General features: G+C 46.5%; 1 protein-coding gene across 1 annotated transcript; it reads right to left on the reverse strand.

Moving 5' to 3' along the window:
• Positions 1-13,369: 13,369 nt before the first annotated feature.
• FAM3D (FAM3 metabolism regulating signaling molecule D) lies at positions 13,370-54,667 on the reverse strand. The gene is made up of 10 exons (XM_035106807.2): positions 54,545-54,667; positions 34,285-34,357; positions 32,086-32,196; positions 30,243-30,263; positions 29,363-29,486; positions 27,909-27,967; positions 21,464-21,514; positions 19,945-20,029; positions 19,130-19,256; positions 13,370-15,431 (listed from the first exon to the last, which is right to left on the reverse strand). The coding sequence occupies exons 2-10, from the start codon at positions 34,295-34,297 to the stop codon at positions 15,342-15,344; spliced, it is 681 nt and encodes a 226-aa protein (XP_034962698.2). The 5' UTR covers positions 34,298-34,357; positions 54,545-54,667; the 3' UTR covers positions 13,370-15,341.
• Between the last annotated feature and the right edge of the window lie 17,422 nt (positions 54,668-72,089).

Here is a 72,089-nt window from a genome sequence, read left to right on the forward strand (position 1 = left end):
CTTCAGCAGTTTAGCTGTGAATAACTTGATCTAGGTTGCAACAGGAGGGGATGTTCTGCACATTTCACAATAGGATGTCCCTTTTTTCATTGGAGAAATGTTGGAGCATATAACGCTGCCATTTGGGCTACCTCTTTGGCCGACAAAGGTTCGCTCAGAATTATAGTTCCTGATAACTGCTGTACAAAGTAAGTGTACGTCTGTCAGTTTTGGGGGCTTACGTGTGACTCCAGGAAGTCCTACAAGGCTCTCTTCTGTTTCTATACCTAAGGGATTCCCAGCTAGTTGACACGTTTTTACAGCATGGGTCGGCAAACCAAGGCCCGCGGGCTGGATCAGGCCCAATTGCCTTCTGGATCCAGCCCACGGACGGTCCAGGAATTGCCACGTGGATCGCCAGTGCATGTGTTCTTTCCCTCTCCCTCACACGGCGGCAGTAGCGGCACCTCCTCCCTCCCTCCCTCCTCCTGGCTTCTCCCCGCCCTGCCTAGAGGAGGAAGGAGGCTGGGCTTTGTTGGTGCCAGCAGCAGCAGCAGCAGCAGCAGCAGCACTCGAGCGGCCATCATTTTAAGCAGCCCCTCACTGGAGCCTTTCACGTGCCACTAATCTTCCCTCCTCCACCACCGCCGCCAGCCCCTGCTGCTCGCAAGACACAGGTAAGCAGCCACCAGGACTCGTGGTGCTCTTGCATCATCCCCCCCATATAGTCTGACCCCCCACAAAGTCTGAGGGACAGTGGACCGGCCCCCTGCTGATAGGGTTGCCAGACTCAATAGAGGACAGGACTTCTGTGCCTTTAATTGCCCTGCTCGCTTTTGAGTCTGGAAACCCTAAAGAGAAACCAGAAGACCCTTTGCTTGGAAATTAAACAAAGGGTCTGCTGGTTTCTCTTTAAGGTTTCCAGACTCAAAAGAGAGCAGGGCAATTAAAGACACAGAAGTCCTGTCCTCTATTGAGTCTGACAATCCTACCTGCTGAAAAAGTTTGCTGACCTGTTTTACAGCATCTGCAGCTGGCCATACCAGCAGACATATGGAAACAATAACATTATTGCACTGCCACCTGCTGGCCACACAGCCAGCCAGCTGGCCCTCTGAAGTAACACCGGATAAATGATTAAACTTCTTGTTTCATGCCTGCCATAGAGACCATTAGTGGAGTTGGCCTCACACAGTGAGGCTTTTGTTTCTCTTCTTCCCCACAGCAGGACTTTGTGCACCCTGAATAGCAATTCTGGAGGAACTGGGAACCCTCTGGAACTGCAAGGGGCTGCTTTTACAGGGAAGGGGGATCAGCAGAAATCTGAGATACATTATTCAAAATGGAAAATGCCAGCAATTTTGATTTATTTGAAGTCAAATTGCTACCTTAGCAGTGCTGGAGTGACCTCCCTGGGGCGCAAGCCTAGGCAGTGTGTATGGAGGTCCTGGGCTGCCCAGGTGACAAGACACCTCTGTCAGCCTCACCGATGTGATCCAAAGGAAAGCAGAGCAATACGTTTGGCACCTGCTTGTCTGCAGGAGTTGCCGGAAGGAGGCGCACAAGATGCTCTCAGACCGTCTTAGGGATTCCACTCTGGATTTGTGTAGGACGCAAGGGAGAAACGTGCTAAGAGGAAGGCACGCTTGGCAAATCCGCACCATGATCAACTCCTGCCTGGAAACCAATGTCCCCACTGTGGAAGGATGTGTGGATCCAGAATTGGCCTCCACAGTCACTTACGGACCCATTGTTAAAACCGTGTTTATGGAAGACAATCTTACTCGGCTACGAGTGATCGCCAAAGAAGAAGAAGACTCCTTAAGCCCTTTCTTCTCCTGAAGACATCCCACAATGCAGCAGAGGTTTAAGAGCAGAGCTTCCCTTCTCCTAGATGGGCTACCTTCCCACGGTGATGAGCCCCATCCGCCCCTCACTTCCCTCTAAAAACACCTGCAGAAATTGCCTTCTAGGATAGGGTTGCTAGATGTCCCCGGTGCTCGGGGACAGTCCCCAGATTTGCAAATCTGTCCCTGGGAAAATTCTGTCCCCGGAATGTACCCTGGATTTGCAAATCTGTCCTGGGGAACCTGGTAGCGGCAGCCTCAGCAGCCCGGAGCCAGCCTGGTAGCGCAGTTGGCTCTGGCTGACTTCAGGAGCTGCTCATTGCTCGCTGAAGCCAGCCAGAGCCAACTGCGCTACCAGGCTGGCTCCGGGCTGCTGACTGCCGCTGCCACCGCCACTGCCGAATGGGAACTGGGGACGTCCGGCGGTACAGATCTCCTGCCCCCTCTCCCCTTTGTTTTGACTGATCGGGGGAGGCTCAGGAGTTGCAGGCAGGTGGCTGTTGCCCAGGTTTTTTTTTTAAAAAAAAAACTCTGGGCATTTATGTTTCACAAGGTGCGAAAGAACGGCTTTGAACCTTGCCTGGCTGAGAAACCGTGCGCCTTGCACCCCGCCTAGGCAACAGCCGCTCGCCCACGACTCCCGAGCCTCCCCCGATCTGTCAAAACAAAGGGGGGAGGAGGAAGCAGATCGGGGAAGGCTCGGGAGTCACCGGCAGGCAGCGCGCCGTTGCCCAGTTTTTTTAAAAAAACCTCCACATTTATGTTTCACAGGGTGCGAAAGAAGGGCTTTGAGCCTTTATACAATATGCATGTGTGCTTGGGCCCACGGTCTTTTGCTTCGCCATCCCCACTACTGACTCCCTGTTGCTACTCAGCTTCAAAAAAATAAAGAAATAAAAAGTGTCCCCAGATTCATTGAAAAAAAATCTGGTAACCGTATTCTAGGACCTACTTTTGGTCTCGTCTGCTCAGTGCACCAGAGACTGTCTTTGCATGCAGGGGAAATCCACTAGCGCACTATTATCCATAGCTGCCAAGTTATCCCTTTTTTAAGGGATTTTCCCTTATGCTGAATAGGCTTCCTCGTGAGAAAAGGGAAAACTTGGCAGCTATGCTATTATCGTGTTGCAGTATCCACCCATGACCCCTGCCCCAACAAACCCACCACCCCAGAGGGGTCCTAAGTCCCCGCCAGCATTCATTAAACAGTGTCACACAGTGCTTCGAAGTGACACACCATGCGTGCCTCTCTTCTCCTATAACTTTCTAGAGGAAACACAAAATGGAGCTCTCACTCTGGCTGGCAGCAAGTACTAGACCAGGCCCCTTTGCAGCCTAAAAAACTCTGGGCACATGCCCACATTGCCCAGCTCCTGGTTCGGCCTCTAACTGTTGCTATGCCGCAGCAATAATATCTCCACCGTGCCAAATGCTCCTCAGAAACCAAGCAGGTCTGCACAAGTTGGAAATCAATTCTGAGCCCACCTTCCTGCCCCACTCGCGGAGCAATTTCCCCATTGTTCGCCTTTACTTTCCAGATGAGAAATATATAAAAGTAAGTTAAGCGAAGGGCATGTGAAAGGCTCAGCCTTTTAAGCGATGGCACCTCTCTCCCTTTCTCTTTAAAGTAGATGCCGTCCCAGGCTCTGAAACTCTGGCACAAACACATGACCAAGCTGCCTAAGTAGCTGGCATTACATGCTAATCCCCTGGAAACATTGAGGGTTCTCCTTCGCCTGCTCCTCTGAATGAAAATAGGCCTGCTCCTCTGAATGAAAAGAGGCCTTTCCCTTTCATGCTATAAAGCTGCCCTCTGTTTGGCAGGGCACAAACACTCATCTCTTGTCTGCTTTTCCTTCCCTTACTTTTTACCCATAACAAATTGAGGAACATGCATTCTTGTAGTTGGGATGAAAATGTTCAACTAGGGTTGCCATGTTCAACTAGGGTTGCCAAGGAAATCAGCCCTGAGCGCTCACTGGAAGGACAGATCGCGAAGCTGAGGCTTCAATACCTGGCCACCTCATGAGAAGAGAAGACTCCCTGGAAAAGACCCTGATGTTGGGAAAGATTGAGGGCACAAGGAAAAGAGGATGACAGAGGATGAGATGGTTGGACAGTGTTCTCGAAGCTACCAACATGAGTTTGACCAAATTGCGGGAGGCAGTGAAAGACAGGAGTGCCTGACGTGCTCTGGTCCATGGGGTCACGAAGAGTCAGACACGACTAAACGACTAAACAACAACAACAACAACAGGGTTGCCATATTTCAAAAAGGACACACCGAAAGTTATTGAGCTTTTTCTTAGCAAAATGGAAGAAGAAAAAAAACACCTTTCCGCCTTTAGGAAATTCCTGCCAGACTCATTTAGGGTGGCCAACCCCCCCCCCAATAATTAAATATGATGTTCAAAGATGATGAAGGGGAACAGCAGATTTTCTAAGTCAGGCATCCCCAAACTTCGGTTCTCCAGATGTTTTGGACTACAATTCCCATCATTCCTGACCACTGGTCCTGTTAGCTAGGGATCATGGCAGTTGTAGGCCAAAACATCTGGAGGGCCGCAGTTTGGGAATGCCTGCTCTAAGTGAAGTGTCCCTATTTTCCAGTGAAAGTCGCAGATTTACAGAAGCTGTCCTGGTTTCTGATTTGATCGCATAATGTCCCACTTTTCCTTAAAGGTAAAGGGACCCCGAAGCTGCCCTGAGTTGTGTGGAGCCAACCAGTCAGATGGGTGAGGTATAAATATAATAATAGTAATAATAGTGATGATAATAATAATAATAATAATAATAATAATAATAATAGAAGAAATCCCTATTTTCATCGGAGAAATGTTGGAGGGTATGGGATAGGGTGCTGTGCGACCGAGAATAAGCAGGAGAAATGAAGCACAAATTCCCACCACCTCTGACCATTGGGCTAAACCAGCTGGGGATGATGGGAGTTGTAGTCCGACGACATCTAGGGACCCAAGGGTGAAGACTAGAAGCAAATAAACATTCATCGTTTAAGTGCCAAGTAAAGAGTCGTCTGTATTATTTTCCAGCAAGGTATCAACACTTGTTTAGGTGGAGACACCGCAAAGGACAAAACTTCCTACAAGAGAAGAATGGATAGTTTGTGTCTTTGAGTCTCACTGAGGGGGCTGAATAGGAGGACAAACCTAAAGTGTCACAGTGTTGCCTCAGTGGAGAGGTAATATTTTGCAGTGGGGGAAGTTCAAGGAGAGTGAACCCCTTTACTGTGGACAAAAGTGAAAGTCTCATAAATAGTCCAAAAGGTGCAAATGATACCTGGCCGCGTGTGCTGGAAGAAAAACCTCATTACTATCAAGCCCACGGTGTAGAAGGGTTTACAGCAAGGCGAAAGGGAGAAAGGGAGGTTAGTTTTACCTCAGGATTCCCTAGTAGCTCTTTAAGTAATATAGAGGTTGAAGTGGAAAAGACGAAAGAAAAGGATTTCGTCGCACATGACAACAGCCTTAGATTTTTATACTATAGGGGAAGAAATGTTGCAAACACCCAGCAAGAATATCTCCCTCCCCCTTCCCTTCAGCAGCAGCGTTCAACACCTTGCAAGCCTCTTCTTCAGGGGTTGAGGGCCTACACATTCCATCACACCTGTGCAAGAGTGAACATCCTCCCTCCTTAAACCAAACAAACCAAAAAGGAGTGAGCAGCAGTACAAATATCACCCAAGTTTCTTCTCCATAGTCTTCCCTCTATCCCAATCAGCTTATATGTCAATTGTAATAGAAAAAAAAAGAATTTGCGGAGGCTTCGCACAAGGGCGAAGGCACTTGATGCACTGAGAGAACATGAAGGTCCTTGACAGGTAAACAGTATTGAGAAAGAACGAAGACACCAGACAATGGGATTAGGTCAGACCTGGATGGCAGGTCACCCTAATAGGCTTTTGTTTAAAATAACTCACTCCTTCAAAGTAAAAAAAGGAGGGAAGCTGAATAAAGATAAGGAACTAGTAGGAGATTTTTTTAAACAAAGACATCAAAGGCATTCTCAATCCACGGGGAGCTGCCCCCAGAGTATCTCACTATTCAGGGAAGTGGTGAGAAAATAGCAATACAGTACTTTGTCATGCTGGCCACATGACCTGGAAGCTATACGCCGGCTCCCCTTTACCTTTACCTTTTTACTTAAAAAGAGAGATGAAATAGCAAGGTCCTGTCCATCGGCTTGACTGGACTAACTTGCTTGTCACTCCGCTGTTCCTCGAATTGTCTCCATTAGCAGCTATTCCATCAGGCTGCGGCAGAGAGAGTAGTGAGACCGGAAAAACCTCTCTTCCTCTGCTTGGCCGGTACCAATAGCCAATTGCCTCTTCCTCTCCTGAAGTGCCTCCGTCAGTGACCAGGGAACCTGGATTTTCCTTATTTTCCTACGTCTTTCCCATCACGTTTCCTCTTTTATCTTAAAAAAATTCCTTCCAGTAGCACCTTAGTGACCAACTAAGTTTGTCATAGGTATGAGCTTTCGTGTGCATGCACACTTCTTCAGATAATCTTGATTATTTTGTGTAACAGACACTATTGCTTCTTTCTTTCTTAAAATCAAATTGTCATAAAGATATGTACAAACTAACACATAGCCATGTAAACATTAGCAGAACCACACACAGAGCATATTCAGTATAGCTAATGCAGGCACTATTTTAAACTATGAGTGCATTAGCAGAAAAAGTAGTAATAATGAAATAATAACTCCAAATAATAATTGTAAGCTGTGGTTGGACTCCAACTCCCATTAGCCCCAGTCAGCCAATGTTCAGGGATGATGGGAGTTGTAGTTCAACAGTGTCTGGCAAGCGCAATGAAAGGAAACACACATTTCTATTTGAGGCAGTTGAGTTCAGAATTTCCCCCCTGCCCACCCTCCTAAAACTAATTCCCATTTGATTCAACTTAACCAAAAAGAATCCCATGAGACTAAAATTAATGGGAATCCATTTGAGGGTATGTTATTTGGTGTTGCTGTTGTTGTGTGTTTGTGTGTGTGTGTGTTTTTTTAATGTGTTGCTGTTGTTGTTTGGAAAGTATTGAAAGTATTCATGTTTCAAGTATTGAAAGTATTCATGGGAATTCAGGGGAATACTCCTGGGACCATCTTTTCAATATGACCCCAATACTTGCAGCATTCCAGCTTAGCCAATGAAGTACTGGTCTCTTCGTTGGCTTTGAGAATCATAGAATCATAGAACTGTAGAGTTGGAAGGGACCACGAGGGTAATCTAGATCATTTTGCCCAATGTGGGGTTTGAACCCATGACCCTGAGTTTAACAGTCTCATGCTCTACTGACTGAACTATCACAGCTACTCCCCACCCCCCGAAAGATGGGTGCTTTATCCATCTGATTAATTGCAAGGGGTTGCCCATGTATCTTGGAACACGTTATGGATGCAGAATATAAATTAGTAGTGGATTAATATTTGATTGGGACACGGTTGGTGCTGTGGTCTAAACCACAGAGCCTAGGGCTTGCTGATCAGAAGGTCGGCGGTTCGAATCCTCATGACGGGGTGAGCTCCCGTTGCTCTATCCCTGCTCCTGCCAACCTAGCAGTTCGAAAGCATGTCAAGTGCAAGTACGGTAGATAAATAGGTACCACTCCGGCGGGAAGGTAAATTGCATTTCCATGTGCTGCTCTGGTTCGCCAGAAGTGGCTTTGTCATGCTGGCCACATGACCCGGAAGCTGTACGCCGGCTCCCTCGGCCAGTAAAGCGAGATGAGTGCCGCAACCCCAGAGTCGTCAGGGGTCCCTTTACCCTTTAATACTTGATCATCCACACATCATTCCCCATTATTAGTTGTTCTGTGATGCTTCCCCAATGTTGTACCACTATTGCCATCTGGAGGGCACTCTGTAGCGCAGCAATTGTGGGACAATAAATAAACTGGAACATCTGTGGTATGCAAAGTTACCGTACTTCAGAAGGAAGTTATGGAACATGCACCAACTGGAAGCAAAGCAGTATATCTTCCCCAAATCTTCTGAGGGCACAAGCAGCATTGAAAGCAGGATCACAATTAACTGCCCCGATCCCATCATGAGCATGAATAATCATGGATGTACAATAAAAACAATGTCCAGAGGGGTCCTAAGTGGGACCAGATTCCACAGAGTGGCTGCTTCTTAAGACTGCGCTACATGTTACACTAACTGTGTACTGCTCACTTACAGTCTGGATAGCTCAGTTGGTTAGAGCATAGCACTGAGAATGCCAAGGTTTCAGGTTCAATTCCCACGTGGGACAGCTGTGTATTCCTGCATTGCAGGGGGTTGGCCCAGATGACCCTTCCAACTCTGATTCTACGATCTGTGCTTTTTCTTTAAGTACATGTGGGGAGGGAGGATGCTATCAAGACAGGACTGCAGCACCCAGGGAGGGGAGCTTTATCCTGACCCCCTCCCCAACCATGATCCTGACAAAATCCCCCCTCCAGGGGACCAGGCGTCTTGGGGGGGAGGAATGCTCCCATTGGTTGGAAATGGGAACTTTCACCCTAAGCTTCATAGTTGTGCTGTGTGGGGCAGGTGCAGGGAGGGATATTCATATGGGTCACTGTTGTGGAGGAGAGGGAAGGGACAAACCTCTCCTCCTCATGAACCTGATAACATAACAGCCACCTCTTTTGCACCTGCAATTTATTATTATTATTATTATTATTATTATTATTATTATTATTATTATTATGCCCTCCCGATACATCCATCTTAGCTGGTTAATTCCAGTAATGGCTAGCTAGGCAGTGCCGTCTCATCCAAAGTGGAAACACATAGCGAAAAAGCATTACCTTTTTCCCATGAGCGACTCCCATGATTTTAAGGAGTTCAGTGCCGTTCCCGGCAGTGGTTTCGATTTAACTCTCCTGGCTTTGGCAATGAGTCTCAGAGAAAAGGCACAACACCGGCCCCCTTTTGGAAAATGGATCTTTCTTATTCTGCCCCGCTGTGCATGCCACTACGTGCGGACAGACGCCCTCTGCATCCTGCACTGGAAAAAGGGCTGGTGGCACGCAGCTCCTTGCACTCCCATCCTACTTGCCGAGTAAGAGGGGCAGAGAAGCATCGGGGACAGCAGGCTCCTCAAGGTGATGAGCAGAAAAGTTTTCCCTTGATGGCTTCCCCTGGCATGTAAAGAATTCATTTCCCCTCTCCCTCTCCCCCTTATACACCTAACGACTGCCAGGGGCTACACACAAAGGCAGCTTTCATGCTGTCAATGCCCAGCTTCTAAGCAGAGTCCCTTCTTGTGGTGGTGGTGGGAAAGCCTGTAGAAGATTAGAGTAATCAGACTTGACACAGCAAGATGTCACAGAACGCAGAGCCAAGCTGAGAAGAAATTCAACCTGCGCAGCACAGCTGGGCCTCAGCAGTCTGAGCTCCTTCCTTGCCTAGAGGTTTTGTGCCACCCTGTCGTCTTCTTCTCTTCCTCTATCCGTATCTCCACGTCCTTCTTACCTCAATGAAGCTTTGGTGAGAGAGCTTTGGGAAAGGAGCCCACGGAGACCCGCTTCTGGAGGAACAAGGTGGCGGGTTCCTGCTGGGATCAAGCCTTCTGCGCCAGTGAGAACAGCCTGTCGGTCCCTGAACTCTCCCCCCACCCCGCACCCCCCAAATTCTTGCTGCTGCCCACAGAGAAGAAGCTTAAACCATGACGTTGCATATTGTGAAGGCAGCAAGCCATAACCAGGGAGCAAATCAGCCCTGAGCAGACAGACACAGCCCTCTACTTAATGTGGTTCTGTGCTGTTTTAATGGGCCAGTCCTATGCATTGCCTTTGTTACAGCTAACACAGTGGTTTGACTTGACCCCAGGAGGCGCACTACATTGTCCCTCAAGATGGACAGAGGCCAACAGCGCCTATCTTCCCCAGCTGCTGTGGCTAATGGTCAGAAAGGATGGGAGGCACCCCTAATCTAATTTTTTTGAATGCTAGTTTTTAAAACATATATATCTGAACTTCATGGTACAGAAGGAGCACCAAAGGTGGATTAATTGCAATTTTGCAGAAACAACGATGCCAAAAATCAGGGAGTCAAGAACAGCACCGAAAAAACATTATCAGTTACATACAATGAAAGCCTGCCAGAATAAAATGGTCTTTAGCAACCGAGGGAATAGGCTGGTGGTAATTCATGGGGCAAAGGGATTCCATAATTCCAAACCCTTTTGAATGAGCTTCTGCTCTTTAGCCTATGCTGTCTTGGGCAAGAAGGCTAGTGCCTTTTCTTTTTTTAAAGAGAAGTTTCTATTCACCAATGACAAAGCCTAACATTTTTTCTGCTCCTATTCCTTTATAAAGGGAAGATTTCCACCTGCTGGTTAGAAGATAAAACTGTCGTCGTTGAACGATTGCCACCGTAGCGTAGTAGAATTCTTTTTATTTTCGGTGTGGAGGATAGGAATATTTGTCACTGAACATTCATTCTATTTCCAAGTCGCTTTAGTTATTTCTGCAGAAGCAGTCTATGGCCATGAGGCAGAAGTAGGTGTACAGCTGGATCTTTGTTTGATGCTGCTGTCTCAAGGAAAACTCGCAGAAATGAACACCTGCAATAGCTCAAACCTTTGCCAAAATATATGTCAGGCGCACCCATGTCAACAAACATGAGGAACAGGTCTACCTTGTCAGCAAAAGGCACAAATAGAACTGGAGTGGAATTCAATGTAGCACTATATGTGAGGATTGCACAATGGGACTTTCCCCCTTCTTTTCCTCCCGTACCCCCATGTGCCACCCAAACTGTCCTGAGGTTTCTATCAACATCCCAGAGCAAATGTAGGAGGCTGCTGGCGGGGGTGGGGTGGGGGAGGGGAATTCCTGTTGTACACGCAGGCCTCATTTTGTGCTCATAGCAACTTAGTTAACTCCCACCCCTGGTTTCAAACCTATTCCCTATGTATTTACCACTTGATATCTTTTTTTAAGTCTCCAGAGCGGTTGCTATGATGGCCACTACCTATTTGCTCAACTTAGCAAGCATCACTTCCAGAGGCAGAAGCCAAAGGATGCACAGGCTATTCTTCCTTGACCTTGCCTATGCAAAGGGGTAAAGGTAAAGGTAAAGGGACCCCTGACCATTAGGTCCAGTTGCGGACGACTCTGGAGTTGCGGTGCTCATCTCGCTTTACTGGCCGAAGGAGCCAGCGTACAGCTTCCGGGTCATGTGGCCAGCATGACTAAGCCACTTCTGGCAAACCAGAGCAGCACACGGAAATGCCATTTACCTTCCCATCAGGGTGGTACCTATTTATCTACTTGCACTTCGTGCTTTCAAATTGCTAGGTTGGCAGGAGCAGGGACCGAGCAACGGGAGCTCACCCCGCCGCGGGGATTCGAACCACCAACCTTCTGATCAGCAAGCCCTAGGCTCTGTGGTTAAACCCACAGTGCCACCCGCGTCCCATGCAGAGGGGTAGTCCAAGTAAACAGGCAACAAGGATGAGTAGGAGAAGGACCATGAGGGGTCCAGGGATTGGAAGTGGCCCCCTTGCAGCAGTGTGGGCCTTGGTAAGCCTCTGTCAACTACAATGTCGCATGGAGTCAGGGGTAGGTCAGCAATAAAACAACAAATCACCCGAGGCTCATCAACCCCCATTTTGGTACCTGAGGCGAACCACAAAAGGGCAGCCCCCCCCACACACCAGGGAAGAAGGGGCGGGAGGAGCCCAGCAAGAGCACCTATTCTCTGAGAGGCCGCTGTAAAGGTGGCATTGTGAGGAGCCGCTGAGGAAGAGGCAGATCTGGCCTTCAAACAGCACATCAAAACCATCACAGCATATTTTGTTGGAAGCCACAAAGAGTGTTTGGGGCAACCTAGTCAGATAGGCAGGGTATCATTTTTATACATTTTAGTACGTTTCCGAGCACAGTTCAAAGTGTTGGTGCTGACCTTTAAAGCCCTAAACGGCCTCGGTCCTGTATACCTGAAGGAGCGTCTCCACCCCCATCCTTCAGCCCAGACACTGAGATCCAGCTCCGAGGGCCTTCTGGCGGTTCTCTCACTGTGAGAAGCAAAGCTACAGGGAACCAGGCAGAGGGCCTTCTCGGTAGTGGCGCCCGCCCTGTGGAATGCCCTCCCATTGGAGGTCAAGGAGATAAACAACTACCTGACATTTAGAAAACACCTAAAGGCAGCCCTGTTTGGGGAAGTTTTTAATCTGTGATATCCTATATAATAAAGTCCAAGTTGTCCCTGCGTCCAAGCTGTCCCGTGTGTCCCTGGGTCACTGCGCATGTCCCCCAGGGACACAGGGATTGGACAGCAGAGACTGGACACACACACGCGTGCGCTCTCCCCACCCCCCACCTACCGTTTCCCTGCGGCCGCCAACCGCTGATCCCAGCCGGACTGAGCGTTGGCGGGGGGGGGGGAAGAGAGCGCGTGTGTGTGTCCAGCAATGTCTCCTTCCTGTCACTTCCCGTTTCCCGGTGGCGGCGGACCAAGAGCGGCCAGGCTTTCCCCGCCATGGCTGAGGGACGCTAGGCCCATGGCTGAGGGACGCTAGGCCCAAGCGCGCCATGGCTGAGGGACGCTAGGCCCAAGCGCCGGACTCCGCCTCCCCTCACGCCATCCCCTCACGCGCTCTCCCTCCGTGAGGGACCAGCCCGCGGGGGGAGAGGGCGCTGGGAAGCAGCGCGCAAAAAGGCGGGCGAGAAGGAGGACGAGGCTACTGAGGTGCCGCTGCTCTTGCTGCTGCTGCCGCCGCTGCTGTACTGCCTCTCCGCGGCCAAGATGAGCTAATCCTGCCCGCCCGCCAGGACGAACCGCCCGCGAGGAGGAGCCCGGCGCCCCGCGGACCTGACAACCCTCCCTGTCTCCTTGCTGTCGGCGGCTGCGGGAGAGGTACGGAGGAGGAGAAAGCAGCGCTTTCTCCTCCTCCGTTCCTGTCCCCCTGCCGCCGACAGCAAGGACAGGTCCCAGGGTTCGGAGAAGCGCTGCGCAAGCGCTTCTCCGAACCCCAGGATGTTCTAGCGCCCGTTATTGAACGGGCTGAAATACACTAGTTTTAATATATTTTTGTATTTGTTGGAAGCCACCTAGAGTGGCGTGGGAAACCCAGCCAGATGGGCGGGGTATAAATAAATCATCATCATCATCATCATCATCATCATCATCATCATCATCATTGCCATCATGGTAGTGGCGGAGGCAGCAGCAGCAGTGGCAGGTGATACATTCCTCGGAGGCCAGATCTGCAGCCCCTGTGAATCTTGCCGCCTGAGGCGGTTGCCTCATGAGTGGGCCGGCCTTGGCCACCACAGAAAGAGGATGGGCTCCTCTTGGCTTGGTCAGGCCCAGCTGCTGCAGACTTGTGCTACCCTATGGCCCTCCAGCTGTTGCCGGGCAACAACTCCCGCCACCTGCTCATCACTGACCCAAGTGCCAGGGGCTGATGGGAATGGGAGTCTAATAACAGCTGGGGGGGGGCTCAAGTTCCCCCACTCTTCTGCTAATGTAAACGAATGCCTGGAAGAAGCAGAAATTACCAGCTATACCACTAGTAGTAAATCTAGACAAACAAATGAAGGATGTTTATGAAAGGAGGGTATAAGAGAACAAACATTTCATAGGAACGCTAAACACAAGAAAAACTAAAATTATAAAAAGGACTTTTTTTTAAGCAACAACCCAAAAATCGGAGTGATTTAACTGTACAATGAAAGAACTGCAGGAAGGCTGAAGACACACATACCATACAGCGAGCTCAATGTTCTCAGATCCCCATTTTTATATAGTATCTGCCAATATAGTATCAGGGAACCAATTGCTGATAAGACAGCCTTTTCCCTTCCCTGCTCACTTACCCACACAGTATTGTATCTAATACAAGTCCTACTTTCTGAGTAGATTCACTGAGATTAATAGACCTAAGTTAACCATGTACATTAATTTCATTTGAGTGGGACTCTCATTGGACACAACCCAGTATCACTGAGGCCTTGTTGGTTGTGTTGCTGTTGGAGGCTGCCTGGTTGGCGCTGACCCATGGCAGGGCTCTTTCGGTGGTGGCTCCCCTGTTGTGGAATTCCCTCGCTAGTGAGGCACACCTGTTTTCATCGCTATTAACTTGAATTTGAAACTCCTGTTTACTCAGGAGTTGGGTGCCTGAAGAACAGTCTTCCTGGCAAGTTGGGCAGAAGTATGTCTTTAATCACAACTCCTTTTAGAATGTTTTGAATTGTAATTTGTGTGTGTTTTAATATTGTTTCAAAACAGTTTCCTTTTTAAAATTTTTTTAAAAAATTGTGTATCTGTTGCTGCCCTGGGCTCATTGCGGAGAAACAGCGGGATATTCAATAAATAATAAATAAATAAATCACCGCCTCCTCCCCTGGCTTTGAAACAAAGGAACCTATGCCCAGGGGGCTGTGGTGGAAACTGCGCAAGCATGCCATTGTGTGTGGGGTGTGTGTGCTTTGTTTCTGAGCCAAAGAAATGACGGCAACAGCAGCGACTGGCAGGGCGAGAGCTCCATGTTTGAGGGAGCCTTCAGCCAAGTGCCATTTAGGGCTCACCTGGCCTTGGGCTGTGGCAGCAGCAGTCGCACTCGGCTCCGCGGTGGGCAGCTGCCAATTCCATTTCCCACACTGCCCCTGGTGTTGCGCTGCTTTGGGGCACTATGGGAAAACAAAATGGCCGCCTCCTGACACTGACTGGATTAGCAGTTTAAAAAGGGGGATTAGGGACAGGCATTAGTGAGAAGCCCTGCCAGTGAGCTAAGGGCCCTGACAGCTGCGCATGGGTGCTGTTTTCTGGTGCCATGCATTGACAGACCTATCCAACTTTTGATTTGCTGGTATGGTAGAGGTAGAAAGGGCTGACATACATCCAAGTTTTGAATTTGCAAAACATCTGGGCGAAGCCAGATGTATGGCAAGTAGGGCGATTCTTTTTTTTTTAATGCCTTAAAGATCCAAAAAGCCCCAAAACTTTATTTTTTGGGGAAGATGTCCCCCCCAAAGCTCAACAGCTGCCCCCCCCCCAAAATAAAAAGGCTCAACAACTTTGCCAGGATTTTCACTTTTAGGAATATGGCAACCCTAGAGGTAGATCCACAGCATATCCACAGTGCAGAGGACTCCCTCTCTATAAATATACATGTGTGTGTGTGTAAATATTATGTGTGTCTTAAGTTCAAACAACTCTTCTCAAGTTGTTTGCTGTTGCTGTTTGAGGGTCCTGGCTTCCCACCAGATTGCAGGGCTTCCAAAGGCGTTACATAAACCGATTGCTGAATACCTTTCACAGATCCTCTGTGAATCTATTATTAATACAACACAACACAACAGTGCACTGAAATCCTATTGGCCCTGTGGTGCAGCCAAACCTCTTTTTTATAATCTCTTTGAAATGAAGCATGGTAGATAGCGCTCTGTGTTCAAAACCCCACAGGGCAGAGGGTTGAGTCTTATCGAATTGGTTCCACCATATCTGAGGCAAAGTGAAAAGTCAGTCAGTAGCTGTTCTGAATTTGGCTCATTGTCATTCCAGCTTCTTAGGTACACAACCCTCCATTTCCAGAAGCTCAGGCCAGCCGTCATACTTGTTTGTCTCCTTATCATTTTTCAAGTGCTGTGGAAAGTAAAACGGAGAGAGACCGTCAACTATATGCAATGAGTTTGGTGCATAAGAGGTCCCCCTTTATGCTTTTTGCATATGATTGTCAACTGCTGGAGAGCCGCACACATGGCTATGCCTTATATACTGAATCAAACCATTGGTCTGTCAACCTCCATACAGTGGTACCTTGGGTTTACGAAATTAATCTGTTCCGGAAGTCCGTTCTTAAACCAAAGCGTTTTTAAACCAAGGTGTGCTTTCCCGTAGCAGCGGGGGACTCAATTTACAAATGGAACAGATTTCAACAGGAAGCGAAACATGTTCTTATTCCAAGGCAAAGTTCACAAACCAAAACACCTGCTTCCGGGTTTGCAGTGTTCTTAATCCAAGCTGTTCATAAACTAAGCTGTTCTTAAACCACCAAGGTACCACTGTATTTTGTTTCTACTCTCACTGGCAGAGCAGGTCTTTCCCATTCCTGCTTCCCAAAAAGATCCTTTAACTCAGGGGTTCCCAAACTAAGGCCCGGTGGCCGGATGCGGCCCAATCACCTTCTAAATCCGGCCCGCGGACGGTCCGGGAATCAGCATGTTTTTACATGAGTAGAATGTGTCCTTTTATTTAAATCTCTGGGTTATTTGTGGGGCATAGGAATTCGTTCATATTCTTCCCCCCAAAATATAGTCCGGCCCCCCACAAGGTCTGAGGGACAGTGGACCGGCCCCCTGCTGCAAAAGTTTGCTGACCCCTGCTTAACTGGAGATTTTGAGGGTTAAACCTGGGACTTTCTGCATGCAAGGCACATGTGGTAAGTCCTCTCCCGTCCAACCCTTTCAGGGCGCTTCCAAGCTGCTGTTTGTGCAATTTTGCATTAATCTAGGAATACGGGAAATAGAACCTGCAAAAGTGAGGTGCAAAGTTGTGTAGGCTTTGTGCAACAGACTTGTGTTCTTGCAGTGACCCTCCCCAGCCTGCACTAAACTACCGCCTGAGGCAGTCTGCCCAACTGCCCAAGTGTTCATACCATTAAGGAAGCTTATCCTAATGTATTGCCAAAGCCTTTATCCCAGTAATTTCCACCCTAACTTAAGAGAAAAGGAGTAGCATTTGGCCACCAATTCTCCCTGTAGGCTCCGTCCTTCATATCAACTATATTTTTCTTTGCATCACAAGTTGACTTGTGACTAAGTACTGTATAGGCAAATCTCAGTTTCTTGTTTTTCCAAACTTAAATTCAGCCCTTCACATCTCTGCATCCAGTTGTTGTTGTTGTTGTTGTTGTTGTTGTTGTTGTTGTTGTTGTTGTTGTTGTTATTATTATTATTATTATTAAGAAATCCTCATGAAATTTCACCAGCATTTAGTGCTAATTTCTCCTAATAAACACTTTTTTGGGGGGGGTATGTAGTCTTAATATATAATATGATTGTTCAGAATATGATGCATCTTTGTATGTTATTTTCAGAAACATTTTCATGTACCCTTTCCCTGAAATACATGCATTTCTGTAGGCTTTTTTTTAAAATAAAAATTGGAGAGCTGCAATGCAAAATTCGGAGAAGGGCGAATTTTGAAGGATAACTGTGTTTCAGTTTACATATAGGTTTGAGAAGTGTAAATTAGTTAGTTTCTCATAAAAATGCAAACAAAATCAAATTTCTGCCCTATACCTACTTACTGTATCCTAGAACAGTTTTTAACTGTGCCAGGATACAGCAAGGATGACATATGGCAGAACAGGAATGAAGACTAAATACTTGTATTATTACCCGAGCGTGTAAATACAGAATGATTTGCCCATTTGAGTGTATGGAATATGAAGGAGGGTGGTTCAGAACAACTTCTGCTTCAGAATAAATGGCTGCCATGCTACCTGTCCAAAATGCAGCACCTCAGAGGAGCATCAATGAGAAGGTGCCAAATGGACGCATCTCTCTCACTAGGTTACCTCTCGAGCAGCTGACCCAATCTGCTCTGCAAATAGCTTATGTTTAGATTGGTGCAGTGGACGTGCAGGTTATAACAGGCATCCCCAAACTTCGGCCCTCCAGATGTTTTGGACTACAATTCCCATCATCCCTGACCACTTGTCCTCTTAGCTAGGGATCATGGGAGTTGTAGGCCAAAATATCTGGAGGGCCACAGTTTGGGGATGCCTGGGTTATAATGACCACTACAGTGGTACCTTGGTTCTCGAACGCCTTGGTACTCAAACAACTTGGAACCTAAACACTGCAAACCCGGAAGTAAATGTTCCGGTTTGCAAACTTTTTCTGGAAGCCGAATGTGCTCCGTTTTGAGTGTTACGCTTCCGATTTGAGTGTTACGCTGAGGTCTGTCAATTTTTGCTATTTATTTTGCGGGTTGTTTTTTTTTTTTGCGCCTCTTTTTGTTTTGTTTTTGTGACTGTGTGGAAGAAGCCAGTTCAGCTACCGATTGATTGATTGTTTGACTGCAGTACATTGTTTATTACTTTCATTTTATGGATCAATGGTCTCGTTAGATACAGTGGAACCTTGGTTTACAAACGCGATCCGTTCCACGGGGGTGTTCGTAAACGGAGGCATTCGCTCCCTGAAGGCACGCTTCTGCGCAAAGAGCCGATAGAGCGCTTCTGCGCAGATCGCGTCTGCGCATCTGATGCCGCGGAACCCGGATTTAAACACTTCTGGATCCGCAGCGTTTGTAAACGGGACTGTTTGTAAACGGGACTGTTTGTAAACCAAGGTACCACTGTAGTAAAATTCATGTTAAATTGCTGTTTTAGGGGTTGTTTTTAAAAGCCTGGAATGGATTAATCCGTTTTGCATTACTTTCTATGGGAAATTGCGCCTTGGTTTTGGAACGCTTTGGTTTTGGAACGGATTAAGTTTGAGAACCAAGGTACCACTGTATGAGGAAGCACACCTCATAGTTGTGCATCTATTACTTAGGGACAAGTGTACTCGTTAGGGCTGCGCACTGGGATTTGGCTGAGGCCAGAGCCAAGTGGCGCATGTTTGGAGGAACTCAAGAATTGGACGAGCCAGGGAAAGACAGCCCGAGATTGGGTTGGATGGGCCAGATTGATCTGCTGCTGTCAGGGGGCGGGGTGTCAGGCAGGAAGGAGAGGCAGGCAAACTATGGGAAAACATGTGGCCATCAGGAGAAGGAAGGAGCCCACGGCCTGTATGGTGCAGGTTGCTTACCTGCAGACAGGCCACTTGCAAAGGAGCAGGATTGTCGTGAGAGAAGGAAGGCTCACAAATTTCTGCTTAATAAACCAATCCCTAAAAGATAAATTTACAGGTGAAACTCGGAAAATTAGAATATCGTCGAAAAGTGCATTTATTTCAGTAATGCAACTTAAAAGGTGAAACCAATATAGGAGATAGATGCATGACATGCAAAGCAATATATGTCAAGGATATATTTGTTGTAATTGTAATTATTTGTTGTTAGGTGGGTCAATTACAAATGGAATGTAATTAATGAAACGTAATAGCGATGTTTCTTTTTGTATTATTGTAACTACGCATTTATTTTATTACTGTGGAATTTCCAAAAGAAAGCATTTGTAAAAATCAAAAGAAACATAAAAAATAATCAGTTGCATTACTTGAAATAAATGCACTTTTCAACGATATTCTAATTTTCCGAGTTTCACCTGTACAAGCAGTATAATCACAGGTGCCTATTGGGAATTGCAGCCACTGTTCACGAGAAGGTACCTGCTCAAAGGGGCTTTTGTTTTTGAGCCCCTTCCCGCCAAGAAACACCCAGTTGTCTCGAAACGCCAGCTTGGCAGCGTAGCTGCTTCCCAGTTCAGCAAACAACTTCCGTGCTTCATCGTTCAGCCTGGAGAGATGGGGGAATATTTATTCATTCATTATACCTTGCATTCCCTTTAAAATCCCAAAGAGGTGTAAAAAGGGACCCCTGACCATTAGGTCCAGTCGTGACCGACTCTGGGGATGCGGCGCTCATCTCGCATTATTGGCCGAGGGAGCCGGCGTACAGCTTCCAGGTCATGTGGCCAGCATAACAAAGCCGCTTCTGGTGAACCAGAGCAGCACACGGAAACGCCGTTTACCTTCCCGCTGTAGCGGTACCTATTTATCTACTTGCATTTTGACCTGCTTTTGAACTGCTAGGTTGGCAGGAGCTGGGACCGAGCAACGGGAGCTAACCCCGTCACAGGGATTCGAACCGCCGACCTTCTGATCAGCAAGCCCTAGGCTCAGTGGTTTAACCCACCGCGCCACCTGTGTCCCAAAGAGGTGTACAAAGCTTAAAACACCTAAGACTTTTTTTGGGACAAAAAGTGGGGTGGGGGTGGGAAGCAGCAGAAAAATGACTGATCCAGGTGAGATGAAGAGAAACAGGTTAGTGATTTTTCTTAGGCCATCGAATGGCTAGCAGGTGTGGATGTGCAGGGAGATATGGAAACCGGGACCTCCCAATTGAAGAGCTCGACTGGCAGTATAGTAAGTTATACACCAAAGACCCCAGAAATCCAAGCCACACACTTCGGTGGTTCACTCACTTTGATGCTGGGTCATCATAGGAAGCTACGAGCACGATGGTACCTGCGCTGATTGCTTTCAGGAAATCCAAGAGGTGCTGCACATCTAACGGGGAAATCAAAGAGAAATTGTGAGGCTTGCTCTTTTCTTATCCTGCCATCTAGTGGTCTCTCAAGATACACGCAGAACAAGGCGACAACATTGAATAGGTAACACACCAACAAGGACTGCCTATAGAAATGGTGCTTTCTGTCAGGATTCAGTGCAAACACACACACACACACACACACACACACACACACACACACTCCAGAACCTACTGCAGATTAAGAAAGAGAGAACCCTGTTTTTCAGGGATTCTTCAAGAAAAGGAAGTCCCACACAGAATCATTATCCTTACCATGTTTATATCCCACATTAGGCCCAAGGAGATTGAGCTGGGGCACGTGGTTTTTCTCGCTGCCCCATTTAATGACCCCAAGAACCCTGCAAGGTAGGTTGGGGTGAGAGACCAGCGGGTGGCCCAAGAGAACCCAATGAGTTTCATGGCTGAGTGGAGATACGAACTTGTGTCTCCTCATTCCTAGTCCTACATTCTAACCACTATACCATGCTGCCTCCCAAACTTTAATAATATAAATTCTATCTATCTATCTATCTATCTATCTATCTATCTATCTATCTACCTACCTACCTATCTATCTATCATCTATCTGTTATATACCCTATGTCATGCAAAAAGGGTCCTTATGCTATGCTTTGGGACACATCATAGAATCATAGAATCATAGAGTTGGAAGAGACCACAAGGGCCATCCAGTCCAACCCCCTGCCAAGCAGGAAACACCATCAAAGCATTCCTGACAGGTGGCTGTCAAGCCTCTGCTTAAAGACCTCCAAAGAAGGAGACTCCACCACACTCCTTGGCAGCAAGTTCCACTGTCGAACAGCTCTTACTGTCAGGAAGTTCTTCCTAATGTTTAGGTGGAATCTTCTGCCTGAAAGGAAAATAAAACCTGAAAAGCAGTATCTCCATCTTAAAGAACCCTCCCTGCTTGATGGCAGCAGATATAAAGACCTTAAGTTGGCCAGGAATGCCACGTTCCAGTGGGATCCAGGTGCCTTTAAGTTTGGTAGTTTCAATGCAGAGAAGGCTAGGTTTTGCTTCCATGGATTCATCAGTCAGTATACACCTTTTTTTGGCATGTTATTTTCACGAGCACCTGCTTTTTACACCCTGGCATATGTGCACATTGCTTGGCTGAAGGACCACATTGCAGAATCCTCAGCAGTGCAACTTTGGAAGAATGGCTGCATTTCGGTGTGCATATTATTTTCCAAAAAGTGCAAACGAGGAAGCTTCACCTCTGAACGCAAACGGAACCTGATTTCTCCCCCTTTCCTATGAGAAAGACACAAATTCTTTCCTTCAGCTCTTCCACCCACATGTTGCCACTCAAAGCTGGTCCGTTCATTCTGCCGGTCAGCACTCTGCAGTCAATATGGCCAACTCTGTGGTTGGCACTGTGGTTGACCTACCTCCAGAATACATGTCAAAGGCAGCCGTCTTGAGAAGCTGTCCACTGCTTCCTAGATATTGGAATGGGAAGAAAACAGCTTTGAAGGTAACATGCTTCTATACACACACGTTGTTCTTCGGATATATTAGAGCAGTGGAATAAATAATAAGATGTTCCCTGGTTTCAATTAATTCAATTGCACTCAAAAGAGAGAGAGAGATTTCTGGAACGCAAGCTTTTAAACTGGATTATCCTAGTTATCATATGCAGAAAACATCTAATCCAACTTGCTTCTTGTTGCAAGCTACAGCAACAAGTCTCCAGTTGATGTTGGACTACAACACCCATCATCCCTGACCACTGACCCCTCTAGCTAGGGCTGATGGGAGTTGTAGTCCAATAACATCTGGGGACCCAAGTTTGGGAAAGGCTGGACTACAGCATACCCAATGGACGGCTGTCCAGCCTCTGATGGAAAACTTCCAGTGTGGGAGAGCTCACCACACCTTGAACTCAGAAGCTCACCTGACGGAGCAGAGCCCCAACACTGGCTTCCTGGCAGGTGTGTCACTACTGTTTACCAGAAGGGAGAGGGGTGAGGAGGCAGAGAAATCGGTACAATGCAGATGCACCAGCTGAGGAAATCTAGAACGTTCACCAGTGGAACCACCCGGCATTGGCCTCACTGCTTCACCCTCTCCCTCCCGCTAAGCAGCTGAGACACATGTGCCAGGAAGCAAGCATTGTAGTTTTTATGTTCCACCTGGTGAGCCTCTTCTGACCTTGACAGCCCAGGAGTCAGCAAACTTTTTCAGCAGAGGGCCGGTTCACTGTCCCTCAGACCTTGAGGGGGGCCGGACTATATTTTGAAAAAAAATATGAACGAATTCCTATGCCCCACAAATAACCCAGAGATGCATTTTAAATAAAAGGACACATTTTACTCATGTAAAAACACCAGGCAGGCCCCACAAATAACCCAGAGATGCATTTTAAATAAAAGGACACATTCTACTCATGTAAAAACATGCTGATTCCCAGACCGCCCACGGGCCGGATTTAGAAGGCGATTGGGCCGCATCTGGCCCCCAGGCCTTAATTTGGGGACCCCTGGCTCAGAGCCTCCACTGCTCAAAGTAACATGTACTACTGTTTGAACTGCTCTTAGCATTAGACGTTCCTCTGAATGTTCACTTTACCACTTTGGCAGTCACGGCTTCGCCCAAAGAATCCAGGAAACAATGGTTTGCTAAGAATGCTGGGAACCGTAGCTCTGGGTAAACTCAGTGCTCCCATGATTCTTTGGGGGGGGGCGCCGTGTGTTTTAAATGCACGGGTTGCACGCAGGCAATGTCAGTGTGTCAATCTTCAGAGACACTGCTTTACTGTTCTCTCATCCTCCCCTGTTCCCTGTGATATGGGCTATTTTGCAACCTCAAAGCACCAAACAAAGGACCTTCTGTCTCCATTCCAATCTTCCAGAGCAAGTAGTGTTTTATTTTTTTTAAGTTTACAGGCTGGTTGACAGCAGGCTTTGACCTTTCTTTGACTACTTGGTGTTTCGTCTTTGTTGCTGTTGTTGCATGGCTTTAATATACTGTTTGTTTGATGTGCTATTGACACACTGTTGTGTTGCTTTATTAAACTGTCAAGAGGACTTGTTGACCTATAATGCATTAAACGGCTCAGGACCGCAATACCTCAAGGACTGCCTCTTTCCATATGAACCTACCTGGACCATGAGATCATCTTCTGAGGCCCTTCTTTGTGTGCCTCTTCCTCGAGAGGTCCGGAGAGTAGCAGCACAAGAACGGGCCTTCTCTGCAGTGGCTCCGTCTGTGGAATGCTCTCCCCAGGGAAGTTCACCTGGCGCCTTCATTAGACACCATTAGGCACCAGGCAAAAACATTCCTCTTCAACCAGGCCTTTGGTTGATTTGATTGACATCCTATGCCCTTCTAAAATGTGTCTGGGCGGGGGAGTTATTGGGTTGTTGTTTTTATTTCGATCATGTACTTTGTGGTTTTATATTCTGTGATCCGCCCTCAGACCTGCGGGTATAGGGCGGTATATGAATTCAATTAATCATCATCATCACCACCACCATCAATGCTGCATATCAATAAATAAATGATAATCATGCTTGAGATGACTCGCCTGTTAGACTCTGTAACAGGGTTGGGGAAACCTCTGGCCCACGGCCAGACTTAGAATACAGTGGTGCCTCGCTAGACGAATTTAATTCGTCCCGCGAGTCGCTTCGTATAGCGAAAAATTCGTTTTGTGAAGCGGCTCCCATAGGAATGCATTGAAGTGCAGTTTCCCATAGGGTGCCTCGCAAGACGGGGGGAAAATTTGTCTTGCGAGGCACCCTATGGGATGAAAAAAATTCGTCTTGCGAAGCACGCCATAGGAAACTTCGTCTTGCGAGTCTCCATTGAAATCGCAAAACGCTTTCGTTTTGCGAGTTTTTCATCTTGTGAGGCATTTGTCTAGCAAGGTACCACTGTAATAGAATCATAGAAGCACAGAGTTGGAAGGGACTCAAAGAGTAATCTAGTCCAACCCCGGGCAATGCAGGGGGTCTGTATGGGGATCGAACTCATGACCTTGGCGCAATCAGCACCATGCTCTAACCAACTGAGCTAGGCAACTTGGCCCACCATGCCTCCCCATTTGGCCCACCATGCCTTCCCCCCTAAATCATACTCAGCCGCCCCACAACTGATGTCATATGTGGGGAGTCAGGCCTGGGGCACGTACAAATATGGCTACGAAGGAATAGTCAGGAGTTTGACATCCTGCAAGTCTCCCCACTGTTTTAGCAACGGTTTCCGTGCAAACTGCTTGGTGCTCCAGGAGCAGCCTCTCTCACTGCGGTTCCCAAGCGCCCGGAAAGCGTTTTGCAATGGATTTTGAAATGTGGCCGAGGCAATCCACCAGCCCAGTGATTGACAGATGGGTTGTGCCACCCACCTCTCAAGGGCCTACAGGGTGAAGGACAGCATATACCTGCTTGACCACTTCGATTTGCAGAACTGGTGTTGTTAAACACATCACCCAATGCCCCTTCTGCATTTGTAAGAAATCCATCTCTGAGTGTGCCATCACCACATTTTAGAACTCCCTGCCTGTGGACATCAGGCCATTGCTGTATTCTTTCTGGTGCCTGCTTAAAACATTTTTGTTCGGGCAAGTGGCATGTGTTTTATTTCTTTTTAGCGACTGCTGGTTTTAACCATCTTTTGAACGTTTTAAATACCTTTTTCTAAACTGGACTTTTGCTGATAGTTTCCCCATGTTTTATTTTATATTGTTGTAAACCGTTCAGAGGGCTCCCCACCAACACCATCAAGCAGCTTGCACGTTTTGTCAAATAAATAAATACAATAAGGATCTGGTCCACAGGGCAGGGCAGGGCAGGGTTCCCCTGATCTATCCTCTCAGCAGGAGGGCTGCCCCGGGGGTGCTTGACTTGCCAGAAGCAGCCATTGCTAGCCAGGTTCAAGGGGAGCTGTCTGCTGAGACTCAATATATGGATGAACAGGAAAGAAGTCATTATAAGCAGGGCAACCCAGGGCCCCAAAACAATGGTCTAAAACATGGGTAGGCAAACTCAGGCCCGGGGGCCAGATCCAGCTCAATCACCTCCTAAATCCAGCCTGCGGACGGTCCAGGAAACAGCGTGTTTTTACATGAGTAGAATGTGTCCTTTTATTTAAAATGCATCTCTGGGTTATTTGTGGGGCATAGGAATTTGTTTTCTCTCTCTCCAAAATATAGTCCGGCCCCCCCACAAGGTCTGAGGGACAGTGGACCGGCCCCCTGCTGAAAAAGGTTGCTGGCCCCTGGTCTAAAACATCCCCCTTTACATTAAAAACATTTGCAGTTGCCTCTTGTGGCCTGCCTGCTGCTTTCTTTGTGCAAAGCGCACAGTGCTCAGTAACACAGAGATGGGTGTTTGTGTGAGTCTGCTGCAGCTGACGAAACACATTTTTCCTTCAGACCTGAACGGTGCCCAGTTCCCATTGCGCCTGCCAGATGCCATGCCATTTTCTCAAGGTCAAAACACTTCTCTTAAAATTTTATGAGAAGAGGGGATGGGCTCAGTTTTATTGCACAATAAAGGAGATGCATGCTTACATCCGTGTTCCAATGCTCGACTTCCACATCAGCCTATATTGGAAAAGGGTGTGTGGAGTGGAGCGTCACTGTGGACCACCCGGATGGAACGCAAACCATTCGCTCCAGAGTGAAACAAGGACAATAGTTTGGACTGATTTATTTTATTTTTTTGCTCCAGGAACTGGGAACTGCAAACAAGAAGAGTTGGCTAGACTGGAGCTTCTTGAAAACCGGTTTCGCACTGAGCCGCCAGACCCAAAAACATGGTTCACCTTCTGGATACCAAGCCCCACCCTACCCCAGAATAGGTCAACTGTCTGTCAGCTGAGCCCGCAGAGATCCCCAGGTACAGTTATAGGCTTTCCCCTATAGCAGGGAAATGCCTGCAGATCAAGCTAAAGTAACATTCAATATTTTCAGCTTTTAAAATATGTGTTCTACCCCTCCCCTCAAAAAAAATGTGTAAAGGAGGGTTCTTCTGAAAAGATGCAAAATGTCATTAAAAAAATAATATTGGGCTAGAGGACAGGATTTCCATGTCAAAAGGCAAGTGGTATAGCATGGGTTGTCAGCACCTGGGGCAGGGAAGCCGCTACCACTGCCCCAGTGCTCCCCACACTAGAGCCAAGCGGGGCCGTGCTGTGCTGCCCACCCACCCGGGGGGGGGGAGCCCAGCCAGCCACTGTGGCCCTTGATGGGCAAATGCCCCCCCAAGGCCTACTGAGGTCATCCCTTGCCCATCTCCCTCTGTCTGGGCCCACTCACCATGGGCCTGTGTTGCTTGCTGCCTTTGCCGGGGCAGGGAATTTTGTGGAAGCCGGAGCCTGTGGGGGAGCCAGGTTGCACCCCCTCATAATTTTGTGCCTGGGGCCCCTGCTCCTCCTGGCCCCTGCAACACTATGCCATTGCAGAAGGCATGCCTTTTAGATGGGTTGAATCCCTGGGAAATGCCCTGTTTCCTAATTAAGCCTGGACCGCCACAGTTGGTGGATGACCAGTACAGTAATTAGTAAACATCCTTGCTTTAAAGCAGGAATAAAGTGCCGGTGGCCCTTTAGATAACACAGGACTACAACTCCCACCATCCCTGATTGTTGGCTGTGCTGGTTGGGACCAATGGGAGTTGGAATCCGGCAGCGCCAGGATGGTGACACCTAAAGGGTTAGAACCTGCTGCTTTTTGCAGACAGGAAACAGACTCGGTCCTCTTATGACGCTCTAAGAGAGCCAACGTCAAGAAACGGTATCCAGCTACTTGGTGGCTCTGATGTGGAGGCACGTTCAAGCAGGCAGTTCCCCCCATGGTTTGAGAGGTGGTACAGTCCTACAAGGACAGCGCTGTGTGCCATTGCTACATATCAAGTCTGTAGGATCTGAATGTACTTTGCACCACTTCAACACTTATATGGCCTAGGACCCTCGTACCTACAGAACTGCCTCTCCTGGTATGCCCCACGGAGGACCTTACGGTCTACAAATAACAACACCCTGAAGATCCCAAGCCCCAGGGAGATTAGACTGGCCTCGACCAGAGCCAGGGCCTTTTCGGTCGTGGCCCCGGCCTGGTGGAACGCTCTCTCAGAAGAGACCAGGGCCCTGCGAGATTTGACATCTTTTCGCAGGGCCTGCAAGACAGAACTGTTCCGCCAGGCCTTTGGTTAGGGTTCATTCTGACTCATTTTCTCTTTGTACGAACAAGTACGAAGGAGGTTTCCCAGCCCACTCACAGGTCCTTATATAATATCAGTGGAAATAGTTGGTCCTGGCGAGTATTAACTGCTTTCAATTTTAACTTCAGGATGGCCATTTGTCCAGTCTAATTTTAATTTATTTTAATTAATTTTGGGGTGCATTTTAGTCGATTGTTTGTTTTTATGTATATTGTGTTTTATATGATGTTACTCGCTTTGAGCCCAGCTCCGGCAGGGGAAGGCGGGATATAAATAAAAATTATTATTATTATTATTATTATTATTATTGATTCCATCAAAGAATCCTGAGAATTGCAATTGCGTGGAGTGCTTAGCATCATCTGTTAAAGGTCCCTACCACTCCCCTCCCTGCTAAACTACGATTTCCATTTCTGAAGCTTCCCCCCTTAAGGCTGCTGAAAATTGTTAGGAGACCACAGAGCTACATATCCCAGCACCCTTAACAAACTACAATTCCCAGGATTCTGTGGGGGGAAGCTGGAACTGTTAAAGTGGTATAAGAGCACTTTAAATGCATGTGCGGATGTGACCTTCGTGCGGTCACTGCAAAAAGAAACATTTGAAAGGAACCCAAAGAACAGGGGGGGAACTGCGTGAACGGTTGACCCCTAAAAAAATAACAACTCACCATTGACAAGCGCAATGTTCAAACCCCGACCAACGTTATTTTTTATGCTGCTTAACACCCTGAAGAAGAAGAAGAAGAAGAAGAAGAAGAAGAAGAAGAAGAAGAAGAGGAGGAAGAAAGGAAGGGGGAATTAGTCATAGGGCTATACAAAAAGTCCTGCTGGGTTGTATACTCATGGGGGCAGTAGATGGTTGATGGAGAGCCCTGGGTGGGAGGTGCGGAAATGAGAGGCTGGGTGGAGAAAGGAAATATCTCAGGTGAGCTCCTCCCTTCCGTGGGTGGCAAGGCCTAAGAACTACCCTTAATAGAGGACTCTGCCTTCTGTTTGTTCTGTCTGTATTTTTTGTAGCTCTTATCTTTTTGCAGAATGGAAAACTTTAATAAAAAATCTTATTACTGGAAGAAAAGCTCTGCTGCGGACACAAAAGTTGTTGCGCTTTTTTTGGTGTGTGTGGCAAAATTGTTGAGCTTACGACTGCTGTATTCCGGCTATGCCCAGGAAATTCCGGGCGTATGACAACCCTAGGTCAGGCCAAAGGCCCTTCTGGCTCAGCATCCTGTTCTCACAGTGTCCGCTGCCCATTAAAAAAAAAAACACCTGGGATTCCAATTAACTGCCATTCAGACGCATGCTGCCTCTCGCAGTGGGGGCAGAATACAGCCTTCTCTTCCATGAATTTGCCCCGTCCTCTTTTAAAGCCATAAACCAGGCACCCCCAAACTTCGGCCCTCCAGATGTTTTGGACTACAATTCCCATCTTCCCCGACCACTGGTCCTGTTAGCTAGGGATCATGGGAGTTGTAGGCAGGGCCGGCGCGTCCATTAAGGCGAACTAGGCAGCTGCCTAGGGCGCCAAAATGGAGGGGCGCTGGCCAGCCTGCCCGCCGCCCACCTGAAGCCGCTGAGTTCGGCGCCCGTGATGGCCAGGCGCCCTGGCGCCTTGCGCCACCCAGGCCGGGCCTAGGGACGGCCCTGGAGGCGCCCTCTCCGCTCGCTCGCTGGAGCCGGGCCTACCCCTCCAGCAGCTAGCGCGCCGAGATTGGGCTCCAGAGGAAGCAGGGGAAGGCCGCGCCAGAAACAGGGAAGGCCGCTAGCTGACAAGGTCAAGAGACTGCTTTTTACCCCTTCCCCTCACCAACAACCAAGGAACTCTCTTTTTAATTTTTTCTATTTTCTATTTTCATTTTCATTTATTTCTTTATTTTATTTTTTAATTCCAGTTTTTATTTTTTTTAAAAAAAAGGTCAACAACTTTGGGAAATGGGGGGGGCAGAAGGTGATCTCGCCTAGGGCGCAAAAACCCCTAGCACCGACCCTGGTTCTAGGCCAAAACATCTGGAGGGCCGCAGTTTGGGGATGCCTGCCATAAACCCAGATTGATGGCCAGCACAGGCTACTTCATGAAACATGGAAACATGGTGCGTAATGTGCTGCACCTTTGCACAAAACTTACTTAACGTTGTCGAAGCACATGGAAGGTCCGACGACATTGGCTGCGCCGCTAGTGATTCTGAAGGCGAAACTATTGGCAGGGCAGGGTCTTTGGTTGCCGCATTTATGCTGGACAGTGTGCCCTTCTGACAAGGAAAAAGAAAATCCAGCCTGCAGTTTGCGTCACAGCACTAATATCATCTTTTTTAAAAAACATATTTTTATGTGCATATTTAGCAGAGGAAAGGAAGGGGTGAGGGGATTATGATAAACAAACAAAAAGAAAGAATACTAATAGTCAGGTGGGAAACACCATTAGTTCACATTGTAGACAGAGTAAAGGCAAAGGGACCCTTGACCGTTAGGTCCAGTCGCAGACGACTCTGGGGTTGCGGCGCTCATCTCACTTTACTGGCCGAGGGAGCCGGCGTACAGCTTCCAGGTCATGTAGCCAGCATGACAAAGCCACTTCTGGCGAACCAGAGCAGTGCACGGAAACGCCGTTTACCTTCCCGCCGGAGCGGTACCTATTTATCTACTTGCACTTTGGCGTGCTTTCGAACTGCTAGGTTGGCAGGAGCTGGGACCACGCAACGGGAGCTCACCCCGTCGTGGGGATTTGAACTGCCGACCGTCCGATTGGCAAGCCCTAGGCTCCATGGTTTAACCCACAGCACCACCCGTAAATGAGTAAATGCATCTGAAGTTAAACATATACCAGTACGTAAATCAATGCAAGTCCTCGATGTCCAGCTAGGCATACACATGAAATTGACATCTATATGGTTATGTACATAGTCTTAAGACAGTTGTATATATTCATCCTTCACCCTGAGTTACAGAGAACTGTTAATAAATATCAGGTTATGCAACGAAATTGAACACAAAGGCAATGTACTCACTGGTTGGCTTCACTCTGCCGCCTGAAGAGATGACAAGGAAACAAAAGCAGAATGAACAGTCTTGGTTGTCTCATGCAGATATTTACGTATACATGGTAGCAACAAATGTGTGACAAGGAAAGAAAAGCGCCTCCCCCCCAGTCTTCCTTGATAGTTTCCTGGAACATTCAAGTGTACTCATCATGAATTTGGCTTAACCTTGTTCTAGGCCAGGTGTGGGGGAATTTCGGCCCTCGAGGTGTTCTGAACTACAACTCCCATCAGCCCCAGCAAGCATGGCCAATGGCCAGGGATGATGGGAACTGTAGTTCAGTAATATCCGGAGGCTCAAATGTCCCCCACGTCTGTTCTCGGCCCTTATGTACAATCCTCTGGGGAATTATCTGATGGAAGACACACTGAAATGAGTGGGGCCAGTGGAAGAGCCACAACCGGCCCCCTTTCATTTTAGCTGGGACCTGGTAGGACTAGGGGCGGCGCATCCCTTTTCAGCACCTGAGGTGAGATGGGAAGCTACTGCCCCACCGCCACCCCCCTTACCAGGGTCATACAGTGGTGCCTGCAAAAGCAGTAACACCGACAGCGGGTTCTGGTGAGATCTTGTGGAGTGCATGAGATCTTGCCTCATGGACAAGCCTGCTTTGTTTAGGACAGCCTCCACCAACCCAGTACTCTGGCTGGGGCTGCTGGGTAGGGGTGATGCCCGCAAAGACAAAAATCCCACCTGAATTATTTTCTGTGGTTGTTAAAGGAGACAACATAAGTGGATCCTTCGGGTTGTGACCTGGCAACCCTACCGTTTTTCTCCGAAAATAAGACACCGTCTTTTTATTTATTTTTCCTCAAAAAACCCCACTATTGCTTATTTTCAGGGGATGTCTTATTTTTTCCTCCTTCTCCTGCCACGGCCGGCATTGCTGTTGCGCCTATCACTATGTCTTATTTTCAGGGTATGGCTTATATTCCTTGAATGCTTAAAAATCCTGCTATGGCTTATTTTATGGCTACGTCTTATTTTTGGAGAAACAGGGTATGGAGCTATCACAGGGGTCCCCAGACTTACCGGGCTTCGGGCCGGTGCCCACCGCACCGACCGCGCGGCGGGCTGGAGAGCAGGGGAGTGCGCGCGCAGCGGGCCGGAGGGCGGGGGAGTGCGTGCCCATGCGCATGCGCACACGCACACGGTCGGCAAAAAATCGCCGAAAATCGCTTGTGTGCATGTGTATGGGCCTCCCCCGATCCGGAAGTGCATCGGAAATGACCTCTTCTGGGTCGGGAGAGGCCCATACGCATGCGCACAAAGGATTTTCAGCGATTTTTTGCCGATTTTGAAGATCGCCGCCGCGCGCTGTAAGAGCGGGCGGCGGCAGCGGGCGGCGGGGGTCGTCGCGGGCCGGATTGGGAGGCTAATTGGGCCGCGGGCCATAGTCTGGGGACCCCTGAGCTATCAGGTGAGGATCTTGTGCCTGCTTCCCATTTTGGGGGTGTGGGAAGCTGCAAGAAGAAGAAGAAGAGTTTGGATTTGATATCCCGCGTTATCACAACCTGAAGGAGTCTCAAAGCGGCTAACAATCTCCTTTCCCTTCCTCCCCCACAACAAACACTCTGTAAGGTGAGTGAGGCTGAGAGACTTCAGAGAAGTGTGACTAGCCCAAGGTCACCCAGCAGCTGCATGTGGAGGAGCGGGGACGCGAACCCGGTTCCCCAGATTACAAGTCTACCGCTCTTAACCACCATACTGGCCCTCTGGCTGCTCTTTCAGGTGTAAAGGAGGGAAAGCTCAGTGGGCCAACGAAAAGGAGGAGGGGGGGAAGTGCTCTGGTTACAATCACAACTTACTCACCCAGCCAGCTCCTCAGGCTGACGGATTTCATGCCAGCGCGGTTGAAATAGGTGTTGACAAAAAGCCAAGTTGTTGCCAAGGTGAACAGCACAGCCAGGATTCGCAGCACACCTGAGTCAGAAGGGAGACCGGGGGGTGGGTGGTGGTCAGGTGAAAGGCAGGATCAGAGCAGGTGGACAGACTGCCAACGGCAAGGGAGAAGGATGAGGCTGGGCATGTTCCTGAGCAAACAAGCGAGAGCCCAACCCCAAGTCTGCAAATCAGTCCAGCTTTAAAAGCTGGATGACAGCACAAGTCTTCATAAGAAGTCATTCAGAAGTCGATCAGCTACTGGACCAGCAAGTTCCCACTCTCTGGGTGGGTCTCAGAAGTCGAGTCAATCAACTAAATCAAGGAGCTGCCACTCACAATAAGGAAGAAGCAGGGCTTGCTGGGGCACATTCCTGCCACAGAGGAGGTTTGGTTTAATGAAGGATTTATATTTGCCCATTGTGAAATCATAAAGGGCCCTCTCCCTAACTAGGCAAGAAGTCGCACTTTGTCTGCAACTACATAGGCAAGAATGTTATTTGCTCAAAAATGGAAAGAAGAAGAAATTCCGCCGAAAGAAGGAATGGATACAGAAACTTATGGAATTCACAGAAATGGCGAAACTTACTGGAAAAAATAAGAAATGAAGATAAAAATTTTAAAAATAAAATAAAAGAAAAGAATGGAAATGGTTTATTGAATACTTACAAACAAATTGCAAACAGATAAGAACATTGGCAGGATTACTGTAATAACCTGCAGGTTTATAAATGTATACATCTAAAGATGAAGAAATGATTAAGTTAAGTTAATTTGGAATATGCAGAAAATATATATTTTTAAAAAATTAAGGAAGCGCAGAAAGTGGGGGAAGGAAGCCGAGTTTCAAAATCTTAAAATGATTGTAAAATTATTGAAATGTATAAAATTGAAAATCGTAAATAATTTTTTTTAAAAGAAATAATAATAATAATAATAATAATAATAATAATAATAATTTATTCCCCACCCATCTGACTGGGTTGCCCCAGCCACTCTGGGCTTCCAACATAATATAAAAACTAAATTCCATGCATATCAGGCATTTAGATCCACCACAACGCCCAGACGATAGTTTGATGGAGATCTGAAGTTTGTAGTAATGGATGGAGCGCTGATCTCCTTAGAGAACAAAATGGTGCCTTGGCTATAAAGGCTGCATTTTCTAGACGGTGGCGGGTTTTGTTTTTGGTTCTGGTCATCTGCACATGTCCCCACGGCTAGATGTAGCTGGCTTTCAACATATTAAGAACATAATAAGAATTTTGCTGGATCAGGCTAAATGCCTATGTAGTCCAGCAATTTATTCTTAAAGCAGCCAACCCAATGCCCATGGTCAAACATGCAAGCAGGCCATGAGTGGAACAGTGTTTTCTCCACTTGGGAGTCCCAGCAACAGGTTTAGTGATGGTGTTTCAGAGCCTAATACAAGAGTACTCCTCTCTCCTGTGTTTTCCAGCAACTGATGTTTGGAAGTATTACTGCCTCTGACTATGGGATTGCCTTCCTGGTTATTCTTATGTGCCGTAGAACAATAGAAGCTTAGAGTTGGAAGGGACGCAAGGGTCATCTACTCCAACCCCCTGCAATCTCAGCTCATTTGTCCAATTCTCCTTTAAAGCCATGAAAGTTGTTGACCATCACTACCTCTTGCAGGAGCAGATTCTAGAGCTTATCTATGCACTGCGTGAAGAGAGGCTTTCTTTTGTTGGTTTGTCAGTCCTAAATCTTCCAACATTTGTAGGGTTGCCCCTGGGATGGTGTTACCTGCCCCCTCCCCTCCCCCCACCCCATTTTCCTTGCTGAACTTTCTGCTATGTCCTACCGTGTTTCTCATATTATAAGACATGTCTTATATTTATTTTTTCCTCAAAAAAACACACTATGGCTTCTGCCACGGCCAGCATTGCTGCTGCGCCTATCATTATGTCTTATTTTCGGGGTATGGCTTATATTCCTTGAATGCTTAAAAATCCTGCTATGTCTTATTTTATGGGTATGTCTTAAAATATGAGAAACAGGGTACCTGACAACGGGTGAGAAACTGACACCAAGGTGAGGTATATAAGAATATAAAGAAAATGTCCTGAGGCATTTTTGCCTCAGGGGAAAAAGGGCCTCTTTTCTTACCTGTCACTCTCATCCTTTTGTTCCAGTGTGTAACGAAATATATACAGAAGCTTGTCAAATGTCGCAAGCCAACCTGTTGAAAGCAAAAAAAAAAAAGAGGCCAGTGGTCTTGATTTAACAAGACATCTTATTGAACGATAAAAATAGCAGCTGTAGAGCAGGGAGAGGGAAAGATTAAGCCACTTTGCATTTTAAAGCACATTCACGCAGTTTATACTTCCTCCCCCCGTGTGAACCAAACACACACCTAACCCTCTGAAGAAGAAGAAGAAGAAGAAGAAGAAGAGGAGGAGGAGGAGGAGGAGGAGTTTGGATTTGATATCCCGCGTTATCACAACCCGAAGGAGTCTCAAAGCGGCTAACAATCTCCTTTCCCTTCCTCCCCCACAACAAACACTCTGTAAGGTGAGTGAGGCTGAGAGACTTCAGAGAAGTGTGACTAGCCCAAGGTCACCCAGCAGCTGCATGTGGAGGAGCGGAGTCACGAACCCGGTTCACCAGATTACGAGTCTACCGCTCTTAACCACTACACCACACTGGCTCTCTCTCTCTGAAATTCACACTTGTCCAAATTTGGCTGTGTAGTTCTGCAACAAACACATGTGCCCCAAAATGCATGTAATCATGACAATGCTGTACGAAAAGTACATTATATTAGAGAAAACTGCTTGCCCAATGCATATTTTAGGCAAAATCACTCACAATATTGCATGTAGTAGGAGAAATCATGAAACTACATATGAATTTTCGTGCAGACTTTGAAAAGAACAAATAATAAAATGATGCACAAATGGGATGAGGTTGAGAAGATTAAATATTGAGAGCTATAGAGCTAAGTACTATAAAGAAGAGGGATGCAGGTGGCGCTGTGGGTTAAACCACAGAGCCTAGGTCTTGCCGATCAGAAGGTTGGCGGTTCGAATCCCTGCGATGGTGTGAGCTCCCGTTGCTCGGTCCCAGCTCCTGCCAACCTAGCAGTTCGAAAGCACGTCAAAGTGCAAGTAGATAAATAGGTACCGCTCCAGCGGGAAGGTAAACGGCATTTCTGTGTGCTGCTCTGGTTCGCCAGAAGCAGCTTTGTCATGCTGGCCACATGACCTAGAAGCTGTACGCCGGCTCCCTCGTCCAATAACGCGAGATGAGGGCCGCAACCCCAGAGTCGGTCACGACTGGACCTAATGGTCAGGGGTCCCTTTACCTTTACTATAAATAAGAGGATTTTCGGTTCTTGTTTATCTTTGCGAGACAGAGAGAAGGACATCATTTTGCTGTGTGAATGACTCTTGAGTGGCAAACAATGGGGAAGTGAGTTTATTATGATTATGATTGTATTGATTTCCACCCTTTCTCTTAGAAGCTCAAGGTGACAGCTATAATCATCTATTCCACTGTAATCTTCACAACAATCCATTATGATACATTAAGCTGAGAATGAGTGACTAGTCCCATATTACCCAGGGAACTTCATGGCTGAGCAGGGGTTCAAACCTGGGTCTCCTGAGTCCTAGCCTGACATTCTAACCACCACACCTTGTTGGCCCTTTGTCTCTTCAGTGCCATACTTCTCAAAACAGGATGCCTAGCAAGCTGGATCTCTGCTCACAGCCGGCCAGCACCATCCCGACCATTAGACAAAGGTGACTGCCTCAGGCAGCCAGTTTTGAGGGGTCATGAAAGGGACAGCAAAAAGTTTCTTATTTTTAATTTATTATTGCTGTACTTTTACTCCCAAGGAGTGACACTTGTGGGATTTTCTGTCTCAGGTTGCGCAATAACGTGGTCACGCTGGGTGTGGTGTGTGTGTGTGTTATATATTTATTATTCATTTTAATAATTCAGATTGCACATAATCCCATGGTTTCTCATTTATTTATTTATTTATTTAAACTTCTTATTAAATGCAAAACAGCCGAGGGCTAAATTCCTCTCCCTGTAGGTATATAAATGTTATATAAAGATTAAAATACATTCAACATTAGTTGTGAAATACATTCCCCTCTCCTGCCATCTCCAGAAGCACAGCCTGCCATACCATTCCAAAACAGCAACACTTGGCTGTCCATAAATTGTTTTTATAAAATAATATGATTTCAAAACTCGATTTTAAATAAACCATCTTTAAAATGCATCAGAAAGGGTATCCTGCATTGCCGTGCTGCTTTGTAATCTGTCTGATCATCCTCCTTTTCCCCTTGAAAGCTGTCTATTCCTCCCTCCTCCTCCTCCTCCTCCTCCTTCTTCTTCTCACTCGTAGCCGAGTAAGTTTGCCTTCCATGAACACGGCTTTAACAGTGAGTCCGTAAGTGGAGGCCAATTCTGGAGTCACACGTCCTTCCACAGTGGGGACATAAGCCTTCCTCTTAGCACGTTTCTCCCTTTTGTCCCATGCTCTCCAATTGGAGCACTCACAGGCCAGTTGTCAGTGCTTACACTACATTTTGAAAGCTTTGCCTTGAGAAAGTCTTTAAACCTCTTTTGTGTTCCTCCCAAGAACAGTAGAAGACCCCTGCTGGATCATGTCAAAGGTCGATCTAATCCAGATCCTATTTTTCCTCTACAGGGCCCAAACAGCACTTAATCCTCCCCAGCACTAAACCACATTACTGCCTTCCTTCTCTTGCAAAGGCGCAAACGGTAATGTGGTTTTTCTGCTCGCACAGCGAGACCCGTCTTCGTCCTGTCCGTTGCCAACGGGCTTAGTACAGTGTTGTCGCGGCTAAGCTGAGAATCCGGAAGCTCTCAATTCAAGAAAGCTCACCTCTATCAGAAACTCAGGAGGTGGTCTAACAGATGCCGCTGTTTTCTCAGCTTCACTTGCCCCACAATCTCCTGCAAACAATTTTACAGCCAGCAAGGGGGTGAGGAGGAGGAGAGGGAGAGGGCAGGTGGCAGAGCAATCTTTGGCCACCTCATAATGAAAGCACAGGCAGCTCCCAGTTACGTTCCAAGGCACCACACGGTTATGTGAAATGGCATATATTTGAAATGCCATTGAAAAAAGACTGCAAACGCTCCGTTCCGCCCCTGCCCCACCCCTTTTTGTGACATTGTTGGGTCACTTTTGGGTTTGGGGCAATGTGCATGAGCATGGCTGCGCACCTATCAGATGCGCCTGAAATGGCCGCTGCCTGTAAAAGTTTTTCTCCTTCTTTTTCATAGCACCAGAACACATGGACATCTAATGTTGGTGAAAGATTCAGGACACACACTTTATGCAGAGCATAGTTAATCTATGGGACTCCCTCCTGCAGGAGGCAGTGATAACCACCTACTTGGACGGCTGCAAAAAAGGACTAGGCAAGGATTAAGCTATCAATGGCTACAAGCTATGACACTTATGCTCTGCCTCTGAATAATAATAATAATAATAATAATAATAATAATAATAATAATAATCATCTATATATATATAAATGTAAAAATCTTGAAATTGTTGGCCGCTATGTTCTCCGTAACCGCTTGACCGATCGTCCTGAAATTTTGACACAACGATCCAGGCCACTCCCCGCGGGTTGCTGGGGACAAGAAAACCTCAAATCACACACCTGGGCAGGTGTAGACCTGGATTTCCACCAAGTCAAACAGCGCCCTCAAGTGGAATTCCTCCCACAGTAACCCCTCCCTTCCTGTGAAATCTAAGCCACACCCACAAACCAAATGACATCATCAACCAAGCAACTGAAATCACCAAGGCGGCCATTATCAGACCACTAGCCCTTTGTTTTATGTAGGCCCCTGCTACCAGACCCCACTAGGCCGGGGGGGGGGTTAGATAACCCACAGCAACACACTTGGGGGCACGGCAAGGGGTTTTTACTTTACAATTTAGCACCACTACCCCCCCCCAAAAAAAACCACAGCTGGTTTAAACCGGTTCTCTTATCTCTTCTGTCAAGGTCATGCTGACTAAATAATAATAATAATAATGATAATAATAATAATAATTTATTATTTATACCCCGCCCATCTGGCTGGGTTTCCCCAGCCACTCTGGGCGGCTTCCAACAGAAAAATAAAACACAGTAATCTATTAAACATTAAAAGCCTCCCTGAACAGGGCTGCCTTCAGATGTCTTCTAAAAGTCAGATAGGTGTTTATTTCCTTGACATCTGACGGGAGGGCGTTCCACAGGGCGGGCACCACTCCCGAGATGGCCCTCTAGTTGGAGGCAGTAATGATTGTGAATACCAGTTTCTGGAAACCACAGGGAGGGAGAGGGTTCTTATGCATGAATCTTGCTGGTGGGGAGGCGGTAGTTTGGGGGGGGTAACCTGCCCTCTGGTGGTGTGGGGCCCCAGAACTGCACCCGTTATTTTGGTTCTCATGGTATCTCTGTAGCTGACCCATATTCTTCAAAGTACAACACTTTTTTCACATAGCCAGTTGGTCTGCATTGCATCCATTCCATATGAGCTGAGTGTTGCAGAGACTAACAGGCAAAAGGCAAAAACCAGCCTTTCCCATTCTGGCGCTGTGCTGATGTTTTGGACCACAACATCCCATTAGCCCGAAGCGTCATGACCAATGGCCAGAGATGGCAGAACTACACTCCAAAACATCTGCAGAACACCCAGGATTGTTTGGGGGAATCCATGTGTGTTTGAGGTGGCACGACACTTCTTTAAATGTACATCGCAGACAGGATACTGATCATCGCTGCCAAGTTTTCCCTTTTCTCGCGAGGAAGCCTATTCAGCATAAGGGAAAATCCCTTAAAATAAGGGATAACTTGGCAGCTATGATACTGATACACATTTATTACTGTATCTGATTATTAGCACTTTTTAAAAAATTAAGAAAATAGTTTAATACCGTAGATGTCAGACCCTGATTACAGTTTCCAGTTCTACCTTTCATCTTTGAAAAAAAGAATTTCCTATGCAGGTATATTCTTCTCTCTCTCTCTCTCCCCCCCCCCCAACTCCCTGCCAGGCAGTTCATACCCCATGCAAATCCCTTGAACAAACAAAGCACTGAAAGGTGACCTTAAACGAGCTGCCCTGTTGTCATGGAACGCTTGGGTTTAGCATTCACACAATGGGTGGAAGAGTCTCTCTGTTTCCTTGCAAAGAGCCAAAGTTCATGGCTCGGGGCCAAATTAAACATGATGATGGAGACTTGCGACTGGTCTCCGCACCACTGCGGAAATTAAAATTTAGCTTTGAGCCCCAATCAAAATCCAACAGTGGAGGCAAACCATGGCCACTGATGATCTCATCCTCCCTGAATTTCTCTAGCCCTCTTTTTTAAAGCCACCCAAGTCAGCAGCATAGCTGCCAAGTACCCTGTATTCCCCGGGAAACCCCCGTTTTTCCTTACCATTTCCCGGCGGTCTCCCGTTTGAGCTCCTCTCCCGTAAATCTCCCTTAAATCCGCTCCTGCCGGCAGCCGTTTTTCTGGTGCCGGTTTGCCCAACTAAGGGCACCAGAAAATGGCCGCCGTTGGAGCTGGAAATAGCTTCTAGGCCTGCCCGGTGGCCATCTTGGAGGTGGCCGCATGGCCACCCCTAAGATGGCCGCCGCCATGTGGCCACCCCAAGATGGCCGCCAGACAACTTCCAGTGCAACTTCCGGTGCTGCCGCTGCTGCTGCTAATCCCGTATTTTTCTGTGGGAGACTTGGCAGGTATGGTCAGCAGCCATCGCTAGGGGAGCGATTTCCATAGCTGAACTATGCACGGCGCCTTGAATTTTCCAACACAGCTTCATTGGATGTCAACGGGTTCTAGTGTTATGAATCATAGAATCGTAGAGGGAATCTCGACTAAATCATCCATGGCAGATGGCTATCCAACTTCTTTCATATTTATATATATTTTATTTTCAAAAATAAAGAAAAGAGAAAAGAGAAAGAGAACGAAACGAAGAAAAAAAGTTACATCCAAATGTCTTGCACATTCATGTATCGAGACTGCTCAGAATCTCCTGACTTCCCCCCATCCCGTCAATGGGTCCTCTTCTGTTTTCATCGGCGGATCAATACTTCCCCAAAATTTTCATCTTCCTAAGTTATCTGTAATTTCTATCACATTACAAGTGCGTTTAAAATCCTGCTGTTTCAACCTGTTTACAAAAATTTTGTACTGTATATACAGTACATTATAAACATTTCCCATTCTTTTTTTTAAAAAAAAATTCTTGTCTTCTTGGTTCCTGAGCTTCCCAGTTAATTTTGCCATTTCGGCCTGGTCCATCAACTTGATCTGCCATTCTGGCTATCCAATCTCTTTCCATCCAAGGAGAGAGGGAGAAAAACTTTTCCCAATCCGCTTTCTCTATACCATGCAGAACTTTATAAACTTCTATTATGTGGTCTCTCGTTCCTGTTCCATCTCCCCCCCCCCCACAAAAAAAGTAGTCCTAAACGGCACAACCTTTCTTCATAGGAGAGCCACTTCATCCCTTCGATCATATTTTTTGTCCTTTCCTGAGCCCCTTTGAACTCTGCAATATCCTTTTTGAGGTGAGGCGGCCAGAACGGCACTCAGTGTTCCAAATCTGGTCGCATAAAGATAAAGGAACCTGACGGGGGAGACGTGCAGCGTCTTGAAGTTGTCAATTGACAGTGACAACCTGAGCAGCAGACTGAGCAGTCAAAGAGGGTCTCCTGGTCACAGTCTTCCCAGCTACGGCAAGGTGAATTTCACTTCTATTTAAATTATAGTACAGTGGTACCTCAGGTTAAGAACTTAATTTGTTCTGGAGGTCCGTTCTTAACCTGAAACTGTTCTTAACCTGAGGTACTACTTTAGCTAATGGGGCCTCTCGCTGCCGCTGCGCTGCCGTCAATCGATTTCTGTTCTTATCCTGAAGCAAAGTTCTTAACCTGAGGTACTATTTCTGAGTTAGCGGAGTCTGTAACCTGAAGCGCCCGTAACCCGAAGTACCATTGTAAATTATTTCTAAACGTGCACCTCTACATAGAAATCGGCACATGCTAATTCTTTGCAAACTTGCACCTTCTTGTTTAGTGATGCATAAGTGTAATTTGGCAACGAGTAGGCCTGAATGGTTCTCCATTATATACAGGGCTTCCCTCCCCCCCCCCACGGAACTCGCCGGAACTCAGTTCTGGCACCTCTCAGGTGGGCGCCATTGCCATTCGAAGAAAACAAAGAACGTGTTCATGGTGAATTCTAACATCTCTTTTTCTAGAAACATAGCGCTGATTCTCTCTCTCTCTCTCTCTCTCTCTCTCTCTCTCTCTCTCTCTCTCTCTCTCTCTCTCTCTCTCCACACACACACGTAAAATGAGCGCATCAGGGAGAAAAATCACAATTATTTTTTTTTAAGCATTAATTTTCCTTGAGGAGAAGTTTAGGGGGAGGCAAAGGCAAAGGAAACACCAAGCATGTGAAACTGCAGTCCGAAATGGTACAACTCATAAAATACCTTTTTTTTGTTTTGTTTTTGTTTATCCTTTCATTTTTGAAATGTCTGTCCTGCCTTTTGACAGCCAGGTGGCTCCGAGGCAGGTCAGAACAATTTAAAACAATTTGTGCAGTAAGATAGGATGATAAATAGTTAGTGATTAAAGGCAGATGTTTGAAACCATGCATTGCACAAGAGCAGCAGGAAAGCAGTAATTATAACAAGCCAAAAGCCTGGTGACAGAGGAACATCTTCAGTGCTCCCCTGAAGGCAAAAAAACGAGAGAGTCAGCCAAGATTCCTGAGGGAAGGAATTCCACAGGTTTACACCTTGCCTCATATATCTCTGCCTGGCAACTGCACTCCATGTCTAAGTGGTTACAGACGGACTGTTTAATTCTCTGTTCTACGACCTTTCCTGGTATTTATGTCAAGCTCACCGGTTGGTAGCTAGCTGGATCTCCCACCGCCTTTTTTGAAGATGGGGACAACATTTGCCCGCCTCCAGTTTTCACGAACCTCACCTGTCCTCCAAGATTTCTCAAAGATTATAGGCGGAGGCTCTGAGATTACATCCAGAAGCTCCTTTAGTATCCTTTTGTGCAGGCAGGTCACCAGGCCCTGGAGATCTGAATTCATTATTTTCCTGCCTTGGGCTACAGCTCCCTCCTTACACCATTTATGCTGTCATCACCAGATTGGGCATTGTTTTCCTTTTGGGTGAAGACAGAAGCAAAGTAGGTGTTGAGCAGTTTCGCCTCCTCTCTGTCACCCAATAGCATTTCTCCATCTTTCCCACACAGAGGACCTTCCACTTGCTTGTTCTTCCTCTTGCTATGAAAGTAGCCGAAGAAACCTTTATTAAAATTAATTTTAACCTCTCATGCAAGCCTGCGCTCACTCTGAGCTCTGGCTTGCCTGACATTCATCCTGGAACTGTTGGCTACCCCTTCTTTGTGATTTCCCCTTTCTTACATTTCTTATACATGCCCTTCTTAAATCACAGCTCATCTGTAAGCTCCTTATGCAGCCATATTGGTTTTTTTTAGATGCCTCCCACTTTCCTTTCTGGAATAAATTGTCCGCATTTGTGCCTTCAGTATTTCACCTTTAAGAAACTCCCATCCATCTTGGACTCCCTTCTTATCGAGTATTTCTGACTGTGGGGTCTCCCCCAGTAGTTCCTTAAATGTTTTGAAATCAGCCTTCATAAAGTCCATAGTGCAGGTCTAACTACATTCAGCTTTCCCTTGCTTCTGTATAATGAAACCCAAGGGGATATGATCACTTCCTCCCAAGTTTCCCAGTACTTCTGTTTTGTCAATGAGTTTCTCCCTGTTGGTGAGGATCAGGCCCAAGTTGATGATCCCCTTGTTGCTTCTTCCACCTTCTGGGAAATGAAAATGTTGCCGATCGAAAGGTCGGAGGTTTGAATCCCCGCTACAGGTTGAGCTCCCGTTGTTCGGCCCCAGCTCCTGCCAACCTAGCAGTTCGAAACCACACAGTGCAAGTAGATAAATAGGTACTGCTCCGGCGGGAAGGGAAACGGCGTTTCCGTGCGCTGCTCTGGTTTCGCCAGAAGCCTGCTTAGTCAAAACTGTCTGCGGAAGCGGACAAACACCGGCTCCCTCAGCCTGTAAAGCGAGATGAGCGCCGCAACCCCAGAGTCGTTCGCGATTGGACTTAACGGTCAGGGGTCCCTTTACCTTTACCTTCTTACATACAAAGCTCTTCGTGGCTTGGGATTAGTTTGACCACTTTAAACTATGGAGCATGCACTTTTACAAGTGCCACATAGTGTTCATTCTGCATTTGCAAGGATTCTGTCTTTTAGTGCACTCTGAATCTCTCTATTAACATTAGGCAGGTGCTCTCACTAGATGGCTGCTGAAAACCTTATATTAGTGAAGATAACATAAAAAACCCACATTGTATTAGGGGAACTTGTTTTGCAGGAACACATTATATTAAGCAAAACTGCACACACAAATGTGTATAGTAGGAAAAATTCACACGAAAATGCGGATGAATTTTCACAAGGACTTTTTTTAAAAAAAGGTTGAAATCTTGAAAGATGAACTTAACGTTAGGAAAATGAGAAACTGAAATTGACATACAGGTACAGCTTCACCCTTGCTGAACAAACTACAGTACAAGCCCATGCATTTTTATTCAGAAGTAAAAATGCACATCGACTGTTCAATGGGGCTTACTTCCAGGGAAATGTGCACATGATAGGATTTCAACTGTTGTGTAGAAGCACAGCAGAACTACCTTAAACTCTAAAAGGAAACACACACAAAGCATTGCATTATGCTTTACTCCGGTTTTTTATGATGCTTTTGATTTTTTACTTAATTTATCTCATGGCGTAGAAATGAGTTTTTGTCATATTAGTGTGCTCCTTTCCCAGAGTCTTGAGCATGCCTGATTTGGAATAACATAATTATGCCCTAAGATATATCTATATCTATATCTATATCTATATCTATATCTATATCTATATCTATATCTATATCTATCTATCTATCTATATATATCTATATCTATATCTATCTATCTATCTATCTATCTATCATCTATCTATCTATCTATCTATCTATCTATCTATATTAATACACACACACACACACACACACACACACACACACACACACACACACACAGGATAAGCACATACCTAAATGCAAATATCAATCCATCTTATTCCAATTATGTACATCCAGAAATAAAATTAATGGGCCATATCTCTAATGTGCAAGCCAATGCAACTATGTACATTTCCCGGGGATGAAAGTTTGGCTCGCTGCCTTTTTGCTGAATAGGAAAATATATGTTTGCTTGAAAACTATTATAGCTGTTGTGCTCGGGATGGAGATTAAAAATGCAGTGTCAGCTGCTGGCTTCAAAAACAGCTACCTATTAATAGGAATGAATAGGAAAATTATCCTGTGCTCAGGTCCCCCCATTGTTGGAATGACAGGCTGAAACAGGATAGATTCTCTACTATCCACTTCCCATTAAGCAAAAGAAACACTACATAAAGATGAATGGGAGCCAAGCTTTTTCTCTCTTTTTTTTAGCATTTAAAGAAGGTAATTTTATAGAGACATCATTCCTTGAAGCATCCACCCTTTTGTTTGTTCTGTTATGCAGAAACAGGTTTTGCTTGTACTTCTCTGTCTTCTTTTTAAAAGAAAAAAACCTGATTCTTGATTACATGGGTGGGGAACCTCGGGACCAGGGGTCAAATGTGGTCCTTCTTAAGACTTTGTCTGACTCTCAGAACATTCCCCAGGACACACACACCCTTCTTGGCCACACCCCTTTTTCAACCACGCCTCTCACCAGCACTGCTTCAGATCCCCCTTGAGTCCTTTGGCCTGGCTGGAATGCATCCCTGAGCTCTGTTATTAGAGTTATTAGCACTCTGTTCAATAATAGGGAGCATAGGGACTTGTTAAATGTTAACGCAGTTAATAAATGCTTTTAAATAAAAATAAATTAGAGAAGGATGTGTTTGTGTTGTGTGTACAGAAACTAGGCAAAATTTACATTCCCCGCTTCACACACTCGTGCTCCTGGCTCTGTCTGCCCCCAGCACGTGGCCCTTAATAGGCTGCCCAGATGCGGATCTGGCCCTCAGCCTGTAATAGTTTTCCCACTCCTGCTCTAGACAGTGAGGATTTCGGGATCTTAGATATAAGACCTAAGTATCCCATGGAATCAATTTGGAAGTCAGCACTTAATTTCTACCTAGCACCCCTTTATTTTCTCGCAACCCTTTGTTGCCATTATGGGATGGGAAGCCTGTGGCACTCCGGACGTTGTTGGATTGTGACTGCTGCTCTCATCATCCCTGGGCATTGGCCATACTGGCTGGGGCTGATGGGAGTTGGAGTCCAGCAACATCTGGAGGGCCACCAGTTCTCTGTTTCCAATACTGACACCTTCCATCCTCACCAAACCATGCTAAGCGGCAAATTACCATGCCATGTTAGTTTGAGCAGGAGCTTCAAGAGTCAATGGTTACAACACCCGGTGAAGATGTCAAAGGAGCATTGAGTTGTCTCCAACTAAGTTAGCATAAAAGCAAAAGTAGAGCCTGCTGGATGAGGCCAATGGCCTGTCTCGTCCAATGTTTTGTTGTCACAGCAGATGCCTGTGGGACACCCTCATGCAGCACCTGAGCACAAGAGCACTCTCCTCTCCTGTGCTTCTCAGGGACTGAGCTACAGAAACATTAGTGCCTGCAACCATGGAAGGCAGAACATAGCTGCCATCTTGGCTACCGGTAGTAGCCATTGACCACCATAGTGTCCATGAGTCTGACTTGCTGTTGTTTAGTCGTTTAGTCGTGTCCGACTCTTTGTGACCCCATGGACCAGAGCACGCCAGACACTCCTGTCTTCCACTGCCTCCCGCAGTTTGGTCAAACTCATCTTGGTAGCTTCGAGAACACTGTCCAACCATCTTATCCTCTGCCGTCCCCTTCTCCTAGTGCCCTCCATCTTTCCCAACATCAGGCTCTTTTCCAGGGAGTCTTCTCTTCTCATGAGGTGGCCAAAGTATTGGAGCCTCAGCTTCAGGCTCTGTCCTTCCAGTGAGCACTCAGGGCTGATTTCCTTGAGAATGGATAGGTTTGATCTTCTTGCAGTCCATGGGACTCTCAAGAGTCTCCTCCAGCACCCTAATTCAAAAGCATCAATTCTTCAGCGATCAGCCTTCTTCTGACTACTCCTGTTTTAAAGCCATCCAAGTTGGTGGCCACCACTGCCTTCTATGTCCCACAATTTAACTACCTGCTGCATGAGCTGCTCTGCAGTTTACTCAGAGTTCTCTACCCATTGAAACAACGAACCCAAGTTAGTCATGCCCCACAACTTCAATGAATCTGCTCTGAACTAGATTAGCGTTGAATTCCACCCATTGCCTTTGAAGCCCCCTCTAAGGAATTGCTGGCACTTTCTTCTAGTCTAGATTTGGTGTGCGGTTAACCTTAGTCTTTCCTAGCCCTCTAGCTGTTGGACAGCTCAGTCGGTAGAGTATGAGGTCTCTGAATCTCATGGCTGTGGGTTTGAGCCCCACATTGGGCAGAAGATTCCTGCGTTGCAGGGCTTAGACCAAGGATCAACAACCTTTTTCAGCCGTGGGCTGGTCCACCGTCTCTCAGACCATGTGGTGGGCCAGACTATATTTTTTTGGGTGGTGGGGGGAACGAACGAATTCCTATGCCCCACAAATAGCCCAGAGATGCATTTTAAATAAAAGGACATATTCATCTCATGTAAAAACATGCTGATTCCCGGACTGTCCGTGGGCTGGATTGAGAAGACGATTGGGCTGGATTGAGAAGACGATTGCCTATCCCTGGCTTAGACCCCGGTGATCCCTCCTAACTCTGCAATTCTATGATTCCTCTTTGATTCTACGATTCCCTCCTACCTGAGACCATTTAACTAGATCTGCCAGAGACAGAATCTGGGATCTAACACAGCTAAAGCACACACTCTTCCTCTCTTCCACTGAGCTGTGGCCTTTTACCAGCATATATTTGGTTCCTTCCTGCTGTAAGAGAGGGTTAGAGGTGTTCTCAGGCTTCCACCAAGATCAGGTGCTGCTGCTACTTACGGTACTTATAAGAATGTAAGAAAAGTTCGGCTGGACCAGGCCGCTGGCCCATCCGTTCCAGCACCCTGTACTTACAGTGGCCAACCAGATGTCTACGAGAAACCCCAAAGCAGGCCTGAGCGTGACAGCTTCTCCCCCCACTTGTGATTCCCAGCAACCTGGTATCCAAAGGAATACTGCCTATGACAGTGGAGGTAGAACGCAGCCTTTGCTTGACATTTTATGATGTTTTTATATGTTCTGGAAGCCCATAGCTTTATCCCCCACAAATGAATACCAACGGGCTGTAACTATTTTTAACATATCACACAACTGAGACCTAGAGCTTCTAACAACACTCAGTCGACTTACCAATAACCCAAGCAACAATCAGAGTACAATATTCATTCCTTGATCCAAACCAGGATTCCAGAATGCTCCACGTTTAAGCATAGACCAGTCCACTAGACCAGTGGTTCCCAATTAGCTAAGTACTGCGGGGCCCCTGTTTTCCAAATGCCAAGCCATGGATACCTTACCTTTGGAAAATTTTGATATCTCTGGGGTAGGTTTCGTTATCTGAATGGTGCTACGGATATCCTGGGTGGGTTACGCAGAATCCCCCAGGGTCCACGGACCCCCAATTAGGGACGACTGCACTAGACGGGTGGGGTGGGGGATTCCAGAAGGAAGAACACCACCAGTCTTCATGAGGCTATAAGCAAGGAAGGAAGGCTAATCGTTTCTTCTTTCTATGTTGCTTCTGGAAGGCAGCTGGCCCCTGATAGCATTATCAGCTCTTTGCTCTGTTCCAGGCGCTTTCCCCACACGCACACCTTTTCCTTTGTCCATTCCGGGGCCCCTGTCAATCAGGGAGCTGATAACAATCTCCTGAGAGTACAGTGCAGTGAGTTGTTCCCCAGGATGTCCGGCTGAATTATGACAAATTCATGGTTATCTTTTGTAAACAGGCACTCAAGGAACTGGGGCCAAAACTTAATGCAGTCTTACTGACTGCAAGTCCGGGGCACTTACCTTGTCCAAAGAAGGATGCTGGAATGTTAGGAAGCAGCGAATAATGGTGCTTTAATTTAACAGTGTTCATTTATGCTCCATCTGCACTATTTAGCTAAAGCAACACCATGCAACTTTAGACAGTCATGGCTTTCCCCATAGAACCTTGGAACTGTCGTTTGCTAAGGGTGGTGAGAGGTGTTAGGAGACCCCACTACATAGCATATGCTTAGAGCAGGGGGGGGGGAGAACCTGTGGCGCTTCACATGTGGTGAGACTACAACTGCCAATATCCTTGTACATCAGCAATGACGGCTGGGACTGATGGGAGTTGTAGTTTAACAGCCTCTGAAGGACCACAAGTTCCACATCCCTGCCTTAGACTACAGGTGAAACTCGGAAAATTAGAATATCGTCGAAAAGTGCACTTATTTCAGTAACGCAACTTAAAAGGTGAAACCAATATATGAGATAGATGCATGACATGCAAAGCAAGATATGTCAAGCCTTTATTTGTTGTAATTGTAATTATTTGTCATTAGGAGGGTCAATGATAAATGGAATGGAATTAATGAAATGTAATAGCTATGTTTATTTTTGTATTAGTGGAACTATTTGTTTTATTACTGTGGAATTTCCAAAAGAAAGCATTTGTAAAAATTAAAATAAAATAAGAATAATAAGTTGCATTACTGAAATAAATGCACTTTTCGACGATATTCTAATCTCCCAAGTTTCACCTGTATATCCTAGGAGTTGTGTCCCCCCCACCTTGCCTAAAACCATCTAGGAGATTCATGGATGAAACATGATTCAAAGCTGGTATTTCCCAGCACACAAATCATTTTTCTTAGTTATCATATCGCAGCCACCTAGTTATTTGGAACAGATACAAACAGAGATAAGAGGCAAGAATAAGTGACAGGCACCTAAACCTGCGTCACACTGTCAGAATCTAAGGGTATTTAGATACTAGCTGCTGTGAAAAGGACAAATTCCATTTCAGGTAACATTATTGCGAGTAAAGACACCAATATCATAATGCCAATATACAAATGCATGGCACAGTCGGTTTTGGAGTACTGTATGCATTGTGTCTTGGGCTCCTTGATCACTGCAGATGGTGACAGCAGTCACAAAATTAAAAGATGCCTGCTTCTTGGGAGAAAAGCAATGACAAACCTAGACAGCATCTTAAAAAGCAGAGACATCACCTTGCCGACAAAGGTCCGTATAGTTAAAGCTATGGTTTTCCCAGTGGTGATGTATGGAAGTGAGAGCTGGACCATAAAGAAGGCTGGTCGCCGAAGAATTGATGCTTTTGAATTATGGTGCTGGAGGAGACTCTTGAGAGTCCCATGGACTGCAAGAAGATCAAACCTATCCATTCTGAAGGAAATCAGCCCCGAGTGCTCACTGGAAGGACAGATCCTGAAGCTGAGGCTCCAATACTTTGGCCACCTCATGAGAAGAGAAGACTCCCTGGAAAAGACCCTGATGTTGGGAAAGATTGAGGGCACTAGGAGAAGGGGACAACAGAGGACGAGATGGTTGGACAGTGTTCTCAAAGCTACGAACATGAGTTTGACCAAACTGCGGGAGGCAGTGCAAGACAGGAGTGCCTGGCGTGCTATGGTCCATGGGGTCACGAAGAGTCGGACATGACTAAACAACAACGATGTATTGTGTACAGTCCTGGTTGCCTCACCTAATGAAGGGCTAGAAATGTTTCCATACATAGCAATCAAAATGGCCAAGGAGCTAGAGCAACTCACAATGAGGAAATATTTATGTTCTTCATCTGCAGGTCTATTAAGCTGACAGTCTTTCCTCCATCACAGATACAGCACATACATGGTCCATATAGAGAGCAGGCCCCAAAACAAGAAGACAAAGTTTTCCTTTATTTTAAACTCCATTGATATTATTAATTTAAAAAATAGTATGAGGGATTGGATGGTGCAAGTGTCATCCACTAAAAGCTACTTATTTGAAGCGCCCAATTTAAATTGGAGATTTAATTTTTTTAGGAAGCAAGATGTAAGCCAATTTCCTACAGAAATCCAACCTCCGTCAGGATTTTAATGGGGTGCCTTTGGCTTTCACATCAGTTGTGGTTCCCCTCACCCAAAGCCCAAGAACAGTCAATTAAGCTAACGGGGGCTCTTCAAACTAGGAACAGCTATCTTGAAATCTCTTTGAAGCTAGTTGAACAGCCATTAATTAGGAGAGGTGCTTGCAGAACAGAGGAGCCAAGGCATGGCCATACCAACTCAGCAAAGCTAAACCTCAAATGAGTAATAAAGGAAGGGGGAAATGTCCAGATCCCTTGGTTTAAATCCAAGTTCACCTGCGGCAAAATGCTTAGGTACCATGTGATGGGAAAGACCCGTACCAGGAACTCAGCGAAGTGGAATGGTAGAAGATTCAGAGCAGACAAGAGGAATACCTCTTTAAGCAATGCAAAGTCACACTGTGGAATTTTCTGCTATAAAAGGTGGTGATGGGCAACAATTCAAACAATTCAAGCTTTAAAGAAGGATCAGACAAATTCGCAGAAGATAAGGCTACACCTCCTAGTCATTACAATGTCTGCACATTGCCCCCTAGGATCTTCTGAAACCATGTCCCTGGTGAACAACGACAGCAGAGAGCTTTTGCACCCAAGCTATAGTTCGGAGCTTCCCATAAGAATCTGGTTGGCCACAGGATGTTGGACTGTTTGCCCCAATCTAGCAGGTCTCTTATTATGTCCTTGGGGGCAGTCAGAATAGGCCAGCCTACCCCAACTTGGTTGCTTATTAGAGGTTGTCGGATTAGCCCCAGTCAGCATAACCAATGATGATGGGAATTGTAGTGGGAAACATCTGGAAGATGCAGGGCTGGGGAAGACAATATTTGGCTAGATGGATCAATGGTCTGACTCAGCATGAGGCATCATGCTCCTTTAGAGGCTTCCTTCCTATTGCAGCTGCATGGAAGATATGATATGGAGTAAGCTTCTTGTAGCACTGGACCATCATGCTACTTGGCAAACACATTGTCTGTTGATTCCTCATCACTTTGTCAAAGGCTTAAGAGCCTCTGTCCACCACAAGGAGGCATGACAACAATCTTAGCTGCATTGCAAACACCAGTGGGGTTGTGAATGTTGAAGATTCATTCCCGTGTCTGCTGTCATGCGATTGTTGTCTATCACATGATGGTATATGTTTTCATCCCAGAGAGTGGGAAGTGATGAAGACAGGGTGTTTGTGTTACTGTGTGCCGTGAAGTGGGACTATTGTCCTTTGTTTGTTCTCTTTGCTGCCTGTTGCTAGAGAGAGAGAGGGAGCCATGTTGCAGTGCTCCGAGTGTATTATATGTAAATAAAGTAGATTAGCCAAAACGCTGTGCTGCTGAGTTCTGCTACGCAACTGCGAAGACTCTGTGGATCCCGAAGCGTGCTAATGCTTTTTGGCATCAGTCGCTGTGATGTTCGGGCTGGAAAAAAGCTTTTGAAGCTCCCGAACGATCGGCCAGGAGGGAGAGAACATGCCAGCCGGGCATGTTCCTTTACCAAGGTCCTACTTGTGTGTAGGAGCTCCTAACAGTGTATACAGCATGGCTCTGTTCCGCTGGGTCTTAGGGCTTCTCCCATGGCAGAGGGACCTTTTCAAAGTGGAATGGATTTAACGCTCATTGTTCATTATGAAAGAATTCAATAACAAGAGAACTCTCCTGGCCTGCTGCCGTTATTGTCCTTCTAGAGTGATACGGATGTATTTAGTAGCACGCGAGGGATATGCCTGCTTCAGCAAAGGGAATGTTTTCTAATAATCCAATGCGTTACAGTAACAGGAAAAAAAAAGGAGTGGCTTACAGATCCCATAAACACACAAACACACACACACACACACACACCATTTATAAACAACCTGTTATGTGCAAATGCATTCACAGAGGGTTAGCTGAACTGAGGAAGTAGGTGGGTGGGGAGAACAGGAATTTTCGCTTGAGGAGCAACTCAACTATAGCCTAGAACAGGGGTGTCCAACTCCCAAGAGACTGTGATCTACTCACAGAGTTAAAAACTGGCAGTGATCTACCCCCTTTTTGGGGGGGTTCAGGTCAAAGTTGTTGAGTTTTTTCAGGGAGGAGGTAAAATGTTGAGCTTTTTTTAGGGGAGCCACAGTTGTTCAGTTTCTTTGGGGGGGAGCCAATGATCTACCAGTGATCTACCTCAGACGTCCAGTGATCTACCGGTAGATCATGATCTACCTGTTGGACATGCCTGGCCTAGAAAAGCTACAGCCTCCTCATCACTGAAAACAAGGTTGCTCTGTCGCTAAGAAATTAAGCAGAAGCCCTAGGGGCAGGGCCAACCCAGCCCATGACATTTTGCCGCTTGAGGCAAAACTGCAAAAGGTGTCCCCCCGCCCTTCCACCTCCTTATCCACTGTGACCTGTGGCGACTGGAGGTAACCTGGGGAAGTCCTGGCGTGCTGACGGTGTCAGAGGAGAACAAAAGGAGCCTGGAGGGGAGCTGGCGGTGATGGGGGGTCAGTGTTGGGGGTGGCGGCAGCAGAGGAGGCGGCAGGTGCAGGTGCCAAGCGCAGGATGTGGCAAGTGGCACTCTCTCCAGGGCCTGGACTTGCCACTCCTGTGTCAGCTGTTTCCAGACTGCCTCACTAAGCCTCATAGGCCAGCCGGCTGGCCCTGCCCCAGGCACACCAAAAGGCTGTGGGAAAGGAAGGCACTAATAATGTTCAACAGCTGCAATCCTTGCATCTGAGAGACTAAGCGATCTTCAAAACATGAAGATTATTCACAGTAGTTTAGGGGGGAAATGGAGCAAAGGACATCTATCATTTACAGTTACACAAGTTTTAATAAATCTCTTCTGGCTTTGGCTCAAAGTACCACAGCTGTTCTGCTTCTGAGGGGAGGGAGCGTTCCCTGCTTTTGGCTTTCAAAGGTAAAAAGGTAAAGGTAGACGACTCCTGACAGTTAAGTCCAGTTGCAGACAACTCTGGGGTTGCGGCGCTCATCTCGCTTTACAGGCCGAGGGAGCTGGCGTTTGTCCACAGGGTCATGTGGCCAGCATGACTAAGCCGCTTCTGGTGCAACGGGACACCGAAACCAGAGCAGTGCACGGAAACGCCGTTTACCTTCCCTCTGGAGCGGTACCTATTTATCTACTTGCACTTTTGGGTGTGCTTTCAAACTGCTAGGTTGGCAGGAGCTGGGACCGAGCAACGGGAGCTCACCCCGTCGTGGGGATTTGAACCGCCGACCGTCTGATCGGCAAGCCCAAGAGGCTCAGTGGTTTGACCACAGAACCACCTGTGTCCCTTCTTTTAACTTTTATAGGACTTTTATTCAGACAGAACAAGTTCTGAAGCCTCAGCAACAGAGGTTGGACCTGTAAAAAAATGTAGGAGTCCAGGAATGGGCAATATTGTCGCCACCCCCACCCCACCCGCCATCAAGGGCTGAATGCACTTGGGGGCACATGTCAGTGTTGGAGGTGGGGCAAAAGCCATTCCACACATTCTCTCAAAGTCTCTCTTAAGATGAAAACATCATTCTGCACCGGGTTCCCCCTTTGCTCCCTTTTAAGGATCTCAAGGGGGGGGGGGAGAGAGAAAAGGTGGTGATGATCTTAATTTTCCTCCTCAGGGCTATGGAAAAGTCCCATGAAATTAGGCTCATGGGTCACAAGTTGCCCACCGCTGCTGTAGTCTAAAGGCTCCTAAGCTGTTAGCTTGATCTGGGGACATCAGCCGGTGACGAAGTTTGCCAAGCTGCTGTTAAAGGCACAGAAGCAGGGAGGGTTCTCTTTTTTTAGATCATGTGGCAACTCTCTTGAGACCTCCGTGAATAGAGTTCAAACTGGGGCCCCGTGCAGCCCTGCTCTTAATAGCAGCTTGTTAGGCAGGAGTCGGCAGGTGAACATATCCTCAGCACGTAGATAAATGTTAACCCCTCCGCTGCAAATCATGGCGCAGCAACACAGGCGGGTTGAAAGGTTGGCAAACCCTTTGCCTTGCCCAGCGTCCGCAGCCTCAGACCATACCTTGCATGCGAGAAACAGCCAATCGCGGATCAGACATCGACATGGAAAACTGACATTGCCTCAAAAGCAAAAGGCTGTCAAATATCACATGCATGTGGGGATCAATGCCCTTAGATTAAAGCAGAGAGCACCGAGGGGAAACCAGTAAGTTTGAACTGGCATAGAGCCATGTGCCAAACATGATTTTGCCCAACCACCCAGAATTCTACCTGCTTTTCTGTGTCCTTGCTGTTCCGTCCCCTGCAGGTGTCTTTCTTCGCTGACAGTTGTTGCCAAATGGAGCACAGTTATCTGAGAATGAGAGAGTAAAACAAAGGAGAAGGGAGGGGCTGGACAACTTTATGACTAAGCCACGAATCCAGTGAAATAGAAGGTTAAATCTATTGCCAAACCCAGCCTCTCTCTCTCCCTGAGTCACAGGCCAAACAAACACCTCCCAACCCCACAGGTTGTGTGGCTGCCCTTGCAAATGTTAAACAAACTGAGTTGTGCTTATATTAGAATGAGGACGCATCCTTGCCGTTGCCCAGAAGGAAGCCCAGCTCAGCTCTGAACAGGGCCTTCGCATCAGTAGCAAATGCTCACATCAACTTCAGAAATATACAAAGCTGCCTTATATATTAGAATCATAGAATCATAGAGTTGGAAGAGACCACAAGGGCCATCCAGTCCAACCCCCTGCCAAGCAGGAAACACCATCAAAGCATTCTTGACATATGGCTGTCAAGCCTCTGCTTAAAGACCTCCAAAGAAGGAGACTCCACCACACTCCTTGGTAGCAAATTCCACTGCCGGACAGCTCTTACTGTCAGGAAGTTCTTCCTAATGTTCAGGTAGAATCTTCTTTCTTGTAGTTTGAATCCATTGCTCCGTGTCCGCTTCTCTGGAGCAGCAGAAAACAACCTTTCACCCTCCTCTATATGACATGCTTTTATATATTTGAACATGGCTATCATATCACCCCTTAACCTTCTCTTCTCCAGGCTAAACATACCCAGCTCCCTAAGCCGTTCCTCATAAGGCATCGTTTCCAGGCCTTTGACCATTTTGGTTGCCCTCTTCTGGACACGTTCCAGCTTGTCAGTATCCTTCTTGAACTGTGGTGCCCAGAACTGGACACAGTACTCCAGGTGAGGTCTGACCAGAGCAGAATACAGTGGTACTATTACTTCCCTTGATCTAGATGCTATACTCCTATTGATGCAGCCCAGAATTGCATTGGCTTTTTTAGCTGCTGCATCACACTGTTGACTCTCGTCAAGTTTGTGGTCTACCAAGACTCCTAGATCCTTTTCACATGTACTGCTCTCAAGCCAGGTGTCTCCCATCCTGTATTTGTGCCTTTCATTTTTTTTTGCCCAAGTGTAGTACTTTACATTTCTCCTTGTTAAAATTCATCTTGTTTGCTTTGGCCCAGTTGTCTAATCTGTTAAGTTCATTTTGAAGTGTGATTCTGTCCTCTGGGGTATCAGCCACCCCTCCCAATTTGGTGTCGTCTGCAAACTTGCTCAGGATGCCCTCAAGCCCATCATCCAAGTCATTGATAAAGATGTTGAATAAGACTGGGCCCAAGACAGAACCCTGTGGCACCCCACTACTCTCCAGGATGAGGAGGAGCCATTGATGAGCACCCTTTGGGTTCGGTCAGTCAGCCAGTTACAAATCCACTGAATTGTCTAGCCCGCATTTTACCAGCTTCTTTACAAGAATATCACGGGGCACCTTGTCAAAGGCCTTGCTGAAATCAAGATAGGCTACATCCACAGCGTTCCGTTCATCTACCAAGCTTGTAATTCTGTCAAAAAATGAGATCAGATCATATTGAGACAGTCCATTGGCTCAATACAGTCAGCATTGACTGAAAGTGGCTTTCCTGGGTTTCAGACAGGGACCTCTTTTGCAGGCATAGGATCATTGAGTTGGAAGAGACCCCCAAGGGTCATTTAGTCCAACCCCTTGCAATGCAGGAATCTCAACTAAAGCATCCACGAGTCGCGGCCATCCAACCTCTGTTAAAAACCTCCCATCAAGGAGAGTCCACCACCTCTCGTGGGAGTTTGTTCCACTAGCAGCTCTTACTGCCAGAAAGCTGTCCCTGATGTTTAATCGGAATCTCTTTTCTTGCAACTTGAATCCATTGTTTCGAGTCCTACTCTCTAAAGCAGAAGAAAACAAGCTTGCTCCATCTTCCATGTGACAGCCCTTAAGATATTTGAAGATGGCTATAATTCCATCTCTCAGCCTCCTCCTCTTTTCCAGGCTAAACTTAACCAGCTCCTTCAACCATTCCTCATAAGGCTTGGTTTCCAGACCCTTGATCATCTTGGTTGCCCTCCTCTGCGCACGGTCCAGCTTCTCAACATCCTTCTTAAATTGTGGTACCCAGAACTGGACACAGTATTCCAGGTGTGGCCTGACCAAGGCGGAATAGAGCAGTATAGAATCCTAACTGGAAATGCTGGGAACCAAAACTGGGAGAACCTTCTGCATTCAATTCAGATGTTCTGCCACTGGACTAAAGCATGTTCTTTCTCACATTTCAGCCATTCTCCATTCTATGTATGATCTATTCTCTGTTTTGCTTCCCTCCCCTGCTTTTTTTTTTGGGGGGGGGCAGGAGTATGTGCTGATTTTCTTGGCGTTTCAATCACCTGTTCCCTCTTTGGTTTCAATAAAGACTTGACACTGTAGCATAAGGTAGATAAACAAAGCGTAAGTACTGCAAAGTAAACAAATTCAGCTTCCTTTTGGAAGTATGGTAAACAGTGACAAGTGAGCTATTGCGAGCTCTTAGAGATAAAGTGACATTTGAAGTCCCGCAAGCACAGGTGCCAACAGGATTCCCTGGGATTAACAATATATTAATAAATAGTAGACCAGTGATGACAACACTGTAGCGTGTGCGACATGGAAAATGGGTGTGAGTCACTGCAATATCACTCCCCCCCCCCCTGCCGAAGTAAAAAAGAAACCTCATTTGTTTCGAGAGAGTTACTTCCAGCCAATTGTGCTGTATTCTGTAAAGGCAACACATTTGGGGAGTGAATGAAATCATGTGGACATAAGGAAAGTGCTGTAACAAATGTCTCCCAGTACTGTATCCTCCTCCATCCAGCTTTTCCTGTTTTCTATACTGCTCTCGGAGGCCCACCTCCCAAGTCCAAGGTGGGGATGCTAAAGTTCCTTCCTCTCATTGCATAACAACAGTGATTAAGTGATTTCTAACTGCACTGCCTAGGGCTTGCCGATCAGAAGGTCGGTGGTTCGAATCCCTGTGATGGGGTGAGCTCCCATTGTTCGGTCCCTGCTCCTGCCAAACTAGCAGTTTGAAAGCACATCAAAGTGCAAGTAGATAAATAGGTACCACTCCAGCGGGAAGGTAAACGGCGTTTCCGTGCGCTGCTTTGGTTTGCCAGAAGCGGCTTTGTCATGCTGGCCACATGACCTGGAAGCTGTACGCCGGCTCCCTCGGCCAGTAAAGCGAGATGAGCACCGCAACCCCAGAGTTGTCCGTGACTGGACCTAACAGTCAGGGGTCCCTTTACCTTTACCTTTAAGTCTGTCATCTTTCCAATCTTGAGTTCACTACTCCACATTTATACACCAGTTTACAATCTTTTTTAAAAAAAGAAAAAGTCATCGAAAGAATTTGTCAAAATTCTTCAGCATGTTAGTGTGTGTTTCTCCAAGATAGACATCATTTTATATGCACTTTTGCCAAATATACACATTTTCAATGCATTTCCGCCCAATGTAATGCATTTTCACTGTGTTCTTTTTAATAACACAACATGTGATTTTTATGCACTCTTTAACCTCGTATACAATTTTAAATTTGTTTTATTTTGTACACATGGCTGGAGAACTACATTGCAGAATTCAGAGAGGTGTAAATTTCAAAGGATCCACGTGTTTCAGTTTGTGTATTATTCCAGGAATTCTGTTGGGGCAGAATTTCTCTTTCTGCTCACTTTGCTTCAGCAAGTGCAAAATTGGGTAGGTTCACATGAAAATGTGGACCACCGAGTTCCCCCCTCTGCCATACCTTGTGGATGTTAGCTCAGAAGAGTAATGAGAGGTAGTGTGGTCTAATGGTTAGAGTGTTGGACTAGGACCAGAGAGACCACTCAGCCATTCTGCGGCAGTGAATGTCTCTCAGCTAACCTACCTCACAGAGTCATTGTGAGGATGAAATCGGTGTGTTGGGGGGGGGGGACAACAACTGTGTCTGCCACTTTGAGCTCCCTGGAGGTAATGTGGGGTATCCATCGGTCCTGAGAGAGAATGGAGTGCACCTCAGGGGTGAAGACAAACCTAAGATAGAAATGTAATAAAGAAATATGTCTCATTTGGGCACTTCCAGATGTGATGATTATGGAGGCTCTTAGCCAGGCACCCCCAAAGTCAGCCCTCCAGCTGTTTTGGGACTACAACTCCCATCACCCCTAGCTAACAGGACCAGTGGTCAGGGATGATGGGAATTGTAGTCCCAAAACAGCTGGAGGGCTGAGTTTGGGGGGTGCCTGCTCTTACCACTCAGCTGCTATTCCCCCATTCCTGGGGCCGATCCTCATGTTGACCTCGTAGACCCGTAGGCTCATCTTGGATAGCACTTTTAGAATATTCTAGAAGATACTTGAAAATGGTCTTGAACAAGTTGCTGGGCAATGGAAACTTTCCCCAGCAACAGGTGCCTTTATTGGGGCATGTGATCAACTAAGTCTGGGTGAGTGTGAATGAGCATGTGAATGAATCAGCATTAGGTCTCTGGCTGGATGGCTAAAAGAGGGAAAGTTTGTGTTACTTTGTTTGTTTTTATTAATGACCAGTGTAAAGGTAAAGGTAAAGGGACCCCTGACCATTAGGTCCAGTCGTGACCGACTCTGGGATTGCGGCGCTCATCTCGCATTATTGGCCGAGGGAGCTGGTGTACAGCTTCCAGGTCATGTGGCCAGCATGACAAAGCCGCTTCTGGCAAATCAGAGCAGCACATGGAAACGCCGTTTACCTTCCTGCTGTAGCGGTTCCTATTTATCTACTTGCATTTTGACGTGCTTTTGAACTGCTAGGTTGGCAGGAGTTGGGACCGAGCAACGGGAGCTCACCCCGTTGCGGGGATTCGAACCGCCGACCTTCTAATGACCAGTGTAAAGTTTTGTAAATAATAAAGACTCTGAGAAACAGAACCAAATGGTGTTTATTCCTGTACAGTGGTACCTTGGCTCTCTAACGCTTTGTGTGGCGTTTCACCTCTAGGGGACCAGCAAGAGTTAAGTTGTATGGGAGGTGAATAGCCAATAGGAGCTCTCCAGGCGGAAGCAGGGGTTTATAGGGAGAAGCAGGCAGTGAGAAGGGTGGTTGATGCATGAGGTGGAGAGGATTTGAGATAGATAGAGGGTTAGAATAGAGCTAGTGAGGTGAGCTGTGGTGCTGAATCTGAGAGAGTAATAAGAAGGGAACTTCAGTCAGGGAGGACTTAGTACTAAAGGTTAAGTGTAAGCAGAAGTACCTGAGAAACTGTGAAGAATTTATATGCTTGTAAGATCATCACCTAAATAAACTTAATTGTTTGGTTTACCTTTCACCTGACTGGAATCCAATATATGTGTACCAGTACGCAGACTTACTGGTTGGTGGCAGCAAGGAAGAATATAGGCGAGGGAGGTACTGGGTCAATAGACCGTGAAACGTCTGGGGGCCTTTACCGGGTAATCTCGCCACACCTTGGTACTCAAACAACTAGATATCCAAACACCGCAAACCCGGAAGTAAGGGTTCCAGTTTGTGAACTTTTTGCGGAAGCCAAATGTGCTCCGTTTTGAGTGTTACGCTGACAATTTGAGTGCCACACTTCCATTTGGAGTGTTACGCCGAGGTCTGTCTGTTTTTGCTATTTATTTTGCGTTTTTGTTTTTGCGGCTCTTTTTTGTTTTGTTTTTGTGGCTGTGTGGAAGAACCCAATTCAGCTACTGATGGATTGATTGTGTGATGGCAGTACATTGTTTATTGCTTTCATTTTATGGATCCGTGTTCTCATTAGATAGTAAAATTCATGTTAAATTGCTGCTTTGGGGGTTGTTTTTAAAAGTCTGCAACGGATTGATCCATTTTGCATTACTTTCTATGGGAAAGTGCGCCTTGGTTTTGGAACGCTTTGGTTTTGGAATGGACTTCTGGAACGGATTAAGTTTGGGAACCGAGGTACCACTGTAGTGGGAATTTCACTAAGAGGTAGCTGGAATGCTGCTGCTATAAAGAAGCAAAAGATGCAGGAAAACTTTTCTGGAAAAAAGCAACTCCCAAGAGTAGATGCTCATGTACCAACATGACAAAACAGTGCCATGACAAAACAGTGACAACCCCCCCCCCAAAAAAACCCCATTGAAATGGGGAATATCTGTTTAATGTCACTACTCTTGAACTGAGTACCATCTGGAAGAACCTCCTTGACTGCCCCCCCCCAAACGGGTCGTTCCGAAAGCAAAAGGCAAAAGGGGAAGAGAACTTTTGAGTTTTGATATTTTTTGGGTACCCCAGGTCGAAGATTTAGCTGCAGTGAGAAAGATCTCAGTTTGAATAAGGACCAGAGGCTTGCATGTCTCTGGGGAAATATCCTTGCTATTAGTTTGCTTAGCTGCTGGTAAAAAACGGGCTCAGCTCAATAACAAAATAGCTTCAGTGCTGCAGGGCTGCGTCCACGGAGGCAGAGATGCTTGCTGGCTGGTTTGGGGAGCAGTAATTACCGCTTCCTAGCTCAGCTCAGCCCAGGTTGCCTTTACTTGAGCCTAGAGCTCTTCTCCGTCTCGGCAATAACATATCGCACTTCTTTGAGATGAGTCTCGTTGGTTTTAGGGGTACTTTCTTCAGCCATAGGAGCCTCGTGCTTCTTGCTTACGAAAGCAAGCCGGCTCTTCCGGGCTTCCATTTAGGTCCGAGAAGAAGAGAAGGTGCCCACAAGTGTGATGACAAAATTGGGGGAGAGGGAACTGTGACGATAGGGGTACCGAACTGCTGGACACCACAACCTGGGGGTCTCTGGCTCTTTTGGACCACATCAACCCATTGGACCGATGGGAGTTGCAGTCCGAAACACCTGGAAGGTTTTTGCTGACGTCCACTAGAGCTCATCAACATTTATGTTAAGGGAAACCCTGAAAACTTTCCAAAGTTGCTTTTGGTTAAGTTTAGCGAAGGGTAGCTGCTGGGGATCCTCTGCTGGGAACGAGAGACTGTCTGCGCTGCTTTTATATGGGTTTTGCCACCTGCTGCTTAATGAGCAGTATTCTACTGACATGTCTCATCAGCGCAACTATTTCTGCTTGTGCAAAGGAACTTTCTTCTCTTCCACTATCCATGCATGAGCAGGGCCCTCTGCAAATCTGCTTCAGAGAGTGGCGGCGGGGTGTGGGGAGAGAACCTCTCTAACAGACTTAGGGGCCTTGCAGGGAGGGGGAGAACATTCCATTGCAGGAGGAGAAATCCTTGCACTGGTGGAATGAGAGCCTTAGTGCTGTGTTGAAACCCACCCAGTGCTTTTTTTTCTGGGGGTGTTCATGGGTACACAGTACCGGCACCCCACCCCACCCAATGTTAAAAGTGTGGCACTTACTATAACAAATTCATGGTGTAAAGAGAGAGCACTGAACCCACCTATCCTTTTGTATTCAAGGAGTTAAATAATAGAATCATAGAATTGGAAGATATTCCCAAGGACCATCTAGTCCAGGCATCCCCAAACTGCGGCCCTCCAGATGTTTTGGCCTACTACTCCCATGATCCCTAGCTAAGTGGTCAGGGATGATGGGAATTGTAGTCCAAAACATCTGGAGGGCCGAAGTTTGGGGGTGCCTGATCTAGTCCAACCCCCTGCAGTGCAGGAATATTTTGCCCAACATGGGAATCGAATCCATGACCCTGAGATTAAGAGTGCTCTATTAAAATAAATAAATAAATACTGTAACACACACACACTCAATCTCTGGGCTCTGAGAGAACCCAAGGATTCCAGGTGCTTACACAGGTTCAGTTTCCTCAAGATGAAGGTCAGTGGGGACCATGGTGTCTTTAGGATAAAAAGGTAAAGGTAAAGGACCCCTGACAGTTAAGTCCAGTCGCAGATGACTCTGGGATTGCAGTGCTCATCTCGCTTTACTGGCTGAGGAAGCCGGCGTTTGTCCGCAGACAGTTTTTCCGGGCCATGTGGCCAGCATGACTAAGCTGCTTCTGGCAAAACCAGAGCAGTGCACGGAAACGCCATTTACCTCCTCCCCCCCCCCCCCGGAGCGGTACCTATTTATCTACTTGCAATCCTGCTAGGTTGGCAGGAGCTTGGCCGTCACGGGGATTCGAACCACCGACCTTCCGATCGTCATTAGGATAGATGGCTTTAATTACATATATACAGTGGCACCTCTGGTTACGAACTTAATTCGTTCCGGAGGTCCATTCTTAACCTGAAACCGTTCTTAACCTGAGGTACCACTTGAGTTAATGGGGCCTCCCGCTGCTGCCGCACCGCCGGAGCACAATTTCTGTTCTCACCCTGGGGCAAAGTTCTTAACCCAAGGTACTACTTCCGGGTTAGCGGAGTCTGTAACCCAAAGTGTTTGTAACCCGAGGCACCACTGTATATACAACCTGGGTGTCGGATGAAGTGGCTCACAGCATTGACACCCCAAAATATCTTGCTTCTCCATTCGTCGTGGCTTTGGATCCAGCACAGGGCAAGCATGTCTCTGTGTCTCCAGCTTCCAGTCTGCTCCCAGCTCAGCTCAGACACAACGGCTCTGGTTATTGTTTACCTAAGTAGCAGTTAGGGGGAAGGCCCACCCAGTTGTTTTGTGGTGTTTATCTAATCATCCAAAACCATTACCTAAACAGAGAGACTGGTTTGGCAAGCTTGCTCTCATACACCTTACCCCCACAGAGACAGGATTCAAAGTACTGTAAGAGACTCGGGGCATCATCCAGGCTGACCCCACTCCCGACTCAAAACAATATAACTTCATTCCAAGAAAGAAGATTCCACCTAAACATTAGGAAGAACTTCCTGACAGTAAGAGCTGTTTGGCAGTGGAATTTGCTACCAAGGAGTGTGGTGGAGTCTCCTTCTTTGGAGGTCTTAAGCAGAGGCTTGACAGCCATCTGTCAAGAATGCTTTGATGGTGTTTCCTGCTTGGCAGGGGGGTTGGACTGGATGGCCTGTGTCCTCTTCAACTCTATGATTCTATGATTCATTCTATTGCGTTGCTATGATATGTCTTTCGAGACAGACGGATGCCATCAACAACAACAACCGGGGTTTACCATTTATTTATTTATTTATTTATTATTTATTTATTTATTTCATTAAAAACCCCAAAAGTGGTTTACCAGAGACACACACACAACCATAAAAGTAATCAATAAAAATATTTACAACCCATAATTTAAAACTTTTTTTTAAAATCAAAAATCAGCAATAAAGTAAAAACGGTCGAAAGCTCACACCCACTCTCTAAATATCTGGATGGGCTTGCCTAAAGAAAAATGTCGTAAGCAGGCGCTGAAAAGAATAAAGCGAAGGCACCTGCATGTTGTCAACAGGCAGGGAGTTCCAAGTGTAGGTTCTTCTGTTGCAGAATAGGCATTATGCAGTACCTATGCCCAGTGCCATTTCCATTGAGTTCCAATGGAGTCCTGACAGTAAGGGCTGTTCGACAGTGGAATTGCTGCCCAAGAAGTGTGGTGGAGTCTCCTTCTTTGGAGGTCTTTAGCAGAGGCTTGACAGCCATATGTCAAGAATGCTTTGATGGTGTTTCCTGCTTGGCAGGGGGTTGGACTGGATGGCCCTTGTGGTCTCTTCCAACTCTATGATTCACTCCCCAAGTCATAGCATCCCTCCTCCTCTGGAGGACAGTTCTGATCCTAAGTCTGGATGAAGGTCCCAGGGCCTCCTTCTTATTTTATAATTACAAATGCTCGCTACAAATCTCGCAAGAATATGTGTTGATCATTAGCGTGCATTCACAGCAGGCGCAATATTTGTGACGATTTTTTCTCCCCCTGCCTCTTTCTTTTTTCTTTTGGTAATTTGTTAGGTGCCCAAACTTTTCCGCACAGCTCCCTGAGGGACGCCTTCCTGCCCTTTCCCCAGTTTATTTGCTGTAATAGTTTTAGTACCTGGCGACAGGTTTCCAAGAATTTCTAGGTTCTTTTTACGGGTTTTCTTTTATTATTTAACAAGATGACCTGCTACACAGGCATAAATTTATTCCCTGCTATGATTTCCCAAATGGCTTTAGTACCAAATTCTAATCGCTTTTTAATAACTTTACGGAGCCTTAGATATGCAAGAAACTAGTGTCTTTAGCCCGATCCCTTCCAGCATCTTCTCCTGGTGGTATTGTTATGAGTCTGGCAGTCTCAATTAGCATAAATTACCAGGGTGGAATTCCATGTTTCACTAAGGCAAACGTTCCATCAGCTCAAGCATTTCTGCTTCGCCAGATGGAATGATCTATCTTCTCCTTCGCCCCTGCACCATTCTGGAGGTTCTCCCAACCCTCTGGAACCAATTTGAGGGGGTCAAGGGGGTCAGCAAGGGGGAGAAAGCCCCATTGTGCTAGTAGGACTCATAATGCTGGCTCCTGCTAGTGCAGCTGTCCAGTTGAATCATTTCACTCTGGTTTCCCTTACATGTTGCCTGATGGAAATCAGAAACAATATTGTCCCCTGATGGCTGGAACTCTCTTTACTTCCATTGGAATGTGAGACCCCAACAAAGTTTGGAAGAGGGAAATAGCTAGAAAGAGCTGCAGTCTGAATTGAGACAGAGACCGAGGATGTGGAAGGGAGTGAGCTAAGAGTTTAGCTGGACTGAAAGCAGTCTAGGGAGCAGGAGAGGTCCATACTATCACTTTTGGATATCTGTTGTAGGCATTGCCTGCCACAGGAGTCATTTGGCTTCATTTGTCTCTGCGCTTATAATTTGGTATAGAAGACAAACATTTTTTATTTCAATTTGTAATATTTATAGCCTGCTTTTTTAAAAAAAAAAATCATTCCCCAAAAGTGTGTTCCTGCCCCCCCCGCCCCCAGCAAGTGGAGAGCTGCTCTTGCTAAAGCAAAGCCCTTTCCACTTCAGTTTTTGGAGGGGGAAAGTGCTGGTTATGGTCTGTAAAATACAATAATTTTTTGCTTCTAGGGGGGGCAGCTGCCCCCTCCTGCCCCCCCTGTCTACGCCCATGCCTGATCACCTCATCTGTCTCCTGAGAAATCTTTATGTGGGACAAGAAGCTACAGTTAGAACTGGATATGGAAAACTGATTGGTTCAAAATTGAGAAAGGAGTACGACAAGGTTGTATATTGTCTCCCTGCTTATTTAACTTATATGCAGAATTCATCATGCGAAAGGCTGGACTAGATGAATCCCAAGCCAGAATTAAGATTGTTGGAAGAAATATCAACAACCTCAGATATGCAGATGACACAACCATAGCTGCCAAGTTATCCTTTTTTAAAGGGATTTCCCTTATAGCTGAATAGGCTTCCTCGCGAGAAAAGGGAACACAACCTTGATGGCACAACCACAGCTATGGACACAACCTTGATGGCAGAAAGTGAGGAGGAATTAAAGAACCTTTTAATGAGGGTGAAAGAGGAGAGCGCAAAATATGGTCTGAAGCTCAACATCAAAAAAACCAAGATCATGGCCACTGGTCCCATCACCTCCTGGCAAATAGAAGGGGAAGAAATGGAGGCAGTGAGAGATTTTACTTTCTTGGGATCCTTGATCACTGCAGATGGTGACAGCAGTCACGAAATTAAAAGACGCCTGCTTCTTGGGAGAAAAGCAATGACAAACCTAGACAGCATCTTAAAAAGCAGAGACATCACCTTGCTGACAAAGGTCCGTATAGTTAAAGCTATGGTTTTCCCAGTAGTCATGTATGGAAGTGAGAGCTGGACCATAAAGAAGGCTGATCGGCGAAGAATTGATGCTTTTGGCCACCTCATGAGAAGAGAAGACTCCCTGGAAAAAGACCCTGATGTTGGGAAAGATTGAGGGCACAAGGAGAAGGGGACGACAGAGGATGAGATGGTTGGACAGTGTTCTCGAAGCTACGAACATGAGTCTGACCAAACTGCGGGAGGCAGTGGAAGACAGGAGTGCCTGGCGTGCTCTGGTCCATGGGGTCACGAAGAGTCGGACACGACTAAACCACTAAACAACAACAACAACTGTGCCATAGGAACGCTGGAAGCTGCCTTGTACCAAGTCCATGGATGGTTCATCCGCACCGGCGCCACCACAATGTTGTAGAATGGAGTTCAAGAGGCTACCAAATTTTAGTGTCGCACAGGACACCACTGAAATTTTAGAGCTCTAAGTCCGCCACTGCCAAGTGATACAAAGGGTTCAGCCAGCTCGGTACTGTCTACATTGGCTAGCAGTTGCTCTACAGGGTTTTAGACAGGGAGTCTTCTCCTATGCCTATCTTGAGATGCCGAGGATTGAACCGGCGGCCTTCTTCATGCAAGGCGGATGCTCTAGCCACTGAGCTATGGCCCTGCCCATCCATGAGCCTGAGCTGCCTGCTCGACCACTTAGGCGTGAATTCTTCCATTTCCCCTGCTCTGCTTTCCGTAGCCCAAGCCCTGCTCTCAATCACAACAAACCGTTGTGCCGAATGCTATTAAAATGACACGAGATGTTGCTCGGCGATAAATTAATGCATCAAAACTCTGAAACAGATAATTAACTCGATCACAACGGAGTAAGCAATAAACTATTAGTGGTGCAATAATATCACATCCATCACAACTTGTCACCTCTCCAATTGCTGGGTGTAATTTCCATGAGCTTCACTGGGATAAGGGCCCCCCCGCCTCCACGTGCAAAATTACCTTCGACATTGAAAAGGCCCGAGGCAGGTGAATAATATGCAATTTAAAAAAAGCTAAAAGCTACTCTCCGTGCATTCTCATTAGAGGTCCCATCCTGTTTCCTTTGGAGACAGAAGCTCTGCTCAAGTCATAGAATCAGAGGGTTGTCGAGTTGGAAGGGACCCCAAGGGTCATCTAGTCCAACCCCCTGCACTGCAGGAATCACTGCTAAAGAATCCCTGACAGGTGACCACCCAGCCTTTGCTTCAAAACCTCCAGTGGAGGAGAGTCCACCACTTTCTCAGGGAGTCCATTCCACAGTCAAACAGCTCTTACCATCAGAATGCTCCACCTAATGTTTAATGGTTCGGATCACTGGAGCAGCAAAAAAACATGCTTGCTCCATCTTCCATATGGCAGCGCTTCAAATATTTGAAGATGGCTACCGGGTATATCTCCTCTCAGCTCAGAGCTGGCCCACCCATGAGGCAAGGTGAGGTGTCTGCCTGAGGCAGCAACATCCACTGTGGCAGCAGATCCCAATATTGATCTTTCTTCCCCTCTTGCTTGTGATGTAGATCTTCCCTCATTCCTTCTTCCCTGGCAGGGAGTGGCGTCTCATTTTGGGGTCCACCTCAGGCTCTAAAATGTCTCGGGCCAGCCATGTCTCAGACTCCTCTTTTCCAGGCTAAACTTACCCAACTTATACATATACAGTGGTACCTCTACTTACGAATTTAATGCGTTCCGAACACACATTTGTAAGTAGAAAAAAATTGTAAGTCGAATCCCATAGGAATGCATTGGGAGAAAAAATTCGTAAGTCGAAGCAACCCTATCTAAAAATTCGTAAGTAGAAAAAATCCTATCTAAACCGCATCCAAGATGGCGGACGGAGCTCCATTCGTAAGTAGAAACATTCCTAAGTAGAGTTATTCGTAAGTAGAGGTACCACTGTATATTGTACAGTGGTACCTTGGTTCTCGAACTTAATCCGTTCCAGGAGTCCGTTTGACTCCCAAAACCATTCAAAGAGAAGCCGCATCAGACATGCGGCTTCCAAAAAACATTCGCATACCAGAACAGTTACTTCCAGGTTTGTGGCGTTCAGGAGCCGATTTGTTCGGAAGCCAAGTCGTCCAAGAACTAAGGTACCACTGTAAAGTTAATTCCTTTTAACATTTATTTTTAGCTAGTAGCCTCATACCAGGTGTTGTTTGGGAATTTTAAGAAACTAAAAAGATCAGTGCAATTTTGAAAAAGAAACTGTGACTGAAATTAGTGCAGCTTTGACAGAGTCTGCCCGCCATCTTGATTCAAAATGGCGTCCAATTGTATCCAACCATAGACGAAAATCTATTCCTTTATCTCAGGAACCATCATGCAAAATTTGGGTACAATCACTTAAAGAGATGTCTAAATGCCTGGCGAACAAAACAGCTTTCCAAAATATATAGTAGATGATTAAGTACTTTGTAAAAACAGCAGATGGTAGGCGCCATTTTCCCCTCGCAGACAGAAAGGAGCGCCTCATTTAAGACTGTGCCTGCAGTCACACAGACACACAACTTCTCAGGGCAGCCGACATCTCCCCTCCCAAACTGCTGTTTTGCTCTTACACAAATATATGCAAACTTTAAGCGATTAATGGGTTCAACACGATGAATCCGTTAAGATTTCCCTGAGCTGGGTGACAGCACTGCTTTTAAAATAACGGCAATAATAGTAATAATGAGTGTGAGCAGGATTTTTTAAAGAGTCGAGGCTGCAGACGTTTAAAATAAACGAATCTATTTGGTAGCCGTCTTTGAAGACGGCTTGAATGAAGATGCAGAATTCTGCAAGGAATTTTTGCGGCAGTGCTGTAAGGAAGAGGGAGGGGAAAAAACCCCAACCCACTAACTCATGCCATTTGGCTGCCTGTGCTGGGAACGTTAATTGACAGACAGTTCACCAAAGGTCCGCATGCTGTCCTCAGAACTGCGATAATTAATACTCCTGATTGCCACTTCCTGGGCTGAGTGTGAAGATGCTCCATTATGGAAAGGAACAGCATTTAGCCCCCTCCTCTGCACACTTACGCAATTGGAAAAACAGACGTATTAATTGAACTAAAGGACGAGGTGCATTAGCAAGCTGATTACGCATTCAACAGGCTTTGCCACAATGTGGCGCAAATGGCTTTTCGCATTAAGGTTTATCGCCAAAAACAAAACAAAACAAAGCCCACACTAACAACACTCCGCAATGTTTCAGGGGGACAATGAGAGTGGAAATGTGTTCCCGAGACTGCCTTGTGGGCAAAACAGAGCTGGGAAGAGATGAGGCTGCAGACTCCCTGTACGTATAGATCATAGGAGACAAGCCAGGGTTGCAAATGATGATGCAGGCAATGGAGAATAAAAGGAAAGATGAGGCTTGTGTTCTTAACAGGCAAGATAACAGTATTGGGGCTTTGCCTGTAGGTGGTGCTGTTGTGCAGCGCATGGCCTTGCTAGCGGTTCTCCTGGCCATAATGTGCTATGGGAGGAGGAAAAACTGCCACTGCTTTTGCCATGAGAGAGGAAGGGAGGGGTGTGTGGACTCAGTCCACACACATTTTTAAAGCTTACAATACATGGTCCTCATCAAACTCGCTAGCAATTTACTTTTATTATTTCCTCGCAGGTCCCTGGAACCAAAGGATGATGCACACACTAAGTGTTTAAGAGGAGGGTAATTATTTCACATTAGCCAGATTCACAGAGTATAGACACAGAAAATAAGCATCCACTGATTATCCCGAATGTGGTGTTTGTAACATTTTTCAAATGCAGTAATTAGACCTATTCTAGAAAATTAGTTTTGGTTGCACTTTGTCAAAGCCTCATTCATCTTCCACTACTTATTATATACCACGCTATTGCCCGAAAGGTTGCATTTCGTGCTACAGACTGGATGTTCAAAATATGCACATGGAACATTTGGGCCTCGGAGGGCAACAGAGAGGATGCTTTTCATAACAGGATGGCATAATAGAATTGTAGGGTTGGAAGGAATCCCAAAGGTCATCCAGCCCAACCCCACCGAGCAATGTAGGAATCAGAATTCCTGACAGATGACCATCCAACCTCCGCTTAAGAATCTCCAACGAAGGAGAGTCCACCACCTTCCATGGGAGTCCATTTCACTGTCAAACACCAATTACCATCAAAACATTTCCCCTAATGTATACTTGGAATTTCCATTCCTTTAATTCCTTTGGTTCGGGGTTCCTACCCTCTGGAGCAGCAGAAAACAAGCTTGCTCCGTCTTTCACGACCTCTCCATCTTCTTGAGAAGCTGGTGCCTCTGCCAAGGACATAGTATCCCTTTCCCCACTAAATGTCATATAGAACATTACAAAATACACAACCAAACTGAACAATTTCTGCATAAATCGCCACAAATCAAAATACAAAAATCAACAGCAACAACATCCCAAAACAAAAACCACTAAACTGCACCCCAGCCCAAGAGTCCCTTCAGGAGTCTCAGATTTTGTAGCTGGAGTCAGTCAAGGCCTCGCCCTCCTAGGCCAGGTGGGAAAAGGACTCCAAGGCAGAGAGCAGGTCTTCCAGGATTCACAGCCAAGTGGTTTCTGACCTCTTCGGCAACCTCAGCTTTTGCAGCTGGAGTCAGTCCAGGCCCAGCAATGGTATTCAGAAGTATACTGCCTCCAATAGTGGAGTGGAAACTCAGCCATCATGGCTGGCAGCCACATAGCCTTAAGGTGTGTGAAGGATAAAGGGGTCACTTCTGGAACCATGAATGTCAGTTGAGGCTCAAGTGGCTTTGGCAACATGAAGTCCCTTCCATTAGCTTTGGCTGGTGGCCCAACTACACCCCTATCTGGGCAGATATTGCCTCACTTCTGTTGTCTACACAGACACACACCCAGTGCACTTTAGGTTGGTTTGCTCTCATATTTAATGTTCATTTTTGAAAGTCACTTTGAGCGAATAAAAAAAATGACTAATAAATATAAAACAAACAGATAAAATAAGGATGTTGAAGTAAGAGCCAGCTCCTGTATGTGGAATCTGCGGTGTCTACTGAAAGTGGTTCATGTGTACACCTTAAAATGTAAATCAAAATAACTAGAGAATAAATGGACAAATCTTTACTGTTGACTGTTACTGTGCTTCCAACACCACTGAGGGAAGTCGTGGTGGTGAGGTAGGCTATAGCCTTAGGGATGACCAGCTTTCTCTCAAGTGCATAGGAAGGGTGCGTTTGCATCTCATTTCTTTGTCCTTCGCCTCACGGGAGATACAGTGATGTCCCTCAGAGAATTATTCTGCACACAGGCAGGATAAATATTGTAAGACACTGTTCATATTTTAGAAGTCTTACATAAGAGCTAAAAATAGAGCACAGGCTCCAAGGAAGAACAGCCTTGCAAAGGGCCTTATATTTGGCAAGAAAATCTTTGAGGAACACCCTGAGACCAAACTCTGCACTTCTTTCAACTGCTGAAGTAGAGCAAGCTCCTCCCCATAAACACACACACACACACACACACACACACACACACACACACACAGAGAGAGAGAGAGAGAGAGAGAGAGAGAGAGAGAGAGAGAGAGATGTTGCCTTCACAGCATACATTTGAAGCACATTAAAACAACACACATACGACAAGGTTGTATATTGTCTCCCTGTTTATTTAACTTATATGCAGAATTCGAAAGGCTGGACTAGATGAATTCCAAGCCCGAATTAAGATTGCCGGAAGAAATATCAACAACCTCAGATATGCAGATGACACAACCTTGATGGCAGAAAGTGAGGAGGAATTAAAGAACCTTTTAATGAGGGTGAAAGAGGAGAGCGCAAAATATGGTCTGAAGCTCAACATCAAAAAA

This window comes from Zootoca vivipara, chromosome 2 (assembly GCF_963506605.1).
Source record: "Zootoca vivipara chromosome 2, rZooViv1.1, whole genome shotgun sequence".
NCBI lineage: Eukaryota > Metazoa > Chordata > Lepidosauria > Squamata > Lacertidae > Zootoca > Zootoca vivipara.

Bases quoted from the DNA above. Each gene is read 5' to 3' on its own strand.
- FAM3D (XM_035106807.2), bottom strand. The intron at 29,487-30,242 runs GTGAGTACATTG...TTTCCTTGTCAG, and splicing joins CGGCAGAGTGAAGCCAACCA to AAGGGCACACTGTCCAGCAT. The intron at 15,432-19,129 runs GTACCTTCTCGT...TACTTTCCACAG, and splicing joins ACAAAAGCCCCTTTGAGCAG to CACTTGAAAAATGATAAGGA.